Source organism: Erinaceus europaeus, chromosome 3, assembly GCF_950295315.1.
Source record: "Erinaceus europaeus chromosome 3, mEriEur2.1, whole genome shotgun sequence".
Lineage (NCBI taxonomy): Eukaryota > Metazoa > Chordata > Mammalia > Eulipotyphla > Erinaceidae > Erinaceus > Erinaceus europaeus.
In genome coordinates this window covers 135427087-135499175 of record NC_080164.1, presented here as the reverse complement: position 1 = coordinate 135499175, position 72089 = coordinate 135427087, and positions in this window count along the sequence as shown.

Genomic DNA, 72089 nt, shown 5'->3' with positions numbered 1-72089 from the left:
GCCAACATCATACTCAATGGACAGAAGCTGAAAGCATTCCCCCTCAGATCGGGGACTAGACAGGGCTGTCCATTATCACCATTACTCTTCAATATGTTATTGGAGATTCTTGCCATAGCAATCAGACAAGAGAAAGAAATCAAGGGAATACAGATTGGAAGGGAAGAAGTCAAGCTCTCACTATTTGCAGATGATATGATAGTATACATAGAAAGACCTAAAGAATCCAGCAGAAAATTACTGGAAGTTATTAGGCAATATTGCAAGGTATAAGGCTACAAAATCAATGTACAAAAATCATTGGCATTTCTTTATGCAAACACTAAATCTGAAGAAGAAGACATCCAGAAATCACTCCCATTTACTGTTTCAGCAAAATCAATCAAATACCTAGGAATAAAGTTGACAAAAGAAGTGAAAGATTGTATGCTGAAAACTATGAGTCACTACTCAAGGAAATAGAAATTGATACCAAGAAATGGAAAGATATCCCATACTCATGGATTGGAAGAATAAATACCATCAAAATGAATATTCTCCCCACAACCATATACAAATTTAATGCAATACCCATCAAAGTTCCACCAAGCTTCTTTAGGAGAATAGAACAGACACTACAATCATTTATCTGGAACCTGACAACACCTAGAATTGCCAAAACCATCTTAAGGAAAAGAAACAGAAATGGAGGCATCACACTCCCAGACCTTAAACTATATTATAAAGCCACATCATCAACACAGCATGGTACTGGAACAAAAATAGGTACACAGAACAGTGGAACAGAAATGAAAGCCCAGAAGTAAATCCCAACACCTATGGGCATCTAATCTTTGATGAGGGGGCCCAAAGGATTAAATGGAAAAAGGAGGCTCTCTTCAATAAATGGTGCTGGGAAAACTGGGTTGAAACATGCAGAAGAATGAAATTGAACCACTTTATCTCACCAGAAACAAAAATCATCTCCAAATGGATCAAAGACCTAGATGTCAGACCAGAAACAATCAAATACTTAGAGGAAAACATTGGTAAAACACTTTCCCACATACACCTCAAGGACATCTTTGATGAATCAAACCCAATTGCAAGGAAGACTAAAGTAGAAACAAACCAATGGGACTACAGCAAATTGAAAAGCTTCTGCACATCCAAAGAAACTATTAAACAAACAGAGAGAACCCTCACAGAATGGGAGAAGATCTTCACATGCGAGACATCAGACAAGAAACTAATCACCAAAATATATAAAGAGCTCAGCAAACTTAGCATCAAAAAAGCAAATGACCACATCCAAAAATGGGCAGAGGATATGAACAAAACGTTCACCTCAGAGGAGATACAAAAGGCTAACAAACATATGAAAAACTGCTCTAGGTCACTGATTGTCAGAGAAATGCAAATGAAGACAACAATAAGATACCACCTCACTCCTGTTAGAATGGCATACATCAAAAAGGACAGCAGCAACAAATGCTGGAGAGGATGTCGGGACAGAGGAACCCTTTTACATTGCTGGTGGGAATGTAAATTAGTACAGACTCTGTGGAGAGCAGTCTAGAAAACTCTCAGAAGGCTAGACATGGACCTTCCATATGATCCAGTAATTCCTCTCCTGGGGTTATACCCCAAGGACTCCATTGTTGTATAACCTTGGGGTTATACCCCAAGGACTCCATTGTTGCCCAACAACAGATGAGTGGCTGAGAAAGCTGTGGTATATATACACAATGGAATACTATGCAGCTATCAAGAACAATGAACCCACCTTCTCTGACCCATCTTGGACAGAGCTAGAAGGAATTATGTTAAGAGTGCTAAGTCAGAAAGATAAAGATGAGTATGGGATGACCCACTCATCAACAGAAGTTTACTAAGAAGATCTGAAAGAGAAACTAAAAGCAGGACCTGATCAAATTGTAAGTAGGTCACCAAAGTAAAAACCCAGTGGTGAGGGGTAGACATGCAGCTTCCTGGGCCAGTGGGGGGTGGGAGTGGGCGGGAGGGATGCGTCACAGTCTTTTGGTGGTGGGAATCGTGTTTATATACACTCCTAGCAAAATGTAGATATATAAATCACTAGTTAATTAATATGAGAGGGGGAATGTCGGTTGTATGTCTCAAAGTTTCTCAAAACACAAACTGAATCTTTTTAATATATAGGCTGTGTATTTGATATGCGGACTCTCTCAAAAGCCTAGACCAAGTAGATTAGAAGCATCCAATAGCACAGCTATATACAACATACTGGATACTGTACACCAAACCATAACAAAAGGACCTTTCAAAGTTAACCCAATTAACAAATAATGTGATGCTAACATTAACTATCCATTGTCTTTTTGAACCCTAAGACAGCAGGAACCTCACATCTCCACTATAGAGTCCCTACATCCCCCAGTCCTGGAACCCTTGGATAGGCCCTACTTTGCCGTATGCATCTCCCAATCCAAACCAAATAATATTGCATCCTCTGATCACAACCTAACCAATGCAACGATTGCCACCTCCAAATGCTTCACTTCAGACTGTGTCCAGAGACTTCACGTGTGGAATGACAACCCTTCAGCTTCATTACTCGGGTGAGACCTTTCCTTTTATAGTACACTCTAATTTCATCTCAGGCAGTTCACTTTCTAACAAAGTCCCATAACCTAGATATACACCAGTTTCTGTGAGAGAGAGCTTATGTTCACATGTATCCATAAACTACTGCAAAATATATACCTGAAAGCAGAAGTACACTAGAGTTTGCAGTGAGTACCTCCCTAACCCTTCCTCTCCACTATTCCAAGCTTGGGATCCATGATTGCTCAACAAATTGTTTGGCTTCGTATGTTAACTCTCTTTTCAATCACCAGGTTCCAGATGCCACCAGGATGCTGGCCAGGCTTCCCTGGATTGAAGACCCCACCAATATGTCCTGGAGCTCAGCTTCCCCAGAGACACACCTTACTAGGGAAAGAGAGAGGCAGTCTGGGAGTATGGACCGACCAGTCAACGCCCATGTTCAGCAGGGAAGCAATTACAGAAGCCAGACCTTTTACCTTCTGCAGCCCTCAACGACCCTTGTTCCATGCTCCCAGAGGGCTAGAGAATGGGAAAGCTATCATGGGAGGGGGTGGGTTATGGAGATTGGGTGTTGGGAATTGTGTGGAGTTGTACCCCTCCTACCTTATGTTTTTGTTCATTAATCCTTTCTTAAATAAAAAATTAAAATAAATAAAAATAAAAAATAAAACATTTTCAGAATGTAAAAAAAAAAAGAAAACAGAATGAAATTGGGATGGACTCACTGAAGTAGAACTTAAGAAACAAAAACAGAAATGGAAAACACAATGTAAATCTCGGACTGTGTTTGCTGTAAATTACTAAAGCAAAAAACTTCTAGGAAGGAGGAGAGAGAAGGGGTTAGGTGTGGGGCTGTGGGGTCCTGGTGCTTGATTGTGGTAAAAGGAGTTAATTTAGCGATTGTAGTGTTTTTCAGACACTTTTTATGAAGAAATAAATTTTACCCATGTACTGACAAATGTACTAAATGCCATTAACCTCCCCCCAATTAAAATAAAAAGTAACTATTCATAAAATTCTCAGGAATTAATCTAACAGGTCTGCATGTTACAGTGTTGACACGGTTTGAGACCTTTTTTTTTGTTTTTTAATTTGTATCTCCACCATGCTTAGTATTTATAAATTACTTTAAAATATTTTTAAATATTTTAAAATACTTTTAAAAATATTTCACTTCACAAGTGGTGAAGCAGGGCTGCGGTGCCTCTCTCTCTCTCTGTTTCTATAACCCCCTTCCCTCTTGATTTATGGCTGTCTCCATCCAAATGAATAACTAAGATATTTTTTTTTCTCAGAGTTAAATTTATCTCTGGACTTTATAAGAATTTAGTGATTTTAGTCTAAATGATAAATTATGCAGTTGACAAAAATAAAAAGACAAAAATTACACATATTCTTAGAATGTCTATTTGAAATTTCAGAATTTTTTCTTATGAAAAATGTAGAAGCCTAAAGTGATCAATAAATAGTTGAATGTTATTTGTTTTTCTTTTCATTAGCCTGCTACTGTACTATCACTGTATATAAAATATTTCCTTTATATGACTTTTATCAAATTCTTAATCAAAACACTATTTCTACCTGAGGTTATTACGATGTAGTGAGTTTTTTCCATCCCAAGAGAACAACATGGATTTCTTTGAATATTTAAAAACAAATAAGTAAATAAAACCCTGGCATTTATTTTTTTAGTTGATAATTAATGACTAAAATATCACTAAAACCTGTCAAAATATTGATTTTACAGGACATGTTCCCTCATTTATTTTTAGGAAGTTAATACTATTCTATATTATTGATGACTTTGAAAGATAGGCTGTGAGTATGGATCAACCTGTCCATGCCCATGTTCAGTGGGGAAGCAGTTACAGAAGCCAGACCTTCCACCTTCTGCATACCACAATGACCTTGAGTCCATACTCCCAGAGGGTTAAAGATTAGGAAAGCCATCAGGAGAGGGGGTGGGAGACAGAGTTCTGGTGGTGGGAATTGTGTGGAGTCATACCCCTCTTATCCTATGGTTTGTCAATGTTTCCTTTTTATAAATTAAAAAAAAAAAGGAAAAAAAAGAAATATCCTGTAACTAGTAATGCACCTTTGGAAACGCACATTTAGAAAAAGAATAACTCCATGTGATTATATCTTAAAATATTAATTGTATATTTTATTTTCATCCTCTATGTTTCAGGACAGAATTCCTTTTTAAACATAATGCATGAAGTTGTGATCAAGGTTTTGCATAAATGGCTCAACTTATTACTGAATCTGGATAATGTCTTCATTAAGAAAATGGATTTTGGAGGCCAGAAGATGGCTCACTGGAAAAGTATACATGTTGCTCTGTTCATGGCCCAGGTTCACATGCTAACACCCTATGGAAGGGCCATGACATCAGGGGAAGTCCTGATGTTGCAATGTCTCCCCTTAGCTCTCTATCTTTCTTCCTAAAAAATGAAAAGAATTAAACAAATAAACAAAAAAAATCAGTCTAGGACACAGTGAAACTGTTCATGTGCAAGTTCTAGCACTAGCCAAAGAAAAAAAAAACAGCATGAGTTTTGCTATCTATTCACTGTTTTAAATGGGCTTATGCACTTAATGGGTGTCTGAAATTAAGCCCATTATCTAAGTACTTGAGTCTTTTATTCTTTAAATAAGATGGGCTGATACCCATTCTTCTCAAACTTTTCCAAAATTTAAGGGAAAGAGAATATATGTACCTGTCCTCTTATGTATATTTGTGTGTGTGTGTGTGTGTGTGTGTGTGTGTGTTGTGTATTGGGGGGTCGGTGACATACTCTATAGGCTTAAGTCTCTTTGTTAAAGTCTGTTTTAGACCTAAGATAAATCAGATCTGCTCTAGTTTTTAATGAAGAGATTTAAAACAACAAAGAATATAATTTAGTATTCATTTCTGGAAAACCACAATGAAAAGTTTTTTAAAATATACTTAACTATTCAATAAATTATGTAGAGAAATATTTAAAAACAAACCATTTAAATGAAGTTATTCTTTTAAAAATTATAAATGTTAGCGAGTGGAAATCAAACCACCATCCACTGCAAGGAAGCAAAAGATGTTTATTTACGAATTCAAATCCGGGCCGAGTGGTGACTGACAGCAGTCTACCAGCTCGACCCTGAACAAGGCTCAAACCACACAATTTATAGGAATTCAGACTACACTCAGGGTGGGGGAACACATCACCTTATCAACCTATATCCAATAATATGCTATAGAAAACGCAAAATCCAATCATTTCAAACTTAGCAAAAGGCATGATCCATTCAAAGCAAAGCGCGGGCTAGTTTTAAACATTGCAAAACCACACAACCAATAGAATCTAGCCAGGAAGGGTCACCACATCTTCTCGCCATCAACTGCCCCTTCCTGGAAAATAATTTCCTTGTGCAAAGGCCCTGATAAGCCTTGCCTGTTTGCAGGGTCTTGGTAAACAACCGGTGGCTTATTGATTAGGTCCTGTTTTTTAAGGGGAAAGGGCAAGGAATTTTCCATCTCACACTGCAAGCAGAAAAGCAACTACACTTAAAACTATACTTAAAACAATTCTAAAGCTACTACTTCTAACATTCCCCACTAGTCTTAGCTAAGAATCAAATCTTTGATTCCTCTTCCTCTTCTTCTCCTTCTGTTGAAGCCTCAGCATACCCGGTTCTAAGAACCATTATCTTAAGACTCCTCTGTTTCAGTGGGCTCAGCAACTGCCCTCTTCAAACGAGTGTGATGAATCTAGTGGCACTTTCCGGCAACCTTTGCAGCAGTTGGTGTACTCAGGATCATGATATAAGGTCTTTCCCAAAGGCTCGTAGCACAACATTCTAATTTGTCCTGCAATATAGGCTGGAGATCTGTAAGAACTTGGTAACAGTTATGGGATGGGTCAGAGACAAGAGCATCACAGATCATGACAGCAGCAGTCTGCCAAAAGTCATTTCAAAGGGAGATAGTTTGTTTACAAATGGGAAACAGTGCACTCTCAGAAGGGCCTGGGGCAGCAGTGGTACCCATCCCCCACCAGTTTCAAGGGTTAATTTAGTTAAAGTCTCCTTCAGGGTCTAATTTATCTCTCTTTCTGCCCAGAGCTGTAAGGTCCATTAGCACAATGAAATTTCCAATTTGTTCCCATTACTTGGGCCACTAACTGAGGCACAAAAACAGTGAATGTCTGCTTACCAGAACCAATGGTGAGAGGGAACTCTCCACCTGAGCACTGTTTTATCTAAAATTTTCTTGCTCACCATCTATGCCCCCCCCAGACTTTATTGGGTAAACCTCTACCCAACCTGAAAATGTGTCTATAAATATCAGCAAGTACTTAAACCCAAAAGTCTCTGACTTTACTTCTGTAAAATCTATTTAGTCTCTAGTCCTAATCTCTTGCCAATCTTATATTTCTCCTTACTGTATCCAGGGTCCTTTGGAAGCAGGGAGTCTAGTCTAGTCCCTGTTTGATGTGTAGATGCACAAGTGGCTTCATCTGCCCTCCAGTTTCTTTTCTGATGTCCGGAACAATGGATCACAGCTGCTTCTTGCAGGGTCCATGTGGCCTCCAGTAGCCTTGTGCTGGATCTTCTTCCCAGTGGAGGTCAGGAATTTTTCTTCTCCATGTGCTTCATGCACATGTAATGTAGCCAAGGCATACCTCTTGGTACTCATGCTTTTGTGGGGAGCTTCAGGATCCATCTCCAACATCAGGGTGGCAGAGTTCAGGCCAGTGGCAGCACTGAATTTCACTCATGGCTGGTCTAGGAACAGAACTTGGTAGCAGGTTAGGTGGGCATTGGACTTGCCCTAGTGATGGCTTGTCTGCTTTCCTTACCAGTTGTGCCACAGGTGCTATTGTCCTCAGGCATTTTTGTCCATCCAGCAGCCACTGGGCTCAATATTTGACAAATAGGCAATGGGTCTGTGCCATGGCCCAAGTTTTTGGGTCAGCACTCCCTGGCTTATGCTTTTAAGTTCATCCACAAGCAGTCTAAATGGCTTGTTGATAAAACAGCCTTTCTTCCAGTGTCCTTTTTTCTTTTCAGTAACATCACTGATCTTTCTCTACCCTTAGCCCCATCTTTCTGACTTTTCTTTTCCCTCTGGGCACTGCCCCAACTTTCTCTTTCTTTCTTTTTAAAGTCTAATGTCAAAACATTTACCAACTTCTTAAAAACCCTCTGAGCAATCTCTCAGCTTTTCTTTAAATCTTTCTGTCTTCTGTAACTTTTTTCTAACATCAGGGGCAGATTTGAGCAACAAAAGGCCAAATTTAGTGGCATTCTATTTACCTTAGAGAGATTTGTGGGCCATTTTACTGCCCCTTGGAAACCCCCTAAGAGAACCTGGTGGTATGATTGAAGGGGTATCACTGCTGAAGTCGTAAATTTGTAACCAGTAAGACATACACAAAACCAAATTAGGAGTTTATCAAAATTGACAATCTATTGACCAGAGTTGGTCTATACATCTCTATATAATTTTAGAAGGCCTTTTTAACAGATATACCAGTATAGTGTATAAAGTCAATACCCAATGTGTTGACATGATAAAATGATTACCATTTTTAGCATTATTTTAAACTGCTTAGACAGTTTAAGCACACTATAACTTAGTTTAGTAAGATCTTTAGTCATCACAAAGTTGTCATGAGTAAGCATAGATATAAAACCCTTAATAGATTTTGCCCCTTAGAACTCTAATATGGCAACTTAAAAGGCTAATAAACCTCATAACTTAAATATTCAAAATAATAATTTTGATAAATCAGGATTTGCCAAAACAAATCTTCTATCAGACCAAAAACACCATTTGCCAAGAATAAATCTCTGATAGCGTCTTTAAACAAACCATATAATTTTTAAAAGCAGAAAGATATAAAGAGGAAAACCAGAGCAAAAGCCTCAGGCTAGAAAATCATTAATATAACCACTGTGTTATTTTTCACTCACCTAAGCCAGTTCTACTTCTTTAGTTGAGAAGGTATTTTAAAACTTTTACATGTCAGTAACCTTTCTGCCATTTTCCACACAGGAGATAGAGACACATCTTCAGTGTGTGATACCTAACTTGAGAGGCTCTGTTTGAATTTTAAAGAGCATACATTTAAAAGTTATTTTTTAACCTCCTGTAGCAATCCCCATAACCAGGATCTCTAAACCAAATTCAGTTTAACTAATAATTTTTTTTTTAAAAAAACTTTAAACAAACTCTAATCACTTAGAGAGTTAACACATACTAGTGACTTCTCAAACCATCTCCAGTGTCAGACAAATGCCAAATTTGCTGTGGAAATACATAGATAATTTGCATATCAATTTGGAGATGAATTGTCACATTAAGTACTTAAGACTTTAAATCTTTAGCTGCCTTAGCAAATTAATTTTTACCCTTATATTACCATGTAAGAACTGTATTGAAAACTCTTTTTTAAAGAACTTTGATAAGAATGCAGCTTTAAAGTTACTTACACTTTTAACCTTAAGATTAACGTTTCTCAGGCCATAAAAGCAAACCTAAAACAAGCATATAAGCATTTAGTCTATAACACACAAGAGGAGAAAACCTTTATTATCAAGACATATCATAGTCACCTTTTTTTTTTTATCATTTAGATATCTGGGGCTGATTGCTTAGGGGGAAAAGAACAGCTTTTAACCAGTTCAGACACAGCAGCATATCTGGTAGAACACAAATTCAGATCTGCACTCAGTTTTCAAGATGAAACATCTCACATTTATACACTAACCAACAGCTCCTAGGACAACCTTAACTAGCCCTAGAAAAAACAAGGAGGAAGAAACAAATTCTTTCTGCTTCTCTCCACGAGAAGCCCAAGAGGACCAAGGACAGTTTCCAGACATCTCCAGTCAGCTCATCGTCACAAAAACTCTTACTGTGCCCATCTTAAGAGTTACCCTGACCAAGTTCCCTCCAAAATGGGTCACACACCAAAGAATTCAGTCATTCTAAACACTCACCCACAAAACATAGCTTGTCAGTCATTGCTGAAGATCAGGCTAGGTACAGACCAAAACAGCAAAAGGCCAGGAATTGGGTACTTCAAAGAGAAAAGCTAAAATTACCAGGAGCCTGTTCTCCAAGCTGGGGAGTGTCAGAAACCAAACCCTAGTGGAAGAGGAAAACAACTAGAATATCTAGTACAACAATGATTAGGATAACAGACAACAGGGAAACTCAGCTACTATGAGTGGTCAGAAAGCTTTAAATGTTGGGGAGCTCATGAGCTGGCCTGGCATGCCCCTGCAGCTGGGACTTGAAAGGTGGGCGGGGAGGGACCCTGACAGACTGACAGACAGATGGCCAGAAGGCTGCCTGGTTTGACTGGGTGGCCATTCCCCTTCTACACACCTTCACTGGAGTGGGTAAAGCCACATGCATGCTAGCACTAGCGCCCATCCGCACCCACAGGCCCGTCCCAGGTGACAGCTGCGCCAAGACAGGGCGGGGTGTCGCCCTTGCACTAGAGCTGCTACCTGGCCCGGCTCCCAGCACCATCTGCGACCAGCTCACCTGACTCCTGTGTGGGCGGGGTGGCACCCTAAGGGTCCTGCTTGGGCTGGCCTGAGGACACGCTTCTGCTACTCAGGCTTAATAGAAGACAAAGACAAGGCAAAATTCAGCTGGTAACTTCAGGCCGGAACCAAATCTGGTCCCATCGCTCTGAGATGATTTTCTAATGTTAACCAAAAAGACACAGGGACACACACAAAAAAACACAGAAACACATCTTACATCGAAGGTGGGGCACTCTGAGGAACAAAAAGTCATGAGTTTATATTTACGCACTCCTACCCCCAAACTATGAGCTTAGGCCTTAACTTCGCCCATGTGCCCAGTAACCAGGTCCAGTGGGGTAGATGCAGCCTGGCCCATTCCTGCAAAGTGAAAGTAAGTGAACACGAAACACAGACTGACAAACAGACAAGACACACACAGACAGACAAGTGTGCTTAGAGACAGCCACAGAGAAGAGGAGCCAGTCCTACCACTACAGCTCCCCCTGGAGCCACTGCCAGCAGCGGGGCCAAACAGTAGGAGCCAATCCTGCCACGAAAAGCTCCTGAGCCCCCTGGGTGGTGTGGGTTCCCGTTGCAGCCTTTTTTGGCAGCTGTAGTACCGTCAAACCAGTGCCAACCCCCAGTCCTCTGACTGTGCAAGCCTCAGCCCTCACGTTTGGCCTGGCTATACTGGCACCTGACCTCTGACTTATGTCCTCGTCCCTACAGTCCATCAGACTTCAGTCTCAGGAATTACCCAGCATTAGTGTGGCATTAGTATGGGATGCATTGGATCGACCTTCCCGTGGTGCATCCCGTGAGTACCCATTCATTGGGGAAACTGATGATCCTTCCTAGCCGACTGAATCCACATGGATCCCAGTCACTTTCAAAGCCAGCAACAAGCAGATCCTGAAAGCTTTCAAGCTGTTGGTCCTGCTCTTTGAGTCCTCCAACTTAATGTTGAGGTGCTGTCCTTTGCCAAACGCGTTCTTATTGGTCAATTGGTGATACAGCATCAGGCAGATGTTATTTGCCTACAAGAAACACATATAGCAGTCAATGAAGCTGCTCGATTCACCATCAGTGGATTCGATTTAATATGCTATAATCTCCATCCTAAACACGGCCAAGCCATCTACGCTAAATCGTATCTTGCGGATGTTTACCATACGGCCTCTTCGACCTTCTACGACTCCATTACAATTGGAACTATTCAGCTCGTCAACGTATATAAGCCTCCCAGTGCCTCATAGGATAATGAGGTCCTGCCTAGCCCAAATCACCCAGCTGTTTACGTTGAAGACTTTAATAGTCATCACCAAGACTGGGGATATTCCTCCACTTGTGCTGACAGCTCTATCTTAGCCGACTGGGCTTCAGCGAATGACCTCTCCCTATTATACGATCCCAAACAGCCAGGCTCTTTTCACAGTGCTAGATGGAATAAAGACTCGTCACCTGACCTGTGCTGGATTAGCACAGTCAACGGCCAAGCTTTTCCCGCTACGAAACAAGTTCTCAAGATCTTCCCACACAGTCATCACTGCCCAGCTATCATCCACATTGGTCTCCAGCTCCCACTGATTCTGTGCTCGGAGAAACTAAGATGGAACTTTCGGAAAGCAAACTGGCATCTGTTCAGTGATCTTACCAACAAATCTATTCCTGCAATTCCAATTAACTCTATCCCCTCTGAAGATTCCTACAGGCGCTTCCGCCAAGACATCTTCAAAGCAGCTTCCCAAGCTATTCCTCATGGGAGACGTGCTAACTATATGCCTTGTCTTGATGCTGAATGTGAGCAACTACTAAAGCAGTATGATGAGTTGGGCGACCCAGATGTGGCTGACCATCTCATTGCCTCCCTGGATGCAGCACACCAAGCTCACTGGCAACAACTCACGGAAAGTCTGAACTTCACCCACTCAAATAGGAAGGCCTGGAAGCTTCTTCATAGTCTGGGTGCCGGTAGCCAACCCTCTCCCGTCTCCCATCCTCCCGTATCTCCAAACTCAGTGGCCAGTCACCTAACTCAATTTGGACGTGCTAAGATCGACCCAGTCTGGAAAGAGAAATTTCCCATGAGTGGTCATCCCACTTCCGGTTATCTTGTCCATCTCCAAAACTCTCTCCCTTTACACTGTCTGAACTGGAAGACGCTTTGAAGAGGGTTAAACCGGGAACGGCTGCTGGCTATGATACCATCACCCCAGAACTCGTTCTTAACTTGGGCCCCACGGCAAAGAAGTGGCTCACTACATTCCTGTCCCACATCTTGGAATCCGAATCTATGCCCAAAATTTGGTGTCGTGTGAAGATAATAGCAGTTTTGAAACCAAAGAAAGACTCAACACTGGCCACCAGCTATAGACCAATTTCTCTCCTCTCCGTGTGTTATAAACTCCTTGAGAGGCTGCTTCTGTCACGTATTTCTCCTCTTACAGAGAAATTCCTATCACCCGCCCAAGCTGATTTCAGCCCAGGAAGATCTACCTGCGAACAAGCCCTGGCCCTCTCAACTTACATTGAAAATGGATTCCAGAAGAATTTAAAGACGGGTGCTGTCTTTGTTGATCTCACAGCAGCCTATGACACGGTCTGGCACCGTGGTCTCCTACTTAAGATCTCAAGATGCCTGCCTCCATGGGTGGCCAACACTATATCGTTTCTTCTCCAAAACAGAAGATTCCGGGTGCATCTGGGTGACAAGTCTAGCAGATGGAGACTTGTCTCAAGTGGCCTCCCCCAGGGCTCTGTTCTGGCTCCTACACTATTTAATATTTACATCAATGACCTCCCAGAAACTTCTTCAAGGAAATTCATCTACGCCGATGACATCTGCTGTGCAACTCAGGCATCCAAGTTCGATATCCTCGAGGAAACACTCACGAAAGACATGTCTCTGATATCTGATTACTGTAAAAAATGGCGACTAATCCCTAGCACTGCAAAAACGGTATCATCTGTTTTCCATTTACACCATGCCTCAGCCTCACGTGAGCTTAATGTGCAGCTTGATGATACAAGAATCTGGCATGAAGCCCAGCCAGTCTATCTTGGCGTTACTCTCAATCACACTCTGTCATTTCATGAACATCTCATAAAAACTGCAGCAAAGGTGGGCACGAGGAATAACATCATTGCAAGACTGGTCAGCTCCTCATGGGGCACGAGCGCTTCCACACTACGATCATCATCTCTGGCATTCTGCTATCCACTGCAGAATACTGTGCCCCAGTATGGTTCCGTAGCCCCCATGTCCACTTGGTCGATTCCAAATTATATTCCTCCATGAGGATAATTTCTGGAACCATCTGTTCCACCCCGGTTCCATGGCTGCCAGTTCTTAGCAACATCGCCCTGCCAGATATTCGTCGGGATGCGGCATCATCTAAGTTCATTTCCCATGTCTACAGTAGACCGGACCTACCAATATACGCGGATATCTTTGCCCACCCTGTCCAACGCTTGACGTCTCATCATCCAATCTGGTCCCCTACGCCTACACTGAACTTCTCTGTTCCAGTCTCTTGGAAACAGAGTTGGCAGTCAGCTGAGGTAAAGAACAAACACCTCATCACAGACCCCTGCAAGCGTCAACCCGGCTTTGACCTAGCACGTTATGATTGGGCCCTCCTCAATCGCTATCGAACAGGCCATGGCCGGTGTGCCGCTATGTTCCATTGCTGGGGAGCCAGAGACGACCCGAACTGCCCCTGCGGCTAGACAGACTATGACCCACATAGTCAATGACTGCCACCTCTCCAGATTCAAAGGAGGTCTCGAAACTTTACATCAGGCTCAACCTGATGCTGTTGACTGGCTACGGAAGAAGGGTAATGCTAGAAGAAGAAGAAGTGTGGAATGCATACCCCACACTAGTTCGGGAGCGAGACCCTGGCCAGCTGGTCTCTTCCTGCTCCCCTTCCTGCAACCGAGAGGCTGTCACCTCCGACGGTGAGGCTGGGATTACTGTGGTGTCCCACAATCCACAAGCCTTCTACCCAATCCGCGGAGACAAAACACAAGATGGTACCGTGCACTAAAATCAGACCTGACTTAGGGGCGCCAGGCAGAGCCTCCAAGGCCTTCTGGGGTCCGGACCTGGGATGGGGTGTCCTTAGGAATCCCCATCTGAGGAGATCTCGCTGGGGCCTCCAAATGTTAGCGAGCGGAAATCAAACCACCATCCACTGCAAGGAAGCAAAAGATGTTTATTCACGAATTTGAATCCGGGTTGAGCTGGTAGACTGCTGTCATAATATCTATGCTCTCACTGCAAGGTGTGTCACCACCCGAACCTCTCAAGAGACATGTTTTTAAATAATGTGTAAATGCATGTGATATATAAATTTAAAAATAATAAAATAATAAAAAATTAACATTAATGGAAGTAAATCTAGCAAAAAACCCCCCTAATTTATGACTTCATTTTTTGCTTATAAAGACAAAATTATAAACATGCCAGTTTCCGATGCCAATATGACTTTGTTTTACAATAATCACTCACTATTAGCAAGATTGTGGAAAGTGTATAGTAAATATACTGATGATGGTAATATTTTATCCCTTTGATATACTAGTGTATCAAAATGATTCAAAAGTCACAAAATGCTCATTGTCTTTTTAACCCACTATTCAAAGATGTGAGAATTTATTGTATCAATATACTCATGAGATAATTTACCACTTTTAGATGGAAAATAGTGAAAATAGTCTAGACATTTGAAATAATTTATGTTTGTTATTATATTTTACCACTGCATATCAGTATACTAGGTAAAATGTATCTATGAAAATCACATATGCAAAATGGAATTTGTTATAATAATAGCTGCACAGGATTATATACTATTGATTATGTGAACAGTAAAATTGATTAGCTGAATGACAATAATAATATTCAGAGTAGATGGACATTTTTTTCCTTTTGAGATATTTCAAAAAGAAATTTTTTAATTCTCTATGTTAGTCCTATATCCAACCCTTCATGGGATTTTACAGGAACAGAACTATAGTAAACTATATGAAGAATGATATATTACCGAAGACAAAGAAAATATTTCACATTGAAGTTATGTGGATAAATAAGCCTTATTTATTTAGTACTTTATCCTCTTTGTATACTTACCTGAAATGTTCTATATACAAACTCATATAAATCCTACCTACTGAAATGTAATCATATTCTCTATTTAATTCTTATTTCCTTGTAGACAAAGTATTCTCTAACAATAAAAATTGCAAACTAAATAGAGGATAAAAAAAATCAATTTTAGCTATAATTTGAAAACCAGCAGGCAGAATCTTTTATAAATTACTATGACCCAAGACAGTAAACCATGTAATAAAAGAAACAGCTAGCAATTTTGTTCTGGGAATATCCTTTAAAATATGAAGCTATGTAAGCTCAGTATTTTTATACAGTGTTCAATAAAAGTTCTGTTTCTCTCACTCATGTGTTGTTTTTTCATTATTTATCGATTTCAAAGGTACCATACCAATTAAAATTCTATGTGTTTGTGGAAGTTATTCTATTATAAATATATTTTTCCAAAACTTGTGACAGACCTGTTTTGTAGACATATACTACTTATTTCAAAAGCTTATTACATGTTATTTTAAACTTTAGTGACCATTGAGTGAAAACATACCTCTTTATATAATTAACATAATGCTAATAAATATTATTGATACATATAAGGCAATTTTAGTTAGATTCTGGTCTTATAATGCCATTATCAAACTAGAAAAATTTCCAATATTTTTTATTACTTAAAACATTTTTATTGTTGCCAGGGTTATTGTAGGGCTTGCTACCTGCATTAATAATCCACCACTCCCAACAGCCGTTTTTTCTTTCCTTTTTTTAAAAATTTCATAGGATAAGGATAAATTGAGAGAGTGGTGGAGGGGATAGGGAGGAAGAGAGACTGAGAATCACCTACAGCATTGCTTCAGAGGTCATGAAGCATCCCAGATGCAGGTTGGCACCTGGGGCTTGATTGGGTCTTTGTGCAAGGTAATTTGTGCACTCAACCAGTGCACCACCTCTGGGCTATTCACTTAACCTACATTTAGGTGTTACAGTATTCTCACCATAAAAGAAAAATGCACATTGAGTAACTTACTAAATGTGAACATATTGCATAGTTGTTTCTTAAAACAGCAATAAAATGGTCTAGGAGGTGTCAAGAGCCTCAAAGTGATTTACTTGCAAAAATAAGATTCCAGGTTTGATGTTCTAGTTCACTCCTTTTCTCTACTGTCTACTCTTCTTCTCCCCTGCCTACCCACCCCCCATACACCATACTTAGGAAAAAATAAAAAATAAAAAGACCCTTAATAGTAAAACAAACCAACCCAGTTGAAAACATTGGGAAAAACTAGTAATATACACTGTACCAGTGAAGTAATATATGGAACATAAACATATGAAAAGGTTTTTCACACCATATGAGATCAGGAAAATAGATACTAATGCCAAATTTAGTTACTATCACAAGCTTATTAGAAGAAAACTAAAGCACCACATGTTGCCCGGAATGTGATACACAGGAACACTCATTCAGTGCTAGTGGGAACTTTGTAAGATATTTTATTCTTTACAAAGATAAGTAAATTCTTACTATCTAATCCAGAAATCAGTTCATTTGCTATTTACTCTAGGGAATTAATGTGCTCACAGGAAATGCTAATGATTGTTTACAACAACTTTTTTCATAGTTGCTAAATTTTGTATGTAACCAAAATAGCCTTCAGAAAGTGAGTAGGTAAGTAGAATGTTAGACATCAGCTAATAGGCTAACATCCAGCATTAGAAATAAGTGGGTCTGGGCATTGGCTCACATTACAACCAAGAGTACCAGAGTTCAACCCCTCGATTCCCATATGCAAAGGGGAAGATTTACAAGCACCAGAGTAATACTCTTAAGTGTTTCTTTATTTCTCTTTTGCTCTATACTGAAAGGGGAAAAACCAGACTGGGCTGTGATGCAGCAAATTGTGTACACATGTTAACGTACACAAGAACTTGAGTTTGAGTGTCTTTTTTTTAGTATTTATTTTCTCTTTTGTTTCCCTTTTTTTTTATTGTTGTAGTTATTATTATTATTGTTGTTATTGATGTCATTGTTGTTGATAGGACAAAGAGAAATGAAGAGAGGAGGAGAAGACAGAGAGGGGGAAAGAAAGATAGATACCTGCAGACCTGCTTCACCACTTGTGAAGCGACTCCCCTGCATGTAGGGAGCCTGAAGGTTGAACCAGGATCATTACTCAGGTCCTTGCTATTGGTGCCATGTGCGCTACCTCGGGACTCCAGGTTTGAGTGTCTTGTCCCCCTCTGCAGGAGGGAATTTTTGCACGTGGTGAAGCAGTGCTGTTAAGTGTCTCCTTTTTTTTTTTTTATTACATTTATTTATTTTCCCTTTTGTTGCCCTTGTTTTTATTGTTGTTGTAGTTATTATTGTTGTTGTTGTTGGATAGGACAGAGAGACATAGAGAAGAGGGGAAGACAGGGGGAGAGAAAGATAAACACCTGCAGACCTGATTCACCACTTGTGAAGCCACTTAGCAGGCTGAGCTACCGCTAGACTCCCATCTCTCTCTTTCTCTGGCTTTTGATCCCTTTCCATATTTCTATGTCTTATCTAATAAAAAAGAAAAAAAAAAGGAGGGAAAGGTCAACAGGAAAGATAAAGTCAAAGTGGTACAGACATCCAGTGATTACCCTGGTAGTAATAAGTAAATGAATAAGTATATAAATTAATTAAATAAAACTATAAGTTCATTAAATGGCATATTCTTAAAATCTGTATTTACTTTTTATAAAAATCTTAAGTCAAAAACTATATTTCTAAACTATGTGATATCTGCAAACGGGAAAATAAGACATCCATATATTGACTATGAATTTTTGAGTGATTATAATTTTTCAATATAATTGAACATTTTGGTGTTGAGTATTGATAAGGAAGGAATCTAAGGATCCATGGGAATTGGTAGTATATAGAAATCTCCTATCCACTGCTCGAAATATCGATAGCAACCTAAAACTGCTAAAAATTAAGTTTCAAAATAGATAGTCAAGCACACTAATATAATGTGATTTATCTGTAAAATACTATATGTGTGATATCATCAGAAAATTCACTTTAATCTACATTCAAAAAATTCTGTCTAGATGATAATGCTAAAATTAATCATACTGCCTTTTATAATAATTTAGAAACTTTGGAATGAGATAAGAGAATGAGAAGTCTTTATGCAAAGTTAAAGATAGTTTTTCTGATGTTTTACTGAGAAAGACTGTAAAGGTATTACAGATGTATAAATGTCAATCTTTGAAAAGGAATTACATTCATTTAATGTAAATAATACTCATCATCCATGAGGACTATTGTATAGCTGTTTTTCTGTGAATTTTGTGTACCATTTCAGTGACATATGGGACAAAATCAACATCACTGACTGATATTTATAATGGGGGATATTTTATCTACTGGATAAAATTATTATAAATTAGATGGTTTTATTAGTCTCTAACAAAAAGAACATAGGTACTTTATTTAAATATTTGACTTTAAAGTTTTATGTTGGAATCAAAGTGTAGGTAGTGTAATAATCTTCCTGTTCATTAATATAAATCGGCTTTCAGAAAAAAATGCATGACATAAATCTAAAAGAAATTTTTAAGATAGGCCTTCTAGTCCATTATCTTGAACCATGGCTTTCTTTTTTTTAGAATTTCATCAAATGCCTAATAGCCCCTAATGTAATAGTAACTTAACAACATGACAGTCTCCATGGAAACTAAACAGCAAGATCTGAATGTAGTAACATAGGTTAATGTACCATATTTTAATAGCGTAGGAGTTCCCCAAAGTACTGCTTTTTAGAAATCTACGTGATGTTAAATCAACCTAGTATTTAAATAGAAAAAACTAACTTTTAAAATCTTTTATGAGATCTATTACTGTCAAGTATGAAATAATAACAAGGTGATTAATTTGAGCATCTCCTATCCACCACTATAAAGAAGCTTACTTTAGGGAATAAGACCAAGCAGTAAAATGATCTACATTCCTTTATTTCAAGAAAAAAAAATGAGGGAAAACAAATATAAATTATAATGCAAACACAATTGTAATGTAATGTAGAGCTGGATGCAGTGGTGTCAATAATATACGGAAATCTACTAATGATTTTTCCTGTAAAAAATTATGACATACTATATATAAATAAAGCTAGTGCTCCTGCAAGTGGAAACGAGACATTTACAGGTTTTGAGTATACTAAACAAAGCTCTGATCTTATATAACCTTGGATACATTCTTTCTTTTCTCTTGATTAACAATATAATTCTGGAAATGTTTGCTTATCGGCTAGAGTACTGCTGGCTTTGTGAGAAACTGCCAGACTTTTTTTTTACTGTCTGTACCTTTTTCTTTTACAAAATTGAACAAATGTCTCAGTTCTATGTTCACCCTCCTGGCATATATATAATTTTTGTGGTTTTAATTTGCGTATCTGATAACTGATGCTGTTCAATACTTTTATATGTATATATATGTTCACTGATCTTTTGAACACCATTGTTCTCTTTTTCCCCCAAGGTCTTAACAACTCCTTACAGAACTGGTTCTTTTTCTACTATACATTTCTTGTTGGGGTTCCCTGGGGGGAACGTGGCAGGAGCGAGTTAGCTAAAGGGGTCTTCTAGCATCTTTGGCATACTTTTGGCATACAGAAACCTCTTTAGGGTACCATGTGGGAAATGGAACATCTTTATGGAGTAGCTGTGCAGGGGAAGTAGCCAGCTGGCCAATGAGGTAAATCTCTCCTTATAAGGGAAAAGAGAGCAAAGCAATGAAAAGGTATGGATGTGATGCAGGAATGGGGAAATAGATATATAAGGAAGTTGAAGCCCACCAGAGGAGGAGGGGTGGGGTGATGCTGCCAGGCTGATAGGAAGGTTGGAATTCCCCTGCTTACTCTGGCCACATCTCGCTCTGACCACAAGGTTGGCATGCCAAGGGGAGTCTGATAGATGAGCTAGGGTGGGGGTGTGTTTGTCAACCATACATTCTCAAACACACATCAGACCTACAGTTTCTTATACTTAACATATACCGTGCATAAGGTTGTTGTGTTTTTTTTTTTTTGTCATATGTATGTTTTTCAACTTGTTCTCCCAGTCTGTATTATTCTTACTCATTGTTAATGACAGTAGATATATTTTTCTCATATTTTCTGAAGTATTTTATAATGTCTAAAATGTTCGTTTTGTTTTATGAACAAAGCACCTTACATTTACATATGCATACACCTCCCTTGAGATTCTTCCTTGCTATTTTTTCTTCTAGAACATGATATTAGGGGCCTGGGGGTGACACACCTGGTTGAGCACATATATTACAATGCACAAAAACCCATGTTGGAGCCCCTGGTCCCCACCTTCAGGGAGATTGCTCTGCGAGTGTTGAAGCAGTGTGGCAGATGTCTGTCTCTCTTCCTCTCTATCACCCCCTTCCCTCTCAATTTCTTGTTGTCTCTATTATATAAATAAAGATATTGATAGAAAAAGATTCTATGCTTTAAAAAAATAACATGATGTTGCATTTATGTTTTCTTATAATTATTTTTATACATAGTGACTGCTGTTTGATGGATATTTTTGTCCTTCCCATTTCAATTTATATAAATCTATACATTTAAAATACAGTTCTTCTAATTGTACCTTGTATTTGTACCAGTTTTATGATCTAATCTTATTGTTTGAACAGAGTACTCTCGGTCTGATTACTAAATGTAGGGAAACAGTAACAGTTTGACTTGTAATGGAACTGTTTCATGCATATATTTAAATTATTTAGAATGCATAATTAGATAAGTACACTTGATATGGCTATTTATATCTTCCCTTTCTTTTTTTTAAAAATATTTATTGCTGGTGCTTGGTGCTAGCATTAAGAATCCACCACTTGGGGCTGGGTGGTGGCGCACCTGGTTGAGCGCACATAATACAGTGCACAAGGACCTGGGTTTGAACCCCCAGTCCCCAACTGCAGGGGGAAAGCTTTAGGAGTGGTGAATCAGGTTTGCAGGTGTCTCTCTGTCTCTCTCCTCTCTATCTCCCCTCCCCTCTCAATTTCTGGCTGTCTCTATCCAATAAATAAATAAATAAAGATAGAAAAAAAAGCTTAAAAAAAGGATTAAAAAAAAAAAGAATCCACCACTCCCATTAGCCATTTCTTCCACTTTCCCCCCCCCCTTTTTTTCTTTTCCTTTCTATTATATTTGACAGGACAGAAATAAACTGAAAGGTGAGGGAAGATAGAGAGGAAGAGCGAAAGATAGACACCTGCAGACCTGTTTCATCACTTGTACAGCAGTCCCCACTCAGGTGGGGAGCAGGGGCTCAAACCTGAATCCCTGCATAAGATAATATGTGTGCTTAACCAGGTGCATTATCTCCCAAATGCCCCTCTTCTTCTCTTTCATTTGCTCAGTTTTTTCTTTTTCTTAAGCTCCATCACAGGAGGATAAAATATTCAATTCTTTTTTTTAACTTACAAGATGATTTTATTTTAAGAAAAAAGAGAACAAGGTATTGAAGATATTATCAAAAATTATATAAACAAATTGTTCTGGAAACAAACATCTCTCCATTTTTTAAAAATAAAATTGAAAAATATATAAAGCTATAACAACTACAAACAAAATTTCCTTTATTAGAAAAGTATTGAGTGACGGTTTACAGCATCATCTTCCTTTTTCACCAGTACAGTCACCAGAGGTCTGTGTCCCATGCTCACCCATATAGATAACCACTATAGTTTTCCCACAGTGTGAGATAGAGATTGACATTTTTTTTCACATTCAAATGTTCAGTTTTCTATATTCTGCATATGGGTAAAACTATTCTGTAGTTGTCCTTCACCTCCTTACTTGCCTAAGCATAGTATTTTCCAGTTTTATCCACTTTGTCCCAAAGGACACAATATCATATTTTTTTATAGCTGAATAATACTCCATTGAGTATATTTCCCATAACTTGATTATCCAGCCATCTGTCAAAGGACAGTTTGGTTGTTTCCAACTTTTTGTTTTTGTGAATAAAGCCTTTATGGACAATGGGGTGCATATATCCCTTCAGATCAGAGTTAATCTTTTAGGTATATGCCAGGTTATAAACATTCGTATTTGCTAAAGGATTCTCCATACTATTTTCCATAATGGCTGCACCAATTTGCATTTCTACCAGCAGTGTGGTAGAATTCCTCTCTCTCTACATCTTTTCTTTTCCAACACTTACCTTTCCATGTTTTATTGTTGGAGCCCATTCTCACAAGTGTGAGGTGAAATCTCAATGTGGATTTAATTTGCATTTCTCTAATGATGAGTAAATTGGAACAATGGCCAGGTGTATCTCTTCTCTAGAGAACCATCTATTCATATCTTCTGCCCACTTTTAATTGAGTTGTTCTTTACTTTCTGTTGAACTGTATTCTTTATAGATGTTTATTCTCAACCACTTGTCTACAGTATAGTGTGCAAATATCTTTTCCCATTTGCTGTTTTTCAAAGTTAACTTTCAGGACGTTTCTTTTGATGTATAGAAGTTGTTTTTTTTTAATTTGATATTATAATTCCATTTGTTCATTTTTTCTTTTGTTTCCCTTGCCCATGAGGTAGAGTCTCCAAGTACATCTTCAGTGTTAAGATGCTGAAATGTTTCACCGATGTATTCTTTAACATATTTTTAGGGTTTCAGGACTAATATTCAGGTCATTGATCTGTTTTGAGTTAATTTTGGTACATGGTACTAGGTGGTGGTCTAGTTTTATTTGTCTGCATGTGGTTGTTCAATTCACCCAACACCATTTATTAGACTTTCTTTTCTCCATTGGACAGTTTTGGCCCCTTTATTGTGTGTTGCAATATAATTCACCAGGGTTTTTCAAAAATAGAGAGAAACCTTCATAAAGACTGTTGTAATGTTACAATATCCCATGGTGCTCCTATCTTTTCTTACACCTCACAGTATTGAAAATGATTGCAAAATCATTAGCTCTTTCCAGAACAATAATTTTGAAGAACAAGTGTATTTCATTGAAATCTCAGTCTGGAGCTCATTTCAGTTAGCTTAAATTGGCTGCCTATTTTTTTTTAAGACAGCACTATTAGTCCTCTTTTTTTGTCATAGTCATTCTTTGCAGTTCTCACATCTGTCAAAGTCCATATAAATATCTCCCCAGAGAGGGCAGGTGTTACAAAGTTGTAAATTAGTTGTTTATTTTGATTCAGACAAAATCTGGACAAGTATCCTGGTCTGGTAAGCAACATTATCAAATACAAATTGTTGGAATTTTTATGAGTTCGACATTCCTTTTGAAATGCTTATCTTATTAATTAGGACTGGGGAAAATAATCCTGCAACATTAATCTGTAAATAGGTAAGTGGGAGAGCTAAAATGAAGTAGGGGGAAATGATAGATGACAAATATAACAAGATAGAAATACAAGGTGTGTTCTCCCTAAAATTTATATATTGAAGCCCTCATCTTCATTATGATCATTTGGAGGTAAGACTTTGGAAGATAGTTAACAGTTAAATGCTATGTTAGCATGTAGTTGTTTTATGTGTGATGAAACTTTTTTGAAGGAATTAAAAAAAAAAACCCTAAGGTGTAACACTGTAAAATCGTTAATGTCCCCACAGCCTATCTCTTTTCTTATGTATCTCATTGCCTTTGTCACTCTTTATTCCTAAAGTTTTCCATCTCTTTCATATGATGATACAACCTATAGGCTGTTGTCTATTAACAGGAAAACTGTTCTAATCAAGAACTAGACTGTTCTGCCCATGATCCTAAGTTTTCCAATCTCCAGATTTGTAAAATACAATTTTCTGCTGCTTAACCCTCTCAGTATATAGTATATTTGAGTAAAGTAGTACAAACTGCCTAAGACGTAACTCTAGCTACCTGGGAGGTGACACTGCAGATAAATTTCTGGGATTACTTAAAAAGCAGGCATGGCAGTCTTTTTATTTACTTATTTTTCCTCCAGGGTTATTGCTGGGCTCGGTGTCTGCACCATGAATTCACCGCTCCTGTAGGCCATTTTTTCCGCCTTTTGTTGCCCTTGTTGTTGTAGCCTCCTTGTGGTTATTATCATTGCCATTGTTGATGTTCGTTGTTGGATAGGACAGAGAGAAATGGAGAGAGGAGGGGAAGCCAGAGAGGGGGAGAGAAAGATAGACACCTGCAGACCTGCTTCACCGCCTGTGAAGCAACTCCCCTGCAGGTGGGGAGCCGGGGTTTGAACCGGGATCCTTGCCGGTACTTGAGCTTTGCGCCACATGCGCTTAACCCACTGTGCCACCGCCCGACCCCAGGCAGTATTGCAGTATTTTTTTATAAAGATAGCACACGATTGACACATTTGACTAAAGAGCACCATAGTATTATTAATGATGCAACAAGTAACTCTTTTCATGAGACACAGCTCCTTTCCACCGTCCTCCTTTAGAGTCTGGCTCTACGACAGTTGATCATAGGTCATGGAATTTTAGCACATGCTGCAGTTATCATGGTCATGATTTATTCTGTGATGTGTAAATGCTGACTTAAAAGTCATACTGCGAGGAAATACTGAATTCAAAGTAATACTAAATTAATTTGGATGAAAACAGCTTCTTAAATCCATGATGGATGATCAAATGAAATTTTATTTATTTATATATTTATTTTATTTATTTTTATAGATTTTATTTATTGATTCATGAGAAATTATAGGAGAGAGAAAGAAATAGACATTCTGAAATCCCTCCAGAATATAGGCAAAGTAGGTAAATGAGTAAAATCACCTGGATTTTTTTTTTTTTTGCCTCCAGAGTTATCGCTGGAGCTCAGTGTCTGCACCATGAATCCACTGTTCCTGGAGACCATTTTTTTCCCATTTTTGTTGCCCTTGTTGCTGTTATTATTATTGTTATTGTTGTTATTGCTGTTGTTGGATAGAACAGAGAGAAATCGAAAGAGGGGAAGACAGACACCTGCAGACCTGCTTCACTGCTTAGTGAAAAGACTCCCCCCCTCCCCAGGTGGGGAGCCAGGGGCTTGAACCCGGATTTGTATGATGGTCCATGCACTTCACACCATGTGCTAATCCTTACTCTGAGTTTCCGCCCAGCCCCCAAGTCAGCTGGTTTTAAGAAAATAAGAGTGTTGAAAACTGTGATGATTGGAATGTTCACATCATTGTCACTGCTACAGTTATCAATGTTTACTTACTACTGTGTGATAATCAACAACTCTGGATTTATATTTAAACTCTTCTAAATTTCATTTCTCTTAGAAATTAGATTTTTAAACATTATGAACCACAAAAAATTTTTGTTTGTGGAACAAATTTAATTTGTAGGATTCAATGTGGGTAATATATAAATTGAACATGACTGCTGTGATGCTCTCTGATCTACTAATATTTCAAGTAATAGAATGGAAATGCCTTTGATTACTGAACTAACTGAAGTATTGGCTTTACAGATTAATGTTTATTGTGAAATAAAATACAGGCACAATCAATATGACAAATTGAAAATAAGGGTAATAAAATTATATTCTAAAGCAGCTTGGAAGGTGGCTTAGCAAGTAAATTACATTTCTTTTTTATCTTCTGTTTTATGGGGAGGGGTTAATAGTTCTCTGTAAGTGCAATTTATGACACAAAGGAAAATTTTTAAGTGATAAGATCTGACTAAATTGAAAGTAGGGCACCAAAGTAAAAACCCTGTGGTGAGGGGTAGACATGCAGCTTCCTGGGCCAGTGGGGGTGGGGGTGGGGGGTGGGGGGTGGGGGTGGGTGGGTGGAATGGGACACAGTCTTTTGGTGGTGGGAATGGTGTTTATGTACACTCCTAGTAAAGTGTAGTCATATAAATCACTAGTTTATTAATATGAGAGGGGGAAATTAATTGTATGTCTCGAAGTTTTTAAAACACAGACTGAGTCTTTTTAATATATAGGCTGTGTATTTGATATGCGGACTCTCTCAAAAGCCTAGACCAAGTACATCAGAAGCAACCAATAGCGCAGCTACATACAAGATACTGGGTACTATACAGCAAACCCTAACAAAAGGACTTTTCAAAGTTAACCCAATTACCAAATAATGTGATGATAACATTAACTATCAATTGTTTTTTTGAACCCTAAGATAGCAGGAACCTCACATCTCCACTATAGAGCCTATAGGATAGGGCCCACTTTCCCGTATGCCTCTCCCAATCCATATCAAATAATATTGCATCAGTAGATCACAACCTAATCAACACAACGATTGCCACCTCAACATGCTTCAGCTCAGACTGTGTCCAGAGACTTCATGTGTGGAATGACAACCCTTCAGTTTCATTACTCGGGTGAGACCTTTCCTTTCATAGTATTTTCTAATTCCATCCCAGGTGTTTCACTTTCTAACAAAGTCCCAAAACCTATATATACACCAGTTTCTGTGAGAGAGAGCATATGTTCACACGTATCCATAAACTAGTGCAAAATATATACCTGAAAGCAGAAGTACACTAGAGTTTGCAGTGAGTTACCCCTCCCCAACACTTCCTCTCCACTATTCCAAGCTTTGGGTTCATGAGTGCTCAACAATTTGTTTGGCTTTGTATGTTAACTCTCAGCCACCAGGTTCCAGATGCCATCAAGATGCTGGCCAGGCTTCCCTGGACTGAAGACCCCACCAATGTGTCCTGGAGCTCAGCTTCCCCAGAGACCCACCCTACTATGGAAAGAGAGAGGCAGACTGGGAGTATGGACTGACCAGTCAACGTCCATGTTCAGCGGGGAATTCAATTACAGAAGCCAGTCCTTCTACCTTCTGCAACCCTCAAAGACCCTGGGTCCATGCTCCCAGAGGGATCGAGAATGGGAAAGCTATCAGGGGAGGGAATGGGATATGGAGATTGGGTGGTAGGAATTGTGTGGAGTTGTACCCCTCCTATCGTATGGTTTTGTTAATTTATCCTTTCTTAAATAAAAAATAAATTAAAAAAAAGAATAGGAGAAAAGTGAAGATTTATTATTTTTTTTTATTTATTTGTTATTGGATATAGAGAGAAATTGAGTGGAAAGGGAAAGATAGAGATGGAAAGAGACAGAGAAACATCTGCAACTCATGAAGCTTTCCCCCTGCAGGTAGGCACAAGGGACTTGAGCCTAGGTCCTCATGCACTCCATGGATGTCAGAGCAGTGCTTTGCTGTCTTACTTCCCATCCCTGGCCCAGAAGCATGGGTAAAATTTCTCATCTCACCATGAGAGGTGTTTGCAAAATCCTCTCATCTACATCATAAGTCACCTTCTACCATCATGCACCAGGATGCCCAGCCCCTTCCCTAGAGTCCTTTGCTTTGGTTCATTTTTTTCTATAGCTGAAATCCTAGGTTCCATCCCTTGCACCATATAGGAAGGAGTAAGGAACGTAAAAAAAAAAAAAAAAAAAAAATGGGTGGAACTCCATGGATGTCAGAGCAGTGCATAATTTAGGGAAAAATATATACCTCATTTGTGGTTTTTCTAATGAATATGATAAATGTGGTAAGTTTTTGTTGATGTTACTTGTTTATTTATTTACTTATTTATTATTTATTTATTTTTATTGCCAACAATTATTGCTGAGACTCAGTGATGACACTATTAATCCACCACTCCTTATCCCCCTACTCTCTTTGTTTTTTATTAGATAGGACAAAGAGAAATTGAAAGAGAACAAGGAGATAGAGTGAGAGAATGATAGACACTTGGACACTCACCGCTCATGAAGTGGACCCTCTGCAGATGGGGAGCCAGGGCTCAAACCCGGATCTTTGAGCTTGGTACTATGTGCCCTTAATTGATTGCGCCATTACCTGGCCCCCTATTGATTCTTCTTCTTCAGTGGCTCCCTAACTCTTCATGAATATGGACTAGATTGTGTAATAGAAAGCTAAAATGTAGTAAATGTAAATCCTGTTAAAGATAATAATCCTTACCTTTTTATGTTTACCACAAAAAGATAAGGTACTATGTAGGAAAGAGGATGATACTTGTTAATTACTTAGTCTGTATAATAACAAAAAATTTCAATATAACATCCCTATCATTAAACTTACATTTCTGATTCTAATACTATGGTATTGTTAGAACAACTTTTGCAAAGATACCAAAAATAAGGGTAAAGTCAAAATAATAGCTGTAGTAAAACACCAAAAAGTTGTCATATTAGTGTGGGATTACTGTGCAAAATTCTCAAAAGGAACAAGAATCCATAGTACTTTAAATAGTTTTTATATTAAAGACATTGTTCAGTTCTGAAAATAATCTACAAATTTGAGCTTCACATTTTGTAGTTCTGGGAAACAAGAATACAGGGTTTATTTAAAGAGGAGAGTCTAATGTACTCATCTTTTAAACTGAAGTCCCAGAAGGCTACTCCTTCATACTGAGAATGGAACAGAAATAGAATTGCACTCCTGGGGGTCTTCAGTCTGGCTTAAGACCACCTAGGTAATACATATTATTTCAAACCTAGATCCTGAACTGAGATTATTCTTGTCACCTATGGCTTCCCGTCCTTAAATTGTCCACACAAAAGGAAGCATGTTTGAAGAAAGTTAGTGCAAACCTAGATTTATAATGCTACTTCAACTGCAGTTTAAACTGTCATATCCAGTGTACAATTAGTGAAAACCAGACATACAATGATTAAACATACCAATTCTGAGATGCATAACAACAACTGAAAATATAAGTTGCTTTGTAAAGATGTAAGATTTTTGGTAGAGTCAAGTGAGGATGCATTATATTAAAAATATAAGGAAGAGCAATCTTGGCAGTGGTTCTAAGGAACAGAGACTATAATGCTATTTTTGGTTTGAAAGGTAACATTTAGTTCTAAAAAATCCAGTGATTTCTAAATAAGTGCTGAGACCTCAAGGAGTATGAACTGAATTGATTGTCTTTCAAATTTCCTTGGAGGTTAGAAGTTAAACCAGAAGTACAATCAATAGGGACTAGGGAACATTATGTATTTATATGTGTAAATATTTTTTAATATTTATTTATTATTTATTCCCTTTTGTTGGCCTTATTGCTTTATTGTTGTAGTTATGATTAATGTCATTGTTGTTGGATAGGACAGAGAGAAATGGAGAGAGGAGGGAAAGACAGAGTTGGGGAGAGAATAATAGACACATGCAAACCAGCTTCACTGTTTGTGAAGGGACTCCCCTGCAGGTGGGGAGTTGGGGGCTTGAACCGGCATTCTTATGCTTATACCCTCTTATGGTTTATGATTCTTATGGTTATACCCTCTTCCCGCTCTTCCCCCTACTCCCCATTGGTCACTAAGTCAACCTTAAGTCCTCCTGCATTTTCCTTGTTTAGCGATTATAATATAGGCTGCCATAGAGACAATGGCTATCTTTTAGTTGAGATCTCTCGTTCTCCATATATTTACATGCATACTTCTGCCAGTATCACTTGGTCATTTGTATGGAGTATTTATTCTCAAGATTATGAAGGGGGTGCATTAATTTTGTTGGTGTCAGAAGAGACTAGGGTTCTCCCTTTCTTCTATTCAGTTGATTGAGATGTGTGTACGTGATGCATGTGTGTAGATGACAGAAGAGAGGAAAAGTAGAAGGGGAACTGCTGTGTTATGTTCTTCATGGTAGAAAGGGATGTTGAGGACTGGTGTTGGAAGAAGACGGTGGAGTTAGTTTGTTGTCAAAGTGTGGAGTGTGTGCATCTGGAGGTGCAGGGAGAGTTTAGGGAAAGGTTTTGGGGCTTCATAGATGAAGGGGATGAGGTACTTCTACCTGTCTTGTTCTATCCTGTGGGCATGCAGGTCAAGTGAAAGTGGGGCATGTAGATATGGAATCCCTGGTGGTGGGTCCTAATTATTGCTATTTGAAACAAAATGGAATGCTTTCTAAAACATTTATTTTTGTTCTTATCAGGGCAAGTGAAAATGGAGTATGTAGGTATGATTTGGTCCTTGTGGAGATAAGTTGTAGAAAGGGAGGAAAGAGGGCAAGAGTGAGATGGCTAAGCACAAGCATGTGAAAGGTGCTATGGGAGCCAGGAAGTGGGTGGTTGCAGGTTTTCTTTATTATCAATAGGAGCTAAGGTTATTAGGAACTCTCTCCCAGTACCGCTGAAGGGCCTGGGTGATTGAGTCGTTGGATATGACGCCAGAGGTCCGTGTTTGAATCCCGTTAAGTGGGGTGCCATTATGTTCTAGTACCTGAACCCTCCACTCCAACTCGAGTCTTTTTACTTTGGTGCAATACACCAAACCCAGTCCAAGTTTTGCTTTGTGTTTCCTTATTTTCCAATATTTTTTCAATATTACTCTTTCTGGCATTTATATTTGAAGAGGTTGGTGTGAAGTGATGAAATTGTGCTTGCATAAGCCCCCGATAATGCCAAAAGAGGGGGCTTAGAAAGGGGGGGGTAAGTGGGGGAAGAAAGGGGAGGGAAGAAGTGAGTGAAGAAAGGGAGGGAAGAAGTGAGGGAAGAAAGGGAGGGAAGAAGTGGGGGAGGAAGGGGGAAGAAGAGAGGGGGAAGAGGAGGGGGAAGAAGGGGGAAAAGGAGGGGGAAGAAGGGGGCTAAAGGAGGGGGAAAGAGGAGGGTGAAGAGGGGGAAGAGGAGGGGGGAAGAAGGGGGGAAGATGAAGGGGAAAAGGAGGGGGAAGAAGAAGGGGAAGAGGGGAAACAGGAAGGGGAAGAGGGGGAAGAGGAGGGGGGAAGAGGAGGGGGAAGGGGGGAAAGAGGAGATTGAGGAGGGAGAAAAGGAGGGGGAAGAGGAGGATTCCCGTGTAAATATTTTTAAAGGAAAGTCAGTTGCAACTAAATTTTTTTCCAAAGTCTGCTATGCCTATTTTAATGAAAAATGACTTGTATTTGCACAAAAAATTCTCAGGCACATTAAATTATTATGCTGAAATAAAATCTAGGTTCTTGCTTTGTGGTCGTGGGGTTTTTGTTTGTATGTTTTTTGGTTTTAAGTATAAGATGAAATTAAAACACATCTGACTTTTCCTTGATACCTGAAGGATTAAAGAATTATCTAAAAAAGACAAGACCATAAAAAAATCCATTGACAAAAATAAATTCTTGTACTCATCTGTTAGGTTTGATGATGGAATTATAACAGCTCCTTTATGGTCAGAATAGATTTTTAAGAATTTTACTTGGAACAACAACAGAAAGATAGAAAATATAGAATGGAGAATAAAATATATCAAGTAGAAGTACGTATGTACAATCAGTTTCAAGGAAGAGACTGAATGAAATTAAAAAGTCAATTTGAAGATTCAATGGGTCAGATTTTATTAAGAAAATGAAAAATACCAATGGGAAAATTTTATAATTAAAAAATCCCTTGTAGAATAACTAAAATAAATGATCTACAGGATACTTATATTGGAATTACAGAAACTAATAATGCAGAAAATATTAAGAATGGCCAGGTAAAAATTAAAATTTATTTTAAATGCTGTTAATATGTAACCAGTGTCCAAACCCAAACCAAAATTGTGTGCCTAAAATAATGGTATCATCAAAGCACCACAGAAAGGCACCACTAGCTAATAGTCTGTTAATTTATAACCAACATGCAGAATACATTATGAATAATTCTATGTAAATTTGAATTATAATGAATTGTCTAAGTTTCTATGAAAGATATAGACTCAAATCAACAATCATTAGCAACATAATTACTGTCTTTTTTTTTTCCAATCAATTCTTGTACCAGTTCTTTTTTCTGGGATCATTATATCTCTGAAGAATACACCATTAAGGGGCCAGGCAGTAGCTCAATGGGTTAAATGCACATGAAGCAAAGTGCAAGGATCCCAGGGCAACAAAAATAGGTAACAGCCTCCAGGAGTAGTGGATTCATAGGGCAGGCACTGAGCCCCAGAGAGGAAAAAACCTGGAGGGAAAAAAAAAAAGAATGTACCGTTATACTCACTAAGTAATGTTTTACATACAAGAATTCTAGTAGCAAATTATTTTTTAGAAAATTCTGCACTTTACTATATGTTTGAAAGCTGATTTCTTCAGTGCAATATTTTAGGGTAGCAATTTTACTTCTATTGCTGCTGTTTTGTTGTATACTTATTATTTGGTATATAAAACTGGTGTCCCACACAAATATGATTTCACCACTCCAGGCCAATTTTTCTTTTGTATAAATAATGAGAGTGGTCTGGAAGATGGCACAGTGGATAAAACACTGGACTCTCAAGCATGAGGTTGAGTTCAGTCCCAGCACATGTACTAGAGTGATGTCTGGTTCTCTCTCTCTCTTCTCCTATCTTCCTCATTAGTAAATAAATAAATAAATAATCTTTAAAATAAAGAAAGAAAGAAGTAATGAGAGACAAGGCTGGGGAGGTAGCATAATGATGGTGCAAAAGTCTTTCATGCCTGAGGCTCTGTGGTTCCAGGTTTAATTCCCAGGACTACCTTAAGACAGAGCAGAAGAACAGTACTCTAGTGTTCTCTGTCTCCCCCCCCCTTCTCTAAAATAGCAATATTTTTAAAAAGAATAAGAGATACATTGGAAGAGAGGGAGAGAGCAAGAGAAGGAGAGGGATATGGAGAGATGACCATGCAGGCATCCTACTCAGTGAACTATTTCTCTGGTACTTTTATCATAAAGATGAAATAGATGCAATGATAATACTTAAACACACACACTTTTTTTTTTTGCTTTTAAAAATGCCATTAACACACACACATAACTTGTGTGCAAGGATTTGGTTTCAATCCCCTGGTCCCCACCTGCACTGGGAAAGCTTCATAAATGAAGTAGGGCTGCAGGTGTATCTCTGTTTCTTTCCCTCTCTGTCTCCCCCTTCTCTCTCAATTTCTCTCTGTCTCTGTCCAATAATAAATAAATAAATACTTTAATTTAAAAAGTCTTTTATTCCCCTGTGTCCAGGGTTATCACCGGCCCTTGGTGCCTGCATCATGAATCCACTGCTCCCAGAGGCTTTTTTTCCCAATTTTGTTCTCCTGTTGATGTTATTGGATAGCTGCTGCTGTTGTTGGGTAGGACAGAAAGAAATCAAGAGAAGAGGAGAAAGAAAAAGAGAAAGGAGGAGAAAAATATAGACACCTGCAGACCTGCTTCACCACTTGTGAAGTGAACCCCCCCCCCCCCCCCCCGCAGATGGGGAGCCAGAGCTTGAACTGGGATCCTTACCTTGGTCCATGAGCTTAACCTGCTGCGCTATGCCTGGCCCCCAAAAGTAATTTTTTATCACTGTTTCTTTGGAATTAATGGATTTTTAACTAGATACTCTTTTTGTAATTATACTTCTTTAATGTAAATATTTACTAAATGCTAAATACTTACTGAAGAATAGCAGGGTGGTAGATTTAACTATTAAATCCTGCTGTTTGTACTCAGAATCTGTTAGTCAGATTAAGTACTTGTGACCTTTAGTCTTGTTAGTCTTTTTACTGCCTTCTACTGTGATTGGAGTGATTATTTCCACTGCACTGACAGTGTGCCTTGCTCTGTTACATCTATAGGGACAGACATCAAGTTTCCAGGGATTAGCTGGAGACAAAGACTTCTTTAAAGGTGTTGTAAGAGGACCAGCAAGATAGTTCACCAGGAAGAGCAACTGCTTTTGCTGTGCCTTACCCCACAGTATTAAGAGGGGTTGGTGCTATAATTTCTGTGATGTCTGGACATTATTTATATAATTTATTGCTATCTAAAACTTTTGCCTTTTTGGGGGGACTATGCCTTTTTAAATATTTTGAATGTACTTTCTTTAAAACCTTTGGATACATTCATAAGTACTTTGAGATGCTAATTTCAATAACTAAGGTCACATTGAATCAATTGCCATTGTCTGTCTTTGTCTCGATTTTTTTGAAAGTTGGTGTGTTAGTGATTAGGATTTTTGCTCATTCTTTCATTGAAATTTCTTAGCAGTGTCACTTCCATTTGAGTCCGTTAGTATATCCTTAGTAGCAGCACCTTCATGTTTCTGGAATATATCACTGCTGTACTTATGGGACTGCTTACATGATGCTCAGATATGACCTTCACATTAGTGATTAAACTGAAACTCTATGAGTAGCAAAAACAAACTTTCACATGGAATTGTCATATTTCTTTTTGAACACTAACTGCCAGTATTCCCATGAAGAGAAGCGCACAATGTACTACACTGACCATTAAATAGAAAGTTCAAATTAGAAGTAATGGCATATAGGTCTTCAGTATTGGTCCATGCCTGTCATGTATATTCAGATACAAATAGATAGTGCTAATTAAATAACAGTCTATGTTGTTATGGGCAAATAAGCAGCCTCTCTGCTACCATAGAAATTGTTCCCATAATCAACATTCTAGTGTGTAATATATAAAAAAATCTCAGGTCAGGGAGATGATAATAACTATTGTTTTTACTTTTTATTAAGGCAATTTCTTCTGAATTCCTATATAACTCAATTATAACCTTTATCTGGTGTCATTGTATAACTAACACTCTGGTTATTTATTATCTGTATTTTTTTAGGGATAGACTATTCTATTAATTATCTCCACAACTCCTTGTGGATCATTTTCCTTTGACTTGCCCACTGAAATTACTGGTGATGTGTAGTATCTAAGACTTTTGGTTTGTGATGGTTAAGGCTTAACATCTGGACATTCTTTATTTATGTATTATTCCCATGGGTATTGATAATATCAGCTCTGTAACTAACTCTCCTGTTATCGATAGTCTGAGGTTTCAAAAACACTGAATTTATCATTTATATACTCATGCTTTTCCCACTTGGTTATGGCTTTTCATATTTAATAAGGGCTCATCATTTTCAAGTATGCAGGTCTTTGTTAATTTCTACATACCTAATTGCTTTTACTGCTAGTGTAGATAAGATTTTAATTACAACAATATAGAGAAAAAAAGAAAAAGGAGGCGTCAAGCTTCCTGACCTCAAATTATACTACAAGACTATTGTAATCAAAACTATTATAAGTACTCACAAAAGAAAAAAAAATCAGACTCAAATAAATAGGATTGTAAATGAGAAAAGATATATCACAACCATTACTGCAGAAACTGCATCATGTGAGGTTTCTATGAATAACTGTATGCAACCAAGCGGAGAACCTAAAAGAGATAGAAAAGTTTCTAGAAGCATATAACCTTCCAAAACTAAACCAGGAGGAACTAGAAAACATAAATAGACTAATTACAGCCAAAGAAATAGATACAGTCATAAAGAGCATTCCTGACAATAAAAATCCACACCCAGATAGTTTACAAATGAATTTTAGAGACTCATGAAGACAGAGTTAGTACCCATACTTTTCAAGTTCTTTCAAACTTTCAAGGTTACAGGAATACTGTCTAACACTTCCTATAAAGCCAACACAACCCTGATAGTAAAAACAGATAAGAAAAGAACAACAAAAGAAAACTACAGACATATATCTCTGAAGAACACAGAACAAATTCTAGCCAAATAGATACAGAAGTACATTAAAAAGAATACATGTCATGACCAAGTGGAATTAATCCCAGGGGTACAAGGCTGATTCAATATATGTAAATCAATAAATGTAACCCAACACATCAACATAAGGAAAACCAAAGCCACATAATTATTTCTTTTAAAATATTATTTATTTATTTATTATTGAATATATATAAAGAGAGGAAGTGGGGGGAGATAAAGCTGGAAAGAGAGAGACACCTGCAGCTCTGCTTCACCACTTGCAAAGCTTTCCCCCTGCAGGTGGGAACCAGATGCTTAAAACTGAAGTTTAATGTATTTTACCAGGTTTGCTACAACATCCCCCCGCCATATGATTATTTCAGTAGATGCAGAGAAAGCTCTTGACAAGATCCAACACATTTTCATGATTCAAACACAAAAATGCAAAAATGGGAATAGATGGAAAATTCCTATATCTATATATAGCAAACATACTGCCAACATCATACTAAATGGTGAGAGGCTTAAAGCATTTCCACTTATAATAGGTACTACTGCACAGGCTGCCCACTACCACCATTATGATTTAACACTGTATTTGAGGTTCTAGCCATTGTAGTTAGTCAAGAGAAAGAAATTAAAGGGATACAGATCAGATATGAAGATGTCAAACTCACTATTTTGTGAATGATATGATAGTATACATAGAAAATTCTAAAGAATTAAGCAATAAACTGGAAATTATTAAACAATATAATAAGATAGCAGGGTATAAAATTAATATGCAAAAATTAGTGTCATTTCTCTACATAAAGACTAAGTCAAAAGAAGAAGAAATTCAGAAATAGATGACATTTACCATAATTGTATACTGATAATTAAAAATCACTATTCAAAGAAATAGAAAAAAATACAAAAATATCTATGCTCATAATCAAAGTCCCACCAAATTTCTTTAAGAAAAAAAAAAAAGCTGTAGAGAATCGCCAAAGAAATTGTGAGAAAAAATAGCAAGACACAACATAGTTGGCATCACATTACAATATATCAAACTGTAAGAATTTTGCAACTAAAACTGGCTCCTTACTGGAACAAAAATACACAATGTTCAACAGAATAGAATTGAGAGCCCCGACACATAAAATCAATTAAGTTTTAACTAATGTGTCAAAAACATTAAATGGAGAAAGGAGAGACTTTTCAATATGTGTTTTTGGGGAAACTGGGCTGAAATGTGCAGACAAGTGATTCTGGACCACTATATAACACCATGCACAAAATGGTGACCCATAATTCCAAATGGATCAAAGGATTGAACATTAGACTAGAAACCAAATACACAGAAGAAAACATTGAAAGAGCACTATGTTATATATTGTACTATGATCTATGTTTCAAAAATGTCTTCAGAGAACACTGTAAATAATTGGTCAAGAGATATACTGGCAAAAGTATGTATTAAATAAAGGACAATTATTGTCCCTATGACAACCTCTTTTTGAATCATCAAACAAGTAAAATGCAGTAAAACTGAAGTTTAACTTAGTTAAACTTAGATTAAACACTAAAACTCTAGGTTTATCCCCTCCCTAACTTGAGGCTAGACCCTATAAACTTAATACTGCTTTGGATATAACAGATAATACTAAATGCCTTAACAACTGGAAGAGTCTAAGCTCCCCATATAAAGAAAGGACTACAAAAACAAGATAAGAGTAAGAGACTGGCTTATGTAATGATGAACTTTTTGGTCACTACCAGGCCACCCTATTATCTGGGGCTCTGGTCATGGAATCCTTGGATTCCCACACAGATATGATAGGCCTACACCTGTATTAGATTCCTCTCTTCACCATCACTGGTAACTCCCAACAGGAAAATCATCATAAGCCCTACTGTGGGCTTCTCTAGGACCTTGCTGTCACTGTAGAACAGCAATACTAGGGACTGCCTCACTATGGAATGCAAGCTCAGACCAACAAGAACTCAGAGGTTACTCAGACCCGTGTGCTAAATACGAATATATATGAGCTCTAGATGAAATCAATGGGCTAAAAAGTTTACTGGATTTATATAATATCTTAAAGTTTGAAAGCTACTCTTGCCCTAATTCAGCTTTCAACTCTGACACCATCTGCACAGACAATATTTTTATTTCATCTGCATGTTATCTGTAGAGGTTAGGCAAAATTTATTAAAGTCATGGCCCCCTTAGAACATAGCTAAAATAGACTTCCTATCTTCTTCTCACATCTTCTTTATCTGCTCTATTCCTACCTTTGGGTTCCTATTTATTAAAAAAAAAAAATCATCCTGCTTTATATCTTACCACCTTCCAGCCAACAAATTGCAAATGCTAATGTGATGCCATCCTGACCTCAACAATGGGTACCAAAACTTCACCGCTCTAGACCCCTACACCACTAGGGAAAGACAGAAACAGACTGGGGGTGTGGATCAACCTGCCTATGCCCATGTTCATTGGAGAATCAATTACAAACGTCAGATATCTCACCTTCACCCCAATAGAATTTTGGTCAAAACTCCCAGAGGGGTAAAGAATAGGGAAGTTTCCAATGGAGGAGATGGGACAAAGGACTCCGGTAGTGGAAACTGTATGGAATTATACCACTACTATCTTACAATCTTATAAATCATTATTAAATCACTAATAAAAAATGGTCTTCAGAGACTCAAGTTCAAGGGAAACAAAAACAAACTAATGGATTTTTATTAAACTGAAAATCTTATACACAGCAAAGGAAACCTTCACCACAGCAGAAAATTATCCTATGTAATGGGAGAATATTTTACATGACATATCAAGGAATTTCAGATGATAATTAAGGTGGTTCTTAAGATTCAAGGCAAGGAAAGTAAAACATGAAAAAGTTTAGACTGGGTGGTGTATTGCAGCAAAGCAAAGGACTGTGGACTAGGAGGAGATGGAGGTAAGATGTCTGGTATTCAGTACAGGATGGTGAAAAGGGGGTTGGTTTAGTGGTTAGAACAGTATGTAAACACATCTGTCCTGTAAACCATTATTTCCCTACTAAATTAATTTAAAAAATTTTTTGTGGATATCATCCTCACTGTTAGTGCTCCAAGAAGCTTACTGTTCTCTCAGTCTGGTAAATATAACTTACTATATATGAGACAATAAAACTTTAAGTTTTTAATATTTAAGTGATTTTTTTATCAAAGTAGTTGTCACTATTTGTGAATAACCTCTGATTCATTTTTACAATATGAAAACTAGTATCCAACCTGATGATTGACTTTATGCTTATATTTTTATATATTGTTAATTTTGTTTTTCTTCTAAGATTTCAATGAAATATATTCAGGTCTCCTATCACTACTGAATTTTACAGAAATATTTCAAGTGCAATAGCATTAAAAAAAAGCATAGTGATGAAGAGAAAAAAGAAGTCAGACTTAAGCATTTAGCAATGTTTTTGGTAATTCCCAAGTGAAACTTGACTTTAAGATAAAATAAATTGATTTTGATAAGTAGGCAATATTAAAACAGGAGGAAGCATGGTAGAATGCTGTGAAGTGAATGATTTTAAGGCAATTAATTCCAGATAAAGAAGCAGTGCAATCCATAAATATGAGGAGTGATTGATTATTTTAAATGAAACAAGATAAAGACTTGTAGAGTGGAAATATTATCATACTTCTATATTCTTTCTTTGTGGGATGAGGTCTTTTGTTGTGTTATATAAGTTATCTTTCTATTTTTCCTAGAAAAGTTTTTAACTTTTTATTTGTGTGTGGGGATTTTAGATTAAATACTCCTCTACCTATTTTGTCCTCTTCTTTATAATGCAGGTGAAAGTCTATTGTTTTGAATTTATGAGGAATGAAGAAGTTACCACATATGTGGCCTTCATTGCAGTGATTCATACACTCTAAGTGAACTTCAGTTTCAGTACAATACTTTCAATTATTGAATGTCTCTAAGTGAAAGAGGGAAAAAAAAAAAACTTTTAAGCAAACATTCCAAAGCAGGAATTGTTGATATATGGAAAATCCTGAATTTGAGTTGGTATGATACACACGATGCATGTCTCACATTTCCATGTAAGGTCCCCTAGCTCAGAAAATAGTAATTCATTGATATCTGAAAGGGTAATCACAAGAGATATGGCAATAAGAGTGTTCTATTTCCACTCTCTTTTGCATTTTTTAAAAGTTAATCTTATTTTACAAAACCAAAAGAAATTGAGGGCAATAATTTTACAACTGTGTATACATATCAAAAAGAAAAATTTTATAGTTATGAAAGAACTAAATCAATATGCTTGCAAATGAAATGTGGATACTTAATCTCCACTTAAAGAAAAATTTAATCAATTAAATTGCCTTTTTATGACTTGCACATGCTCAATCCCCTAACCTTTTTTATCCCTTTCTCTAGTGTTAGCAGGTTTTAGATTTATGCATATTTTGATGTGCTTACCCTATACCAAATGTTCCCTAACAAATTATTTACAAATGTCAATGTTCCAATTTAGGTCAGAGGATGCTTAATTTAAGTTAGATTTATTTTTCTTTATTTTTTTTTCCTAGTGTCTCTACATTCTTCCTTCGAGTATCAGATAGATTTTTTTTTAAGAGTGAGAGAACATACCAGAAGATAGTGATTAAACTAGTGAAATGGTCTACTGAGTGTACATTATCCGTAGTTAGGTATACCAATTTAACTTAATCTACTCCATACTTCACAATATGTGTGTTCAATAGTTCTAAGAAGTCAACAGAAATACTAAACACTCAAATTTACTAACAAAAGTGCACTAAAACTCATCAAAAATGTACTCAGAAGGAGATACATGTTCCTTATTTTATTATTATTTTATTGAGGGGTTCATGGTTTACAGTACAGTTGTTTACACAGCTGGTACAGTCTCTCATCTCCTCATAATAGGTGGCTACAAACACTGTCACCTCCAGTTTAGGACCCTCTCTACCAACATACATTAGTACTGCTTTTTATTGCTAGATGAACTGATCTACAATAGGAATTATATCTTGCCTATTAATGTAGCAGAGATATATCTCAATGAAACACTCAGAAATTCAGTGTAATCATATATTCTTAATACAGGATCCATATACACAATCAAAAAAAGTCTTAGTGACTTGTCAGTTCCCAAGGGGAGTGCAGCCCCTGGAGCCAAGGCAAAAGGGTGGTGAGCTTCCTCTTTTGATCAACAGAAGCCTCCCAACCAGTCCTAGTTGGAGTGCATGCATGGAGGTTGTGGTAGCAAGTGGGAGTGGAGTATCACTGTGTGTCTGGCAGTCTGACCAGGGTTCCTCTCCCAGAGTTTTGTGGGACAAATGTGGAACATTGGACAGAACCCAGGGGTTCCAGACAGGGTGGGTATATTATGATGGGTGACCACTGAGAAGCTGTGTCTTCCTGGTGGGGGAGAATAATTTGAGTAGATAATTTGAGGGGAGGGGAGAAAATACTCCTAGTGTAGTCTCCATTGTTTTAATTGTTTGGATTCCAGATGATTTCAAGGGTTTCCTCTTCCCTATGAAGGAAGGATCCTTACCTTTAGATTGTCTTTGTCTTCTCTTAGGGGTTACCTGGGCTTCTCTTCCTCTGTGTTTGGGTTTTGTTTGTTTGTTTTTGTGTGTATGTGTGATGCTTAATCCAGTTATTATTAATCTCTGTAGTACCCATATAGGCTGTTGTTGTCGTCTCTGTTTGGCTGAGAATAGTCACAGCACTACTAGAAGGTTGTTATTGTCTAATTCAGGATTGCCAAAGTAAACTTAGGAAAAAAAGAACAAGACCAGAGTTCTTGCCTGACTTCATGCTATGCTACAGAGCTACTGTAATCAAAATGGTTTGGTACTGGAACCAAAAGTAGACGCACAGACCAGTGGAATAAAATTGAAGATCCAGAAATATGCCCCCACATCTATAGCCAGCTCATTTTTGACAAGGGGGCTCAAAACATTAAATGACTAAAGGAGTTTTTTTTTTTTTTCAACAAATGGTGCTGGGAAAATTTGATTGAAACATGCAAGAGGATGAAATTGAACCATAACTTATCACCATGTAAAAAAGTTACCTCTAAGTGGATGAAGGACATGGACTCTAGGCCCTAAGCTATCAAATACATAGAAGAAAGCATTGGTAAAACAATTCATAACATATGCTTCAAAAATACTTCAAAGATTCAAATCCAACAGCAAAGAAAAATGAAAGCAAAATGGAGGTACTTCAAACTAAGAAGCCTCTTCACAGCAAAGGGTACCATTACCCAAACAGAAAGACACCCAATTGCATGGGAGAATATCTTTACACAACACACATAAGACAAAGGACTAATAACAAATATATATAAAATGCTCATTAGCCTAAGCACCAAAAAATAAAATAAAATAAAATAAAGTTAACCTCATTAGAAAAATGAGGCAAAGACAGACAGAAATTCACCCAGGAAGAGATCCAGAGGGTCAAAAGATATATGAAAAGGTGATCAAAGTCATTGATCATCAGAGAAATGCAAATAAACACTGAGATACCACTTTACACCTGTGAGAATGCCATACATCAGAAAGGAGAAAAATGATAAGTGTTGGAAAGGATGTGGAGAAAAAGGGACACTTCACTGATAGTGGGAGTGCAAAATGGTCCAACCATTTTAGAAAGCAATTTGGAAACTTACTGGGACATTAGGAATAGACCTACCCCAAAACCCAGCAATTTCCTCTCCTGGGGATTTACCCAAAGGAGACAGATCGTACTTATAAGAAGTGATCTATGTTTAGCTTTCTTCATAGTAGCACAGTTTGTAATTGCCAGAACCTAGAAGAAATCCAGATGTCCAACATCAGATGAGTGGCTAAAAAAATTGTGGTATGTATATCTAATAGAACACCACTCAGATGTTAGAAATGATGATGGTGTCTCCTTTGTACCATTTTGAGTGAAACTTGAGGACATCATGTTGGATGTGACAAGCCAAAGAGAAAAACAAATATCAAATGATCTCACTTATCAGTGGGATTTAATAAAGTAGGGACAGAAAGGGAGAGCACAAAGTGAAACATGGACTGAACATGGTGTATTGCACAGAAGTAAAGGACTCTGGGGAGGGAGGAGAAGGGTGAAAAGGAAGAACACTGGGGGCCTATTATATAATTAAATTGTATGCATATGTCAATGATTGCACTGTAATCATTAACGCTCAGTAGAAAAATAATGAAATATACAAATATATCTCTAATTCAATCACAATGACTGTAAATATGTCAAGATCTCACATGAAATATGAATAAAGTTATGAATTAAATAACCACTAGTAATTGTTTAAGTCACATAAAATACACAATTACTAGTGGTTATTTAATTCATAACTTTAGGCAACAAATTTCCTGAAGCTTTAATATGTAAAACATAAGAAAGCATATAGGAGAGAGTAGATAGAAGAAAAGATGAAGTGAAATAGGGAAAATCATATGTGTACTAATAAACAGCAATACTTAATTACTTAGTTTTCCTGACCTTGCTTTCTAAATAATACTACTCAAAAACCTGTATCTGTTCCAGTATTTTATTTTATGACATATTTTAGTGTAGAAGAAATATTTTTCTAGAATTAAATTTTGTTTATTTTTGGGGTAATAAGGAGCTTACTAGCATTTTCTGTTCTCTAGAGGTATCTTAAAAGCAAAGACACAAGTACTTTTGACACATGTCTTTAAATTATTTTTACTAAATCAGAAAAGACAAGGATAAAAATCATGTGTAGAAAATATTCTACAGAGTTATAATGCACACTATGGGAACATGTAAAACTAATGGCTGAATTGTCGCATGTCTATTTTCTTTTTTTTTAAAGATTTTATTTATTTATTAATGAGAGAGAGAGAATCAGACATCACTCTGGTACATGTGCTGCCGGGAATTGAACTCAGGACCTCATGCTTGAGAGTCTAGTGCCTTAGCCACTGCGCCACTTCCTGGACCACTTGCATGTCTATTTTCCTAGCATATCTTATCTACAAATTGGATGTTATCATGTGTCACATACATTTATGAATAAAATGGTAGAGTATAATTTTATAAAAATTTCATCTGGTTTTAATACAGAATAACTTTAAGAGGAGTCCTTTGGGGATCCTGCTTCTACTAACAGATATTGATAAATTATATGTTTACTTGCTGCAAAACCCATAACTTGTCTAGTAGTCAACTGCGTATCACAAACAACAGAATAGAAACAAAATTTCACAATTTGAGACAGAAGTGGGAGCAGGGTTTACACTAAATCTATTTCTTAGTTCATTGTTAAAAACTCATTTTAAATCTCCAGTCCCTTCAGAGAGGATTGTCCATACAACATACTTACAGCGAATCCCTTTTAAATGCACTCAAAACAACGATGATTATTGTATACGTACATAAATATCTATTCCTTGGTAATTACCCATGAATCTCAGAATTTTTTATCTTTTCAAAGAATAAAAATACTCAGAATAATGATAGTGTACAGTACAAATCCTTCTATTTATTTCAGTTGGAATTTTGAATGAAACATCTCAAGTTACTGAAAACTCTGAAAGAATGAGAATGACTGATGAATGACTGATGAATGACTGATAGCAATGTTGGACTACAACACCAAGTTCAAACTCACTTATTCCTTAATTTTTAGTCATATATATTCTATTATCTAACAATATTATTACTGTTATTATTGTTATAATATTACTAACATTATAAAAATATTGCAATATTCAATGGATTATATTTATAATATATACTTCAAATATTCATTAATTCTATCAAAATATTCATCAATCCATGAAATCCTCTGATTTCTATAATCACGCAAACTGCAGTCACTGGAATATTGAAGACTTATTACCACTTTAACTGCAGTTTATCTAAGTCTAGATATTATACAATAAATTATGCTAGTAACACTTTAGTGAAAACCCACACAAATATTTAGCATAACATTTTTTACTACATAAAGTGTAAGTACCAATTAGTAAAATAACTTTAATATATAATTTGCATTTCCATTTACTCAGTGTATGTTTTTATATTTGTTGTCATTATACACACTTGTTAATTTCTAGCATGAGAACACTATCTGAAGAAATTCAAGTACCTAATACAAATAGTACTTTTTAAGTATCTAACAAAAATCAGTTATATTCATGTATATATGTATATAATTTGCTTAAAAATATCAAAAATATTAAATATAAGAAACATTTAATTTAATACATCTTTTCTAAAAAGCTCAGTTAATTTAAAATTGTCCAGTGGTTACAGATGAATACTATTTTTCATTTTGCACCTAGACACTTTAATCAACCTGCCAGCATATTGGAATCAATCAGTTGCAGTAGTTGTATTCATTCATCTTTGTCCTGCCATTCATCCCATGGCAGCAAGGAGCACACTGTGTAATTGAATTTGGTTGAAATCTAATAAAGGGAAACTGTGACATAGTAGCTATTATCAGTTTGATTCAAAATTTTAAGTACGGATTTTTCTTTTCTGCTTTAAATGAGAACATTTTTTATTGGTTATTTAATAATGGTTGACAAAATTGTGGGATAAAAGGGATACAATTCCATATAATCCCTACCACCAGAGATCCACATCCCATCCCCTCCACTGAAAACTACTTTCCTATTCTTTATCCCTCTGGGAGTATGGACCAAAGATCTTTATGGGGTGCGGAATGTGGGAGGTCTGGCTTCTGTAATTCCTTCTCCCCTGGATGGAGATGTTAGCAGTTGATCCATACTCCCAGGGAATAACATATTTTAACTAAATTATTATTTATTTGTTGTCATGATTACTATGATTATTGTCACAAGAAATTTTACCACAATGGGTTGTCTTTTTCATAGAAAGACAGAGGAAGAAAAGGAAAAATACCACAGCACTGAAGCTTCCTCCAGCCTAGTAAGTGTTAGGCTAGCCTCTGAATTCCAAAAAAGTTGTATTTTTTTTTTCTCCCAGGGTTATTGTTGGGGCTTGGTGCCTACACTACGAATTCACTGCTCCTGGAGGCCATTTTTCCCCCCATTTTTGTTGCTTTTGTTGTATTTATTGTTATGTTGTCATTGCTGTTGTTGCTGTTAGATAGGACAGAGAGAAATCAAGAGAGAAGGGGAAGACAGAGAGGGGGAGAACAAGACACCTGTAGGCCTGCTTCACCTCTTCTGAAGTGACCCTCCTTGCAGGTGGGGAGCCTGAGCTTGAACCCGGATCCTTATGCCCTTCCATGTGCTCTTAATCCGCTGCTCTCCCACCTGGCCCCCTAAAAGCATGATCTTACAGTGGTTAGTACTCTGCATTGTGAATTTCAAAAAAAAATAGGCACCTTCCCAGTTGAGCTCTCTTGTCAGTCCAAGATACTCTGTTTAAAATAAGTTAGTACATGTTTTAAGACACACCAAATTGTCATGAGCTCTCACTTGAAATATTACAGATGGTTGAGGACGCAGAGTAGAAATTTCAACATAAAGAAAATAAAGCCTAAGGTTTAGAATATATGATTCTTAAAATTGTCTACAATATGGTTTTGCATTTAGGAAAAGTTACATAATTCAATAAAGTTCCTATTTGAGCGATTTGGAGAACCAGGAAATTACATCTACCCATTTATAAATTCATACTCTTGTTAACATATAATTATTTTCTTCAGCAGTTTTGTTCCTTTTATTAGAATAATTTTGAAATATGATCAAAGCTAACCTAGATGAATAAGAACAATTACCTGGAGATATTTGAACTTATTTTTGAGAAATAGGTAAGTTTTCCCCATTCTATTTCTAGTGCAGATTTAAAGTAAACCCTTGCAAAGTATTTGAGTTTATATAGCCCTGGTTTTATTCAGTAAATAATTCAATTTGACTTTCTGAGTTATATTGAAATTATAATTTTCAGTTTAAAAATATAATTTATCAAGTTACAAAATAAAAATGGTTAATGTATATTCACAGATAAAAGATACTGAGAAACAAAAGTATTTTGTTTTTTTAAGGGTTTTTGAGTAATCTTTATTTTGCAAAATTTGTAATGTTATCTTGGCTGAGGCTACCATAAAAAGAGTCATCAGTCAGTAGTACCATAAACGCCATTGCACATTTTCCATTCCAAGAAAAGGGGACTGACTACCCAGCATTCCACAATTATATCAGGCCTAACTCTCCTTTCTTTCTCTTCTTCACATCTCTTTGTTCTTTCAGTACCATCTCTAAAATCTCACTATCACTGCAAGAGTACATTCTTTTATTTATTTATTTATTTATTTATTTATTTATTGTATTTTTTTTCTTTTATTTAAGAAAGGATTAATTAACAAAACCATAGGGTAGGAGGGGTACAACTCCACACAATTCCCACCACCTAATCTCCATATCCCCCGCCCCCATAGCTTTCCCATTCTCTATACCTCTGGGAGCCATGGACCCAGGGTCATTGTGGATTGTAGAAGGTCAAAGGTCTGGCTTCTGTAATTGCTTCCCAGCTGAACATGGGAGTTGACTGGTCAGTCCATACTCCCAGTCTGCATCTCTCTTTCCCTAGTAGGGTGGGTCTCTGGGGAAGCGGAGCTCCAGGACATATTGGTGGGGTCTTCAGTCCAGGGAAACCTGTCCGGCATCCTGATGACATCTCTTTTAAAAGCGCTTATGAACTACTTTCAATGGTTGTTTTTATCTGGTTTCTACTCCCTATGGTAACCTCATAAAAAAATTAGATTAAAATTGAAGAGTAGCCACTGGAAGTTTTATTCATATTTCTTGGTTTTTTTTGGTGAAACTCTCCAAAAATAATATATTTTTAATGAAAAAACAAATAATATACATAAATGTTGGTAAGGAAAAATAAAAACAAAACTTTTTTTTTACATAAAAAAGAAAAACAAAAAGGAAAAAGAAAACCAGTAGTCACTGAGGAAAAAGGAGGTAATGAAGTAGTATATAAAAATAATTACAAATATTTGTACCAGGTGTAAAAAACATCTATAAATCCTGGGTTTAATCTGGCCTTAAGGGCTTTTAAGCAAGCTCTTTTTACTGCTTTTCCCACAACCCCCATGCCTTATATGTTCATCCTCTCAAGGTTAGCATATACTCAAACCTAAAACTATGTATCATTACTAAGCCTTTCTTTCTGTATTGATAGGGCATAAAAGACAAACTGCATCAGAATTTGGGGACCAGAAGGTTGTGACATGAGCCAGTTTGGGTGTGATGCATCAATAAAACTCTGTTTTCCTGCATACTATGGCTTCTGTTCACCAGTTCCCCTTTGTAGTACTCTTTCCTTTCTCCTCTTCTCTCCTTCAATTACATAGTTTTACTCATCTCAGTCTCTTGTTTTCTTTAATATTCAAACTGCAGTGCATTTCCATAGATATTCAGAAGACTAAGGTTTTAATTTAACAATATGCTAAACTAATCATTTCCTTTTCTGTGTTTGGGCTAAAATATTTTAATCTGATATTCTTTTTCTAAATTATAAACTAACATTTCAATCTTAATAGATACTCAAATCACTATTTTTATTTGTTTGTTTCTTTTTGTTTTGCCTCCAGTGTTGTTGTGGGGTTCTGTGCCTGCACTATGAATCCACTGCTCCTGAGACCATTTTTCCCATTTTGTTGCCCTTGTTATCCTTGTTGTCTTTGTTATTATTGTTGCTGTCATTGCTGTTGATGTTATTGGGTAGGATAGAGAGAAATCAAGAGAGGAGGGGAGACAGAAAGGGGGAGAAAAAGATAGAAACCTGCAGACCTGCTTCAAAGCCCTAGAAGTGGCCCCCTGCAGGTGGGAAGCCTAGGGCTTCTTTTTTTATTTTATTTTATTTTATTTTATTTTTTACTTAAGAAAGGATTAATTAAAAGACCATAGGGTAGGAGGGGTACAACTACACACATTCCCACCACCCAATCTCCATAACCCACCCCCTCCCATGATAGCTTTCCCATTCTCTAGCCCTCTGGGAGCATGGACCCAGGATCATTGAGGGTTGCAGAAGGTAGAAGGTCTGGCTTCTGTAATTGCTTCCCCGCTGAACATGGGCGTTGACTGGTCGGTCCATACTCCCAGTCTGTCTCTCTCTTTCCCTAGTAAGGTGTGTCTCTGGAGAAGCTGAGCTCCAGGACACATTGGTGGGGTCTTCAATTCAGGGAAGCCTGGCAAGCATCCTGATGGCATCTGAAACCTGGTGACTGAAAAGAGAGTTAACATACGAAGCCAAACAAATTGTTGAGCACTCATTGATCCAAAGGTTGGAATAGTGGAGAAGAAGTGTTAGAGAGGTACTCACTGGAAACTCTAGTGTACTTCTGCTTTCAGGTATATATTTTGAAGTAGTTTATGGATACATGTGAACATATGCTCTCTCTCACAGAAACTGGTGTATATATAGGTTTTGGGACTTTGTTAGAAAGTGAACCACCTGAGATGAAATTAGAGTATACTATGAAAGGAAAGGTCTCACCGGAGTAATGAAGCTGGAGGGTTGTCATTCCACATGTGAAGTCTCTGGACACAGTCAGAAGTGAAGCATTTGGAGGTGGCAATCATTGCATTGGTTAGGTTGGGATCTGCGGATGCAATATTATTTGATATGGATTGGGAGAGGCATACGGGAAAGTGGGCCCTATCCAAGGGTTCCAGGACTGGGGGAAGTAGGGGCTCTATAGTGGAAATGTGAGGTTCCTGCTGTCTTAGGGTTCAAAAAGACAATTGATAGTTAATGTTATCATCACATTATTTGGTAATTGGGTTAACTTTGGAAAGTCCTTTTGTTGTGGTTTGCTGTACAGTACCCAGTATCTTATATATAGCTGTGCTATAGGATGCTTCTGATCTACTTGGTCTAGGCATTTGAGAGAGTCCGCATATCAAATACACAGCCTATATGTTAAGATTCACTTTGTGTTTTGAAAAACTTTGAGACATACAATTGATTTCCCCCCTCTCATATTAATTAACTAGTGATTTATATGTCTACATTTTATATGTCTACAGTTTCCTAGGAGTGTACATAAACACCATTCCCACCACCAAAAGACTGTGACCCATCCCTCCCACCCACTCCCACCGTGCACTGGACCAGGATGCTGCATGTCTACCCCTCACCACAGGGTTTTTACTTTGGTGCCCTAATTTCAATTTGGTCAGGTCTTGCTTTTAGTTTCCCTTTCAGATCTTCTTCCTCAACTTCTGTTGATGAGAGAGATCATCCCATACTCATCTTTATCTTTCTGACTTAGCTCACTTAACATAATTCCTTCTAGCTCTGTCCAAGATGGGTCAGAGAAGGTGGGTTCATTGTGCTTGATAGCTGCATAGTATTCCATTGTGTATATATACCACAGCTTTCTCAGCCACACATCTGGTGTTGGGCACCTGGGTTGCTTCCAGGTTTTAGGTATTATGAATTGTGCTGCTATGAACATAGGAGTACACAGCTCTTTTTGGTTGGGTGTTATGGAATCCTTGGGGTATAACCCCAGGAGAGGAATTACTGGATCATATGGAAGGTCCATGTCTAGCCTTCTGAGAGTTCTCCAGACTGCTCTCTACAGAGGCTGCACCAATTTACATTCCCACCAGCAATGTAAAAGGGTTCCTCTGTCCCCAAAACCCCTCCAGCATTTGTTGCTGCTGTCCTTTTTGATGTATGCCATTCTTACAGGAGTGAGGTGGTATCTTAGTGTTGTCTTAATTTGCATTTCTCTGACAATCAGTGACCTAGAGCAGTTTTTCATATGTTTGTTAGCCTTTTGGATCTCCTCTGAGGTGAATGTTTTTGTTCTCTGCCCATTTTTGGATGGGGTCATTTGCTTTTTTGGTGCTAAGTTTGCTCTTTATGTATTTTGGTGATTAGATTCTTGTCTGATGTATGGCATGTGAAGATCTTCTCCCATTCTATGAGGGGTCTCTTTGTTTGTTTAATAGTTTCTTTGGATGTGCAGAAGCTTTTCAATTTGAGGTAGTCCCAATGGTTTGTTTCTGCTTTAGTCTTCCTTGCAATTCGGTTTGATTCATCAAAAATGTCCTTGAGTTGTAGGTGGGAAACTGTTTTACCACGTTTTCCTCTAAGTATTTAATTGTTTCTGATCTGACAATCCAGGTCTTTGATCCATTTGGAGTTGATTTTTATTTCTGGTGTGATAAAGTGGTTCAATTTCATTCTCTGCTTGTTACAACCCAGTTTTCCCAGCACCATTTATTGAAGAGCCTCCTTCTTCATTTAATCCTTTGGGCCCCCTTATCTAAGATTAGACGTCCCTAGGTGTGGGGATTTATTTCTGGGCTTTCAATTCTGTTCCACTGGTCTGTGTGCCTTTTTTTGTTCCAGTACCATGCTGTTTTGATGATGATGGCTTTATAATATAGTTTAAGGTCTGGGAGTGTGATGCCTCCATTTCTTTTTCTTTTCCTCAAGAGGATTGTGGCAATTCTAAGTGTTTTCAGGTTCCAGATAAATGATTGTAGTGTCTGTTCTATTCTCCTAAAGAAGCTTGGTGGAACTTTGATGGGTATTGCATTAAATTTGTATATGGCTCAGGGGAGAATATTCATTTTGATGATATTTATTCTTCCAATCCATGAGCATGGGATATCTTTCCATTTCTTGGTATCAGTTTCTATTTCCTTGAGTAGCGACTCATAGTTTTCAGCATACAAGTCTTTCACTTCTTTGGTAAACTTTATTCCTAGGTATTTGATTGATTTTGCTGAAACAGTAAATGGGAGTGATTTCTGGATGTCTTCTTCTTCAGATTTAGTGTTTGCATAAAGAAATGCCACTGATTTCTGTACATTGATTTTGTAGCCTGATACCTTGCTATATTGCCTTCTTCTTCTAGCGTTTGCCCTTCTTCCATAGCCAGTCAACAGCATCAGGTTGAGCCTGATGTAAAGGTTCGAGACCTCCTTTGAATCTGGAGAGGTGGCAGTTGTTGACTATGTGGGTCATAGTTTGTCTGTAGCCGCAGGGGCAGCTCGGGTCGTCTCTGGCTCCCCAGCGATGGAACATAGCGGCGCACCGGCCATGGCCTGTACGATAGCGATTGAGGTGGGTCCAATCATAACGTGCTAGGTCAAAGCCGGGTTGACGCTTGCAGGGGTCTGTGATGAGGTGTTTGTTCTTTACCTCAGCTGACTGCCAACACTGTTTCCAAGAGTCTGGAACAGAGAAGTTGAGTGTAGGCATTGGGGACCAGATTGGGTGACGAGATGTCAAGCGTTGGACAGGGTGGGCGTAGATATCCGCGTATATTGGCAGGTCCTGTCAAGCATAGACGTGGGAAATGAACTTAGATGATGCCGCATCCCAACGAATATCTGGCGGGGCGATGTTGCTAAGAACTGGAAGCCATGGAACCGGGGTGGAACGGATGGTTCCAGAAATTATCCTCATGGAGGAATATAATTTGGAATCGACCAAGTGGACATGGGGTTTACAGAACCATACTGGGGCACAGTATTCTGCAGTGGATAGCAGAATGCCAGAGATGATGATCGTAGTGTGGAAGCGCTGGTGCCCCATGAGGAGCTGCCAGTCTTGCAATGATGTTATTCCTCGTGCCCACCTTTGCTGCAGTTTTTATGAGATGTTTGTGAAATGACAGAGTGCGATTGAGAGTAACGCCAAGATAGACTGGCTGGGCTTCATGCCGGATTCTCGTATCGCCAAGCTGCACATTAAGCTCACGCGAGGCCGAGGCATGGTGTAAATGGAAAACAGATGATACCATTTTTGCAGTGCTAGGGATTAGTCGCCGTTTTTTACAGTAATCAGATATCAGAGACATGTCTTTTGTGAGTGTTTCCTCGAGGATGTCGAACTTGGATGCCTGAGTTGCACAGCAGATGTCATCAGCGTAGATGAACTTCCTTGAAGAAGTTTCTGGGAGGTCATTGATGTAAATATTAAATAGCGTAGGAGCCAGAACAGAGCCCTGGGGGAGGCCACTTGAGACAAGTCTCCATCTGCTAGACTTGTCACCCAGATGCTCCCATAATATTCTGTTTTGGACAAGAAATGATACAGTGTTGGCCACCCATGGAGGCAGGCATCTTGAGATCTTGACTAGGAGACCACGGTACCAGACCATGTCATAGGCTGCTGTGAGATCAACAAAGACAGCACCTGTCTTAAAATTCTTCTGGAATCCATTTTCAATGTAAGTTGAGAGGGCCAGGGCTTGTTCGCAGGTAGATCTTCCTGGGCGGAAACCAGCTTGGGCGGGTGATAGGAATTTCTCTGTAAGAGGAGAAATACATGACAGAAGCAGCCTCTCAAGGAGTTATTTGGCTATATTGCCTAATAACTTCCAGTAATTTTCTGCTGGATTCTTTAGGTTTTTCTATGTATACGATCATATCATCTGCAAATAGTGAGAGCTTGACTTCTTACCTTCCAATCTGTATTCCTTTGATTCCTTTCTCTTGCCTGATTGCTATGGCAATAACTTCCAATACTATGTTGAAGAGTAACGGTGACAGTGGACAGCACTGTCTAGTCCCTGATCTGAGAGGGAATGCTTACAGCTTCTGTCCATTGAGTATGATGTTGGCTGTAGGTTTGCTATATATAGACTCCACTATCTGGAGGAATTTCCCATCTATTCCCATTTTTTGTAGAGCTTTGAGCATGAATGGGTGTTGGATTTTGTCAAAGGCTTTCTCTGCATCTATTGAGATAATCATGTGGTTTTTGGCTTTGCTTTTATTGATGTGGTGAATGACATTGATTGACTTACGGATGTTGAACCAGCCTTGCATTCCTGGGATGAATCTCACTTGGTCATGATGAACAATCATTTTGATATGTTGCTGTATCCGGTTGGCCAAGATCTTGTTTAATATTTTGGCATCTATGTTCATCAGAGATATTGGTCTGTAGTTTTCCTTTTTTGTTCTGTCCCTATCAGCTTTTGGTATCAGGGTGATGTTGGCTTCATAGAAGATGGAAGGGATTATTCCTGTTTCTTCAATCTTATGGAAAAGCTTAAGAAGTATGGGTACTAACTGTTTCCTGAAAGTTTTGTAGAATTTGTTTATGAAGCCATGTGGTCCAGGACTTTTGTTGTTGGGGAGACTCTTAATAACAGTTTCAATTCCTTTGTCTGTGATTGGTGCATTTAGATTTTGTAGTTCTTCTTGCTTCAGTTTTGGAAGGGCACATGCTTCTAGGAATTGTTCCATTTCTTCCAGATTCGCTAGCTTGGTGGCATATAGTTCTTTATAGAAGTTTCACAGGATTCTCTGGATTTCTTTGGTGTCAGTTGTGATATCTCCTGCATCGTTTACAATTCTATTAATTTGAGTCTTCTCTCTTTTTTGTTTGGTGAGTCTGGCTAGGTGGTTGTCAGTTTTGTTTAATTTTTCAAAGAACCAACATTTGGCTTCATTGATCTTTTGTATGGTTCTTTTATTTTCGATGTTGTTTATTTCTGCTCTAACTTTAGTGATTTCTGTCCTTCTGGTTGCTTTAGGGTTCCTTTGTTCCTCTTCCTCTAAGTCTTTGAGGTGTGCAGTAAGGTCATTCATTTGAGCTTTTTCTTGGTGTTTAATATGTGATTGTATGGATATAAGTTTCCCTCTCAGTACTGCTTTAGCTTTGTCCCAAATATTTTGATAGGTTGTGTCTTCATTTTCATTTGTTTCCAGGAACATTTGATTTTCCTGCTTGAGTGAATCTCTGACCCAGTGGTTATTAAGGAGCATGTTGTTTAGTTTCCAAATTCTGTGACTTTTAATGCTTTTCTGTTGTTAAATGTCAGTTTTACTCCACTGTGGTCTGAGAACATACTTGGGACTATTTCGATGTTCTTGAATTTATTGATGCTGTCTTTGTGGCCTAACATGTGGTCTATCCTTGAGTATGTGTTATGTGGATTTGAAAAGAAAGTGTATTCCAGTTTTGGGGGGTGAAGGACTCTGAAAATGTCCAAGAGGTCTAGTCTGTCTATCTCTTCATTCAGTTCTCTTGTTTTTTGTTGGTTCTCTGCTTTGTTGATCTGTCTAAGTGTTAGAGTGGGGTATTGAAGTCTCCCACTATTATTGTATTACTATTGATGTATTTTTGAAATTCTTTCAGTAGGTGCTTAATGTATTTAGATGGTCCCTCGTTGGGTACATAGATGTTAATAATTGTTAAGTCTTCTTGGCTGATTGATCCTCTAATCATTATGTAATGTCCTTGCCTATCTTTTATTACTTTATTTAATTTAAAATTTATCATGTCTATGATGAGAATGGCTGTTCCTGCCCTTTTTTGTGGTCCGTTAGCCTTTATGATAGTTTTCCATCCTTTCACTTTAAGTCTGTGTTTATCTTGTTGTGACAGATGGGATTCTTGCAAGCAGCATATGGTTGGGTTATGTTTTCTGATCCATCACCCCACCCTGTGCCTTTGGATGGTGAGTTAAGCCATTGACGTTTATTGATATTATGGATTTAATGTATTGTAGTGCCATTGTTCAAAAAAAATTTGTTTGCTCTGATATATTGCAAGTATTATAGTGATGTTCTTGTTTATAAGAGGTCTTTTAGAACCTCTTTCAGGGCCGGCTTGGTGATGGTTGCCTCCTTTAACTTTTGTTTGTCTAAGAAGTTTTTGATTCCTCCATCTAGTTTGAATGAAAGTCTAGCAGGGTATATTATCCTTGGTTGAAATCCTTTTTCATTCAGGGCTCCATAGATATCTTGCCATTTCCTTCTGGCTTTTAGAGTTTGAGTGGAGAAGTCTGCAGATAATCTTATGTGTATTCCCTTGTATGTGCCTTTTTGTTTCTATCTTGCAGCCTTTAGGATCCTTTCTTTATCCCTACTTCTTTTCATTGTGACTATGATGTGTCTTGGTGTCTTCAGGTCTGGGTTGATTCTGTTTGGTACTCTCTGGGCCTCTTGAATCTTGATGTCCTTTCTGTTATTCAGGTCTGGGAAGTTTTCTCCTATTATTTCCTCTAGAATGTTTGCTTCCCCTTCCTCTCTTTCTTCCTCTGGCAGGCCAATTATACGATTGTTACTTCTTTTGAGATCATCCCATATGTCTCTGTTGTTGTTTTCAGTGTCTCTCCATCTCTTTTTAAGCTCTTTCACCTCTTTCTTAGTTTTCTCTAACTCATCATTTGTCTGACTGATTCTGTTTTCTGCTTCTGTTAGTCTGCTTTCCCTTGCCTCAGCTTCTTTCTTCATTACAGCTATTTCAGCTTTCAGTTCTCTAATTGCCTCAAGATAATCAGTATTTTCCTAGGGGGTCTCAACTGTTGTTTCCCTAATACTGCCATTCCTTCCTCCTATGTTGTTTTCATTTCTGTGATTAATAAGTTTATTATTGCTTGCATACTTTTCTTATCTATGGTTACTTCTGGCTGATTTGTAGTTTCTTCTGGGCTCTTATCTTCATTCATTGGAGTAGCAGTTTTATTTGTTTTTGATCTACCCATTTTTTTTATTTTTGTGTTTCTCTTTTTTATGCTCTGTTGTTCCTCAGTTGTTGTGTCTTGAGTACAAGCAACACGTTTCCAGGAGATGTGGTCAGAGCTCAAGCCATTAGAAGCTTCTCAGTCCACCATCTTCTGGGAACCCCTCTCCAACCAGGATTCTTACTCAGGTTCAGGTGCTTGGGCTTCAGGCTATCTGCTCTTAACAGGTTGCACTACTGCCCGACCAACTTTTTTTTATTTTATTTTTTATTTTTGTTTATACTATTGGAGTTTTCTAACTTCTCCCACTAATAGTGAAAACCAAAATCTTTTGTACACTAGTAACCATTAATAGATATAACAGTACCTCAATTTCTTTTTCTTTATTTATAAAAAGGAATCATTGACAAAACCATAGGATAAGAGGGTTACAACTCCTCACAATTGCCACCACCAGAACTTCGTATCACATCCCCTCCCCTGATAGCTTTCCTATTCTTTATCCCTCTGGGAGTATGGACCCAAGGTCATTGTGGGATGCAGAAGGTGGGAGGTCTGGCTTCTGTAATTGCTTCCCTGCTGAACATGGGCATTGACAGATTGATCCATACTCCCAGTCTGCTTCTCTCTTTCCCTAGTGGGGTGGGGTTCTGGGGAATCAGAGCACCAGGACACATTGGTGGGGTTTTCTGTCCAGGGAAGTCTGTTTGGCATCATGCTAGAATGTAGAACCTGTTGGCTGAAGAGAGTTAACATATGAAGCCAAACAAGTTGTTGACCAATCATGAACCTAAAGGCTGGAGTAGTGCAGATGAAGAGTGGGGGGGGGAGGGCTCCTCCATTTTGTAGGTAGCTAGAAGGCATATTTCAGTTATATACCAAAGGTCCTGTGGCTAAACTAGATTTTTTTTTTCTTTCCATGACCCTGGAATGTGATATGCAGGTGGATCCAAGTTATTATCTGGAGAGATTATGTCATGCCTGGAAAAAGGACCAGAAAGTTGGATCAGGGAAGAGAGTATCTCCCAAATATGGGAAAGGTGAATAAATATTGTTTACTGTAAACCCCATCAATTTGTTGTGATCTGGGACACATATTCAGCTTAGGAGCCTATGTGACCTCTGCATCCCTGTAGATCTGAGCTCACATTCTGTGGTCATGAGTAGGAATATACCAAGCTGCCTCAATATCAGGAACCATCTTCCTCAGGTGTAGCATAGAGAATGTTGTCCATCCTCCCTTTGGGAGATGGAGCATTCTCTACCACTGTTGATCCAAGTTGAGGGCAAGGTCCTATGGGGGCCTACATAGGGGTCTATTGTGTTGTTCCTGATGACCGGTGATAATAGAGTGGAATTTATTTGAGTTTAGGCCCATCATGTCTGTTTGGGAATTTCAGGACTCACGGACTAGGGCCCCAGCTGATGGGGTGGCCTGATAGTGACTAAAGAGTCATCATTAAAGTATGCCAATCTCTTTGCCCTTATTCAGCTTTTTCAGCCCTTGCTTTGATAAGGGTATCTTGGGAGTGAGTGAGGGAAATATAATAGGAAACAGGTGAAGAGGGTATCTAAGTCTAAGTAGACATTATTTCATTATGAACTTTATACTGACTCACTGTAGACTATTGTGTACTTTTGCTTTCAAGTATATATTTTGCCCTAATTTATGGATACATGTGAACTTATTCCCTATCTCATGGGACCTGGTCTATCTCTAGATTCTAGTCATTCTATTTTCTGTAGAATGCAAATTAATTAATTTTAGTAATGTAAACACACTTTTTGTTTTCTACCAGAGCACTGATCAGCTCTGGTTTATGGTAGTATGGGAGATTGAACCAGGGCTTTTGCAGCCTTAAGCATGAGTGGTTTTTTATTATTATTATTTATGTTTATTGTCTCTAGGATTATCACTGGGGGTGGGTGCCTACACTACCAGAATAGTACAATTTTGACACATTACAAATCTTGTGGCCCATCACAGCTTTCTCCCTGTTACAATAGTCCATATCTTTTAAAGTTATCTTTTTCCTATCTTGCAATAATAACTTTTTTGTGATAATAAAATTTCTTCTTATACAGGACACGTGTACATTTTTTAACAGTACCTTTTATTTTACTTATTTATTTAATTTTGGTCACTAGAACTTTTACTTTATGCTGATTTTTGCAGACAGAAGGGGAAACAATGAGAGAGAGGAAGGGAGCTAAATGGTGGGTTGAATCTGGAATATGAGTGGTGGATTGGGTGAAAAAGGCAACTTTGCTATGTGAGCTATCTTGTCAGCTCTCTAATAATATCTTGATATTAACAGCAAAAGTTATTTTTTAATTTAAATCTGTGAAAGGCATTGACATGTATAAAACAACTCTGAGGAGAGAGCCTAGTGATTACACAAGCATTCATGCCTGAGGCCCTGATGGCTTCATGTTTAGTCCTCAACACCACCAAAAGCCAGAGTTTAGCTTTGCTCTGGTAAATAAAAATAAACAAAGACTAGACATATTAGAAGACATAAGTGACACAGTAGTAAATAATGTGTTTCTCTCTAAGGTATGGAAAAAGACTTGAGTGATGCAAAAAATAGCTAGAGAAAGTAATCATTCTCTATATATTTAGGAGCCATGAAAATGGAGACTGGAGTTCATAGCTTAAAATGTAGCAAATGCAGGGCAAGAAGAAGTCTTTTGGAATTAATATAATTCTGTGCAAATAGTCTTTGCTGGTGAATTTAGGGCTGAGTTAAAACAAAAGGAAAATCAAAGTTGATTTCTAGGTTTTAGGCAAAGTAATGGAATTGCTGCCTTTATTTTTTATTGAGGATGAGAAAATTAGAAAGAGATTGGGTTTCATTTCTAGTGGAGCCATAAAGTGATTTGTTCTATTTTTAAATCATGAGGTCAGAAAATAAGAGAAATCTGGTCAAGGAACATGAACTAAAAAATCCACAAATGATGCATATCTGAAAAGTTATATACTGTTATGATGCAATAATACTTCGATCATAAAAAATCCCTGAATGGATGAATAAATAAGCATTTCACAAAAGAAATAAAGAATAATCTTCAACATAAATGCTACTTGATTCTCAGCATATTAAATACAAGTTGTTGTCCAAAGGGGAGGATGAACATCTAAAAGAGGAGATGGTCTATCTTCTAGCCTTCTTATTCTGTAAACCTGATAAAAAATATCAGCATGAAGATTGTGACAGCTTATTCTCATAAACAAGTAAAACCATATGACTTAAATGTCACCACAAAGCAAAACATCTTTGCCATTTACTTTTTTGACCTATATTCACACTATAAAGCATCCACAACTACCGTCGTGATTAACTATGTGTCTTTCATGAATCACTAATATCATCCTTTGTGCTTTCTTCTTCTAGCGTTTGCCAATCCTTTGTGCTAATACTCTTAAATTCTGATAATGCATCAAGTGCTACTGCAAAGTGCTGAATAATCCAACAATTGGTCATGACATAAATTTTAAAGTTTAACTCTTTCCTATCCATTAAATAGCTATATTCAGTATCCTTTGCCACACAGAGCCTGCACTTCTTTTCCCTCACTGAACAGTTTGCAACACTTGCACAGATTATTAAAATGTCAGCAAAACAAGTTTAAGGAATGATAAGTTCAGTTTGTGGCACAGTGGAACAGCAATCTGTAAATTAATATTCCCTTAATAAAGTGATACTGAAATTAGGAAAAAAAATTACAAAATACCAATTAAATGGATCATGGTCAGTAGTAATCTTATTGCAAATTGATGACAATTTGGAAATACCAATGCATTTTTGAAGAACTCCTCTGTTATTTCATATCAGACTGGGGTGGGGGAGGGGGTCTAGTTCATCTCTTTCTCTACAGAATTAAGATACTTGTATTTGCAATATTTCTCTCACAGCTTCTGAAACAATGAGAACTTTAAGGTAAGATATAATTGATTGTAGTAAATAAACCAACCACACCATACTTTCACACTTGGTAATATTGACTGGTTTTTGTGTCTATTTTTTTAAATATTTTCTTTATTTTATATTAGTGAGACATATGTAGAGAGAAACCAGAGCACTGCTCAGCTCTGGCTTATGGCAGTGCTGGCGACTTTACCTGAGACATCAGAGCCTCAGCCATGAGTCTTCTGCATAACCATTATGCTGTCTACCCAGCCTCTGTCTTCTTTTTTCTATTTATTTTTCATCTAAAGTCCTAATGTTCTCCTTGGTAACTATTACATTTTGAATAAGAGACTGGAGAATTAATATGAAAATTAAAACTCTTTATAAAGACATCTCTTTTGTGCCAGGCAGCTCTAAAATGTTTGCTTTCTTTTTCTACCCTTATTTGGCAAATTTGCATATGTGAATATTTGCTCTTTTAGGAATTCAAGTTTGCATTTAATTTTAACATGGATATATTTAAATTCCAGTGGTTTTGCAAAGTTTTCCTTTTAAAAATATATTTACTTATTTTCTCTTTTGTTGCCCTAGCTGTTTTATTGTTGTTGTTGTTGTTGTTGTTATTGATGTCGTCGTTGTTGGGTAGGACAGAGAGAAATGGAAAGAAGAGGGGAAGACAGAGAGGGGAGAGAAAGATAGAAGACACTTGCAGGCCTGCTTTCCACAGGTGGGGAGCCAGGGGCTCGAACCAGTGTCTTTATGCCGGTCCTGCGCATTGTGCCATGTGCACTTAACCGGCTGCACTACCACGGGACTCCCAAAGTTTTCCTTTATAAAAAATTAAAGTCACTGTGGTCCGGGAGGTGGTGCAGTGGAGAAAGCATCAGCCTCTCAAGCATGAGGTCCTCAGTTCAATCTCCGGCAGCACATGTACCAGATGTCTGGCTCTTTCTCTCTCCTATGTTTCTCATTAATTAACAAATAAAATCTTTAAAAAAGATAAAGTCAGTGATTCAGAAAAGTATTTATTTGACTTTGTCTTAGTGAGAGAGATACAGATAGAGAAATCAAGTGACTGTTCAGCTATGGTTTATGGTGTTGCTGGGGATTAAACCTAGGACCTCTGAGTTTCAGGCATGAAAATCTTTGGCATAATCATTAAGCTGTTTTCCCAGCCTGGTTTAATAAAGTTTTCATAAAACTATTTGTCATGGTACTCTTTTCCTTTGAAGTTGGTTGTTTTATTATTATTATTTTGTCTTGACTTATTTCTATCATGGTTGTTTCTAGACTTGGTACCTACATGAAAATACCACTGCCCCTGGCAGCCATTTTTTTTCCCAATCTTTTCTTTTGATAGAAGATAAGAGAAAGATAAAGACACCTGCAGCTCCGTTTCAATGCTTATGAAGCTTCCCATTTTGCATGTGGTCCTAGCCACGTGGTAACATGTGCACTCTACTACCCAGCACCTGAAAATTGTATTCAGTAGTCTCTGAGCATTTAATTTGGAGTTATGTATTTCATGAACATTAAATATAGACTTCTGTATACTGTTGACTATATATGACTGTTGCAAATTTTAAGTTAATTTTTGAGATTTACTTTTGATGATACTTTGTAATGTTCTTATTTATTTTATTTTTTATTTTAATTTTACTAGAGCATTGTTCAGCTCTGGTGTATGGTGATGCGAGGGATTGAACCTGGAACTTCGGAGGCTCAGGCACTAGAGTCTCTTTGCATAACCATTACATTACCTACCTCTTGCCCCTTTGTAATATTTTTAATGACATTATTCTCTAGAAATGTAAAATAAAAACAAGTTAAAAGTATGCTAAAACTCCATCAACTGCCAGTCTTTTTAAAAATCTGGTTGACAGATTAATCAGTCTGACATAGGATAATTTACTCATTTTAGAAAATGACTAATTTTTTTCTGGTTTTCACTCAATTCTATTTTCATCACTGCCTTAAGCAAATTACACCTGCACTAGTTAAAATATTTTTGATAGCAATCTTAGATGTTAGGCAGATTACTTGCCAGACTTTAAAAATTGGTCTGGTAAATGAAATCATTAAGATATATTGACAACTATATGGAAGACTAAACTAGTGCTTGATTTGTTAATAATTTCCTAATTTTTTCTTTTATTTATATCTCTGTTGACAAAATAACCTATTTTCTCATAAGAGATGACTTACTTTGCCTTCACATGTAAAAATGCATAAATGAAAATTTAAACTACCTGAAATCAGCATTTTTTTACAAAACACTCGCTTACCTTAATTGTAAACACTGAGCTGTTGTATAGTATTTCATTTTTTTTTTAATTCTCGTATGCAATTGGGTATTTTATATGTTAATTTGGGAAAAAATAACTACGGACATTACTTATGTATTATCTCATTGAATTTGCAGTTTAGGAATACATATCTTAGCACCTTGTACTAAGTAGGAGCACATACATCATACAGAAATTTATTAGAAAAAAATCTTTCTGGAATTGAGGTCATAAAATAGAACTTCCACCAAAACAAAAATCAAAGGAAGATTGACATGTAAATGGGGTACTAAAATATCTACTTATTACCAAGAGAGTGGAACATCTGGTGTAGTGACTTGGCAGATACATTTCTTCCTTAAGGTAGTGCCTGGTTCAATCTCTACTGCATTGTATGATGGAACAATGCTCTGGTGTCTCTCTCCTAAAATAATTAAGTAAATATTTTTTTAAAAGGAAAAGTAAATATACTTGAATAAGAAATTACAGGAAAAATGCTTTTTATATTGTACCATATTAATTGAAACACTTACTAATTTTGTTAATGTTGTACAGGTAATTGACTCCAGGGTTTTACGTATGTATCACCAGAGGACAGCTTTTCCAATTTAGTTTTCTTAGTACTTATCTTAGAGAGAACAAAGGGAAAAGAGAAGTGAGAAAAAGATATATACATAAAGAAGAAAGAGACAATACAGACCACTCCATCATCTATGGTTCTTCTTTGCTGCTTTCCATGGTGCTAACATATGATATAGAGGTTTCAGCCCAGTGTTTCACACATGATAAGTCCTATGTTATACTAATGAGCTATTTCCTGATGCTGCAGATTGAATATGGTAGCTCAGAGCCTCAGGTACAAAAGTTTTTTGCGTAATAATTATGCTATCTCCACAGCACATGATATACATCATGTATAATGGATTCTATAGGATTCTTGAGAGAAAAAAAAAAACTTAAGCTCTTTGTCAACAGGGAGATTATGGTTAAGATTAGCTCAACCTTCAAATAATTAAATAAAATCACATGGTGATTCATTTTTATATATTTGCTTATTCAAAGAAGGAGAGGAGAAAGAGAGAGAGGAGAGCAGGAAAGGATATCAACCCCTTCCAGTACACTTAATGCTAGAGTTCCAACTACAAACTTTAAAATGGAAGTCTTGCACTGTATCTATAAGACATAGCCCATTCATGACAAGAAATATGAGAAATATTTTAGGGACATTTCTGAATTTACTTATACCTACAGTTGGTAAACTAGAGCCAGTTCAACTGGAAAGGTAAGTGCCTGGCCTCAGTGCACAGTACTCAGACTCTAACTCCAGTTTCAGATGGAGTATCTCCTAGCATCACTGAATTCCATGTCTCTTCCTTTCACTGTTTCTCTCTTCCACTTACTTTTCTTTTTCTTTCCAAACTAAAATAAGCCTGGCAGTGGTGATTTTTCCCCCTGAATTTGAAGACTTTAAAATGCATGTGGTCCATGTTTATCTGTGTGTATATTAATATAACAAGTCTCTAAGCTTTCAGTTTTTAATTATAATTCTACTTATGAATTCTACTATTACTTTGAGCAATATCAATTGATATTGATTTAATTATTTCCCTCTGTTACTAATTTAGAGAACTGGACAAGCTGATTTTGCCCTTGAGATCCATATTTATCTGTCATAATAGAAAGACAACTTTTATAAAATAACTTAGAGAGTATTGTACAAAATAGAACAATGTTATTATTCATACTAAAGTATTACTTACTATGATTGTTAAAGAACTTATATGTAAAGAAAGTAGAATATAAATAAAGTGACATAATTTCTAAATTACTCCTTTTTTCACCCTTTAGGATAAAAATCTACTCTTGTTTTAATTACCTTTATTATCTGGTCAGTAAGATAGTTCCTTGATTTGATAGTTACTTAAGAGTCCATACAAATAATAATAAGTGCTTAAAAATAATTCAGTTTACTTTCAAGAAATCCTAGTAATAAATTAAAAAATATTATCTTTATTTATTGACAGTCAGAAATCAAGAAGGAAGGGTGAGATAGAGGGGGATTGAGACAGAGGGACACCTGCAGCACTGCTTCACCACTAGCAAAATCTTCCCCTTGTAGGTGGGGACTGACCTGCGCTCGAACCTGGGTCCCTGTGCATTGTAACATGTGTGCCTGTGCTCAATCAAGTGTACCACCACCCAGTCCCTTCAAATTACTTTTATCTTAATTCATCTAAGTTTTCATAGAAAAATTTTAATTTTCTTCCTGATATTAAAAGAGAAGCATATTTTTATGACAAATTTTGTATAGTTTCACTAGAAAGTAAATATTCACCTTATTCAATAGATTTAGGAATGTTAATTAGTAGTATTTGAAGTAATTAGCATTTTTTATTTATTTATCTATTTATTTGTTTTTGTATAGGAACAGAAAGAAATTTACAGGGCAAGGAGAAATATAGATAGAGCTAGAGAAACAGAAACCTGCAGCATTGTTTCACCACTTGTGAAACTTGGGGCTGAGGGCATGGACCTGGGTCCTTGTGCATCTGCCAAACTGCTCTGCCAAGTGCCACACCACCCAGTCACAGTAGTATTGTTATAGACAGATAAAATGCTAATTTAACTCTAAATAAAAAATGTAATAATTATAACTAACATACTTTGTTTAATTAAACAAAGGTTGATCAAAAGATAACTACACTAAATCACATTTCAATTAAATAATATCTTGTATAGGGGTCAGGTGGTGGCACACCTGGTTGAGTGCACATATTACCATGTACAAGGTCCTGAGTTCAAGCCCCAGTCCCCACTTGCAAGGGGAAAGCTTCATGAGTGGTGTAGCAGGACTGCAAGTGTCTTTCTTTGCTTCTCCATCCTCCTTGACCCTCTCAGCTTCTCTCTATCCTATAAAATTAAAATAAATAAATAGTTAAAAATATTTTTAGAAAAGAACATCTTGTATGTTTTATTAAATTTTTTATATTTATTTTACCTTTTGTTGCCTTTGTTTTTTATTGTTGTTGCAGTTATTATTGTTATTGATGAAAACATGTTGTATGTTTTAGCTTTTAAACAATCATTCAGAAGTCATGCTTTCATACACAATTCAATTGTATGTATAGAGTATAAATAATTCACATATACATAAATATAAAAGCAATATCTATACTTGTGGTTGTTGATTCTGAAGCATGTTTAGTTCATTTTGATCTTAATGTAGATTTTATCACTCTCATTGCTATTTTTTTCATTACTTTCAGTAGTTTCAGTTATCATGGTACAATTACTCAAGTGTCCTGAATAGTGAGAATAGCTTTACTTCAACATCATCGTTATTTGACATCTGAGATTGATGATACTGCTACAACCAATTCTTTAAATCTGTCACTTTGTGATTCTCAAGATGATTAGGAATTACTCTTCTGTGTCTGTTGTTTGAAAGAGTAGCTAACTAAAGCATATAACACATAGTAGAGCAGAGAAGAGTGATCAGGCGATGAGAATTCAGATATTGTCAAATGTTTGGTCTTGTAGACTCTGATGATTTTTCTCACATGTTTTTATGAAGATAGTTTTAGGAGCCTTATATGAAATAGATTTTTGGTCCCAAACTATTTTTTTTTCTGACAACAAATATGTTGTTTTCTGACACTCACACATAAATATGTCTAAGGGAGTCAGGTGGTAGTGCAGTGGGCTAAGCACACATGGCATGAAGTGCAAGGACCGGCATAAGGATCTGGGTTCGAGCCCCCGGCTCCCCACCTGCAGGGGAATCATTTCACAGGCAGTGAAGCTGGTCTGCAGGTTTCTATCTTTCTCTCCTCATCTCTATCTTCCCCTCCTCTCTCCATTTCTCTCTGTCCTATCCAACGATGACGACATCAATAACAACAATAACTACAACAAGAAAACAAGGGCAACAAAAAGGAATAAATAAATAAATATTAAAAAATAAATTTAAATATGTCTGACTTATTTTATACAAAATTGGTTCTTGCTTCCTGTTAAGAATGATGATTTTAATGGATGGAATAATGTCAAATAAAACTACAGTCTAAAATTTGCACTTAAATTAGTAATAAAACTTGGTAGTTTTGTTAGGTAGACTCAGCAAGTGTCCCAACTAAGAAGTAGATTTTTTTTTGGTCCAAATAAAGTTATAAGGGACATTTATGAAACCAGAAATCAGGTAATGAGTGAGATAGCAAAAGAGACAAGTAGTCTAAAGTAGGTTAAACTTGAGGAATAGATAGATTTAAAGTATTTGTAAAATTGTATGTATGTATATGTATATATATACATATATACACATATGTATATATTCTGCTTTTAAAGAGTCAGAGAAGACATTAATGTGTGACTATATTAACTATGCATATTGTTGCAAAGCATCAGATAGCTTAAGAAAATACATAAATTATTTGTCAGTTCTGAATGTCATTCACTGCATTTGTCAAATGCATTCTGTATCAGCTAAAATGGTAAAAATGTAAATAATGAATTAAGGAAATCTTGAATAAGAAAGGATGTATTTAAGAATGAAAGTACTTGAGGGGAGAGGAAGATGGCGGACTGAGAAGTCGCTGACAGCGAACGCTCTGACCGCATCGTCGGCAACGGTAGGATTTTCTGCCTTTAGCAGGCTAGTTAATAAGGGGTGACACCAAAAAGTGAGTACAATTTAATTTGGGTTAAGAATTAGAGTAAAGGTGACACGGACTAGCAGGGCTCCAGAATTCCCAGGGCGCCGGGCAAGGCGAGTGCGCCGGGCATTGTCCTCCACCCGCCCAGGAAGGCGGCTCCTCCGCCGGTTGCAGAGCGCGGCAGGCAGAGGAACCAGAGAGAGCACTTTAGCTCGGGGGCTTTCTCTTGGGAGTCTGCAGGGTCCACCGCGGCCCTGAGAGCAGATCCAAAGACTTCTTGAGTATAGCTCTCATTGGATCAAAGGATTTGGAGCTAGTTTTCATTTTTGAGAAATCCTTTAAAAAAGTCTGGAGGGAGGGATTTCCTGGAAGATGGCGGACTGAGAAGCGGCTAGCCTTTGAGCTCCGGACACATCTCGTGTAAACAATAGGATTTTCTGCCTTTAGCAGGCCAGCCAATAAGGGGCCATAGCGGTCATACCAAGGATGTGTCTATAACTTAATTTGGGTTAAGAATTAGAATAGGGGAAAAAAATTCTTTTTTCTTCCTTTTAATTTTCAAGCATACATCCTTCCCGCCGCCCCCCCCCCCCCCCATAAGCAGTGCCTGGGACCAGGTACTAGCAGGATACCCCATACCACCAAACAGGGTTTTTTTTTGTTTTGTTTTGTTTTTAAACTCACTGATACACATTTGGGAAGTTCCTCGCACTGCTCTTTAATTACAACCCTTCTTCTTATCTTCTCCCTTTTCTCTCTCTTATCTCTCTCTATCTCTTTTTTTTATTATTATTAATTTTTTTTTTTATCTTGTCATACACTTCTTTCTTCTTTGCCTTTCTGAATTTGTGAATTACTTTGGGGAAGAAATCTGACCCAGAGTGGACTCTCTATGTGTGTATCTCTGCTCTAGTTCCCTTTACACTCTTGTTACCCCAAGAATATACACTGGATAGTAGATTTGCATAACTGTCTATTCTTGCTATCCTCTCTTTCTTTTCTCTTTCTTCACTGGGATTTGGTTACTATTTTTTCACAGACTGGAGAAATTTTTTGGCTAACTGGTAATGATTAAACTCCTTCAATACTTACTTCAGTTGCTACTGTAATTCCGGAGGTTGGTGAGTGCAGTTGTCACAAAGGTATTTAGTACAGTGTTACTTGTGCTCAAATCACAACAACTGAGGAACAACAGAGCATTAAAAAAAAAAAAAGAGAGAAACACATAAATAAAAAAAAATGGGTAGATTAAAAACAAATAAAACTGCTACCCCAATGTATGAAGACAAGAGCCTAGAAGAAACCACAAATCAGTCAGAAGTAACAATAGATAAGAAAAGTATGCAAGAAATAATAAACTTATTAATCACAGAAATGAAAACAACATTGGAGGAAAGGAATGGCAGTATTAGGGAAACAACAGTTGAGACCCCCTAGGAAAATACTGATTATCTTGAGACAATTAGAGAACTGAAAGCTGAAATAGCTGTAATGAAGAAAGAAGCTGAGGCAAGGGAAAGCAGACTAACAGAAGATTCAAGAGGCCCAGAGAATTCCAAACAGAATCAACCCAGACCTGAAGAAACCAAGACACATCATAGTCACAATGAGAAGAAGTAAGGATAAAGAAAGGATCCTAAAGGCTGCAAGAGAGAAACAAAAAGTCACATACAGGGGAAAACCCATAAGACTTTCTGCAGATTTCTCAACTCAAACTCTAAAAGCCAGAAGGGAGTGGCAAGATATCTATCGAGCCCTGAATGAAAAAGGGTTTCAACCAAGGATAATATATCCTGCTAGACTTTCATTCAAGCTAGATGGAGGGATCAAAACCTTCTTAGACAAACAACAGTTAAAGGAGGCAACTATCACCAAGCCGGCCCTGAAAGAGGTACTAAAAGACCTCTTATAAACAAGAACATCACTATAATACTTGCAATATATCAGAGTAAACAAATCGTTTTTTAGAACAATGGCACTACAATACATTAAATCCATAATATCAATAAATGTCAATGGCTTAAACTCACCCATCAAAAGGCACAGGGTGGGGGGATGGATCAGAAAACATAACCCAACCATATGCTGCTTGCAAGAATCCCATCTGTCACAACAAGATAAACACAGACTTAAAGTGAAAGGATGGAAAACTATCATACAGGCTAACGGTCCACAAAAAAGGGCAGGAACAGCCATTCTCATCTCAGACACGATAGATTTTAAATTAAATAAAGTAATAAAAGATAGGCAAGGACATTACATAATGATTAGAGGATCAATCAGCCAAGAAGACTTAACAATATTAACATCTATGCACCCAATGAGGGACCATCTAAATACATTAAACACCTATTGAAAGAATTTCAAAAATACATCAATAGTAATACAATAATAGTGGGAGACTTCAATACCCCACTCTCACACTTAGACAGATCAACAAAGCAGAGAACCAATAAAGATACAAGAGAATTGAATGAAGAGATTGACAGACTAGACCTCTTGGACATTTTCAGACTCCTCCACCCCAAAAAACTGGAATACACCTTCTTTTCAAATCCACACAACACATACTCAAGGATAGACCACATGTTAGGCCACAAAGACAGCATCAATAAATTCAGGAGCATTGAAATCATCCCAAGTATCTTCTCAGACCACAGTGGAGTAAAACTAACTTTTAACAACAAACGGAAAATTATTAAAAGACATAGAATTTGGAAACTAAACAACATGCTCCTTAATAACCACTGGGTCAGAGACTCACTCAAACAGGAAATTCAAATATTCCTGGAAACTAATGAAAATGAAGACACAACCTATCAAAATATTTGGGACACAGCGAAAGCAGTACTGAGAGGGAAACTTATAGCTATACAATCACATATTAAACACCAAGAAGAAGCCCAAATGAACGACCGTACTACACACCTCAAGGACTTAGAGGAAGTGGAACAAAGGAACCCTAAAGCAACCAGAAGGACAGAAATCACTAAAGTTAGAGCAGAAATAAACAACATCGAAAATAAAAGAACCATACAAAAGATCAATGAAGCTAAATGTTGGTTCTTTGAAAGATTAAACAAAATTGACAAACCCCTAGCCAGAATCACCAAACAAAAAAGAGAGAAGACTCAAATTAATAGAATTGTAAATGATACAGGAGATATCACAACTGACACCACAGAAATCCAGAGAATTCTGCGAAACTTCTATAAAGAACTATATGCCACCAAGCTAGAGAATCTGGAAGAAATGGAACAATTCCTAGAAACCTATGCCCTTCCAAAACTGAACCAAGAAGAACTACAAAATCTAAATGCACCAATCACAGACAAAGAAATTGAAACCATTATTAAGAATCTCCCGAACGACAAAAGTCCTGGACCAGATGGCTTCACAAATGAATTCTACAAAACTTTCAGGAAACAGTTAATACCCATACTTCTTAAGCTATTCCATAAGATTGAAGAAACAGGAATACTCCCTTCCACCTTTTATGAAGCCAACATCACCCTGATACCAAAAGCTGATAGGGACAGAACAAAAAAGGAAAACTACAGACCAATATCTCTGATGAACATAGATGCCAAAATATTAAACAAGATCTTGGCCAACCGGATACAGCAACACATCAAAAAGATTGTTCATCATGACCAAGTGGGATTCATCCCAGGAATGCAAGGCTGGTTCAACATCCGTAAATCAATCAATGTCATTCATCACATCAATAAAAGCAAAGCCAAAAACCACATGATTATCTCAATAGATGCAGAGAAAGCCTTTGACAAAATGCAACACCCATTCATGCTCAAAACTCTACAGAAAATGGGAATAGATGGGAAATTCCTCCAGATAGTGGAGTCTATATATAGCAAACCTACAGCCAACATCATACTCAATGGAGAGAAGCTGAAAGCATTCCCCCTCAGATTGGGGACTAGACAGGGCTGTCCACTGTCACCGTTACTATTCAACATAGTATTGGAAGTTCTTGCCATAGCAATCAGGCAAGAGAAAGAAATCAAAGGGATACAGATTGGAAGGGAAGAAGTCAAGCTCTCACTATTTGCAGATGATATGATAGTATACATAGAAAGACCTAAAGAATCCCGTAGAAAATTACTGGAAGTTGTTAGGCAATATAGCAAGGTATCAGGCTACAAAATCAATGTACAAAAATCAGTGGCATTTCTTTATGCAAACACTAAATCTTAAGAAGAAGACATCCAGAAATAACTCCCATTTACTGTTTCAGCAAAATCAATCAAATACCTAGGAATAAAGTTGACCAAAGAAGTGAAAGACTTGTAAACTGAAAACTATGAGTCGCTACTCAAGGAGATAGAAACTGATACCAAGAAATGGAAAGATATCCCATGCTCATGGATTCGAAGAATAAATATCATCAAAATGAATATTCTCCCCAGAGCCATATACAAATTTAATGCAATACCCATCAAAGTTCCACGAGGCTTCTTTAAGAAAATAGAACAAACACTACAATCCTTTATCTGGAACCTGAAAACACCTAGAATTGCCAAAACCATCTTAAGGAAAAGAAACAGAAATGGAGGCATCACACTCCAAGACCTTAAACTATATTATAAAGCCATCATCATCAAAACAGCATGGTACTGGAACAAAAATAGGCATACAGACCAGTGGAACAGAATTGAAAGCCCAGAAGTAAATCCCAACACCTATGGGCATCTAATCTTTGATAAGGGGGCCCAAAGGATTAAATGGAAAAAGGAGGCTCTCTTTAATAAATGGTGCTGGGAAAACTGGGTTGAAACATGCAGAAGAATGAAATTGAACCACTTTATCTCACCAGAAACAAAAATCAACTCCAAATGGATCAAAGACCTAGATGTCAGACCAGAAACAATCAAATACTTAGAGGAAAACATTGGTAAAACACTTTCCCACATACACCTCAAGGACATCTTTGATGAATCAAACCCAATTGCAAGGAAGACCAAAGCAGAAACAAACCAATACGACTACATCAAATTGAAAAGCTTCTGCACATCCAAAGAAACTATTAAACAAACAGAGAGAGCCCTCACAGAATGGGAGAAGATCTTCACATGCCAGACATCAGACAAGAAACTAATCACCAAAATATATAAAGAGCTCAGCAAACTTAGC